This window comes from Dromaius novaehollandiae, chromosome 13 (assembly GCF_036370855.1).
Source record: "Dromaius novaehollandiae isolate bDroNov1 chromosome 13, bDroNov1.hap1, whole genome shotgun sequence".
NCBI lineage: Eukaryota > Metazoa > Chordata > Aves > Casuariiformes > Dromaiidae > Dromaius > Dromaius novaehollandiae.
In genome coordinates this window covers 14704847-14767084 of record NC_088110.1, presented here as the reverse complement: position 1 = coordinate 14767084, position 62238 = coordinate 14704847, and the positions used below count along the sequence as shown (strand labels likewise).

General features: G+C 38.7%; 3 protein-coding genes and 1 long non-coding RNA gene across 15 annotated transcripts; 2 read left to right on the top strand and 2 right to left on the bottom strand.

Moving 5' to 3' along the window:
- Nucleotides 1–2325: 2325 nt before the first annotated feature.
- NAE1 (NEDD8 activating enzyme E1 subunit 1) lies at nucleotides 2326–17249 on the bottom strand. Its single transcript, XM_026107624.2, has 20 exons — nucleotides 17111–17249; nucleotides 16267–16370; nucleotides 16093–16153; nucleotides 15115–15145; nucleotides 14428–14499; nucleotides 14070–14149; nucleotides 12845–12954; nucleotides 12384–12493; nucleotides 11761–11823; nucleotides 11434–11497; nucleotides 10086–10177; nucleotides 8664–8723; nucleotides 8440–8573; nucleotides 6725–6800; nucleotides 6354–6393; nucleotides 5223–5309; nucleotides 4319–4411; nucleotides 3811–3925; nucleotides 3681–3730; nucleotides 2326–2614 (listed from the first exon to the last, which is right to left on the bottom strand). Exons 1-20 carry the CDS (start codon nucleotides 17164–17166, stop codon nucleotides 2505–2507), a joined length of 1608 nt encoding a protein of 535 aa, XP_025963409.1. The 5' UTR covers nucleotides 17167–17249; the 3' UTR covers nucleotides 2326–2504.
- A 2724-nt stretch (nucleotides 17250–19973) lies between these two features.
- On the bottom strand, nucleotides 19974–39841 carry LOC135329788 (uncharacterized). Its single transcript, XR_010391468.1, has 3 exons — nucleotides 39672–39841; nucleotides 38821–38886; nucleotides 19974–21581 (listed from the first exon to the last, which is right to left on the bottom strand). It is a non-coding gene; the product is annotated as an uncharacterized LOC135329788 (long non-coding RNA).
- Nucleotides 22574–32931, top strand: CA7 (carbonic anhydrase 7). 4 transcript variants are annotated; one of them, XM_064519695.1, is made up of 7 exons: nucleotides 22574–22719; nucleotides 24635–24832; nucleotides 27448–27566; nucleotides 28486–28581; nucleotides 28826–28888; nucleotides 30430–30585; nucleotides 32748–32931. In XM_064519695.1, the coding sequence occupies exons 1-7, from the start codon at nucleotides 22680–22682 to the stop codon at nucleotides 32829–32831; spliced, it is 756 nt and encodes a 251-aa protein (XP_064375765.1). In that variant the 5' UTR covers nucleotides 22574–22679; the 3' UTR covers nucleotides 32832–32931. The 4 variants fall into 4 exon arrangements, with proteins under 4 accessions (XP_064375765.1, XP_025963360.1, XP_064375766.1 ...); XM_026107575.2 differs by having other exon boundaries at nucleotides 30851–32931; XM_064519696.1 differs by having other exon boundaries at nucleotides 30826–32931.
- Nucleotides 39842–39844: 3 nt separating the features above from the next.
- Nucleotides 39845–44852, top strand: PDP2 (pyruvate dehydrogenase phosphatase catalytic subunit 2). 9 transcript variants are annotated; one of them, XM_064519701.1, is made up of 4 exons: nucleotides 39853–39983; nucleotides 40633–40714; nucleotides 42370–42483; nucleotides 42721–44852. In XM_064519701.1, the coding sequence occupies exon 4, from the start codon at nucleotides 42777–42779 to the stop codon at nucleotides 44379–44381; it is 1605 nt and encodes a 534-aa protein (XP_064375771.1). In that variant the 5' UTR covers nucleotides 39853–39983; nucleotides 40633–40714; nucleotides 42370–42483; nucleotides 42721–42776; the 3' UTR covers nucleotides 44382–44852. The 9 variants fall into 9 exon arrangements, with proteins under 9 accessions (XP_064375768.1, XP_064375771.1, XP_064375770.1 ...); XM_064519700.1 differs by having other exon boundaries at nucleotides 40633–40743; XM_064519703.1 differs by lacking the exon at nucleotides 42370–42483.
- Nucleotides 44853–62238: the final 17386 nt, after the last annotated feature.

Sequence of the window (62238 nt, the reverse complement as noted above, 5' to 3'; positions counted from 1 at the left end):
CTAAGGAAATTATCACATTACATAGGTAAAACAGAAATGCACAGCAATGATTTTAGATAAACTTAATATACCAGCATCTCAGATTAGCTGAGCAACATTCAGAGCAAAATAGAGGTTTGGAAGTAGAAAGACAGTTAAACTGTGCTCGAGGTCCATGCCCACTTGTGCCAGTCCACACACCTACAAGCACATTAGAATGAGCTAAGAGACTCTCAAACTGTCTACCCAAGTGCTGAATTATGCCTAAATTCAACATTTCATTCCCTTTAACCATACCCAAAGTACCAAAGAGAGGTTGATGTGAGAGCCACTGTAGCCTCTCAAGAATGATTTAGCTCCAGGTAGGAACTAGAAGTAATTGATAAAAGTAATTTAATAATGGATTAGTTACCCATTTTTAAAGTAAAGCAAAGGCTCTGAAAAATATCAGTGTCATCTTAATAAAGAGAGCCAGTCCTGCTTTCCATTGAAAGCTCATGACTAACCCCATTTCTCCACTGCTTCCATTGGTTCAAACACTCCATATATTTCCACAGAGTATCATCAGTCAAGCATGTGCCTTGAGAGTGAAAGGTTAAAGAAAGGGGTTCACCTTCCTTTACCGTTTCAGAACTGATGATGCATGCATTTCTCTCTCCAGTCTAACCATTGTGGAATGGCAGAAAACCTGCAAGTCTTCCTCACCTCATTTGCCCCTGACACCACTCTGCTAGCCTAAAAGAAACCATATGAACTACCTACATGTTCTTTAAAAAAGGCTGTACAAATTCGTTCAATTTTAGAGCCAACTTCCTTTTCAGTAAAGCTTGCTCAAACATGTATTTACACAGCTAAAGGGCCTTTCATGTAAGTAACCTTTCAGAAAGAAGTGTCTTTACTCTATTACTTTTTAACCGCATTTTTCTTGAGATACACAAAATATACACAAAGTATTTATAAACCAGCCCACAGTAAAATGGAAATAGCTCAACTCTGTTGTATCACATGCCTAAACTAACAAGATAAATAATAGAATCTGCTGCAACAGATTTTTTTCCAAAGGTTGCATACAGAAGAAGTTAGATCATCTCTTATCAGTTATGGAAAGTAACCCAGCAACATCCTCTTCAAACCTCCAAAAAACAAACGCAAACACTCCTCTTTAAGTACAGATGCATTCATCCTTTTGTTCAGTAGTATTAAAGCACATGGCCTGAACACTTGGAAATGGGCTGACACAGAAGTTAGGGGAGCTCACGTGAAGCCAATGAAGGACCCAAGTCAGGCAGAGCCCAGGCTGGGGCTGTCAGCCAGGTACAGCACTCACCCATAGGCAGCGCACTGAGATAGAAAGGGCAAGTCTCAGGTTTATTTTTTCCTTTTTAACATCCAGTGGGTCAGATCCTGACCTACATATGTTGGAACAAGTCAGGACTGTCCAGTGTCCTACTGAAATTTAAATTTACACCATAGACAAGGATGTGTCTGCTAACTTTCGAGAAACTGTTCAGTGCAACACTTCTCAGCCTTCCAGCACTATTTTAGCATTCATGCCATCCCCTCCTCTTTCTGCTCAAATGAGCTACATGATTTATGATTATCAAAGTTCAGCTTCAAAGCTGAACTCTGAACAATTACTCCAGATCATCCCAAATGGAAAGAATATATGGGATTTAAAAAAAGCGCAACACACCAGACATCAAACTGCAGAAGCACCCTTCTGTCAGCCGCCCGAGGGTCTCGGCATGCAGGACACAGCACAGGCCTGGCTGCCGTGCTGCAGGACCGGGTCTGGTGCACGACTAAGGCGACAGCCCTGCAGCCCTCCCTGCCGCGCCTGGATGCCGCCGTACCAGCACAGCACCCACCTGCTGGCGTGAGCAAGCAAGACAGCCGTGCCGCAGCCTCCGCCGCGCGCAGCGGGGCCGCCGCCTCAGGCGCGGCGCTGAGGGGAGGCAGCGCGGGCGGTTCCCGCCCAGGCGAGGCAGCGCAGGCAGGGGCGCGCGCCCCGCCCCGCCCCGCCCCGCACGCGCGCAGCCGTTAGGCGCCCGCTCCCTCGCCCCCCTCGGGCACTGCCACACGGCACTGTGCCTCGCTGGGGGCAGGTACAGCCAGCTCAGGGCAGGGGAGGAATCCGCAAACACGGCTTCTCCTACTCTTTTTCAACACTTCATAAGCCCCCTCTCCCTCAGTCCGAGTAGCAGCTTATATGAAACATGTAGTTTTGTAAAATTCATCTCTACAGCAAGGCAGGTAGACCATGTAAACAGGTAAACACAACGTACCGTTCCAAAGAAGAGCTTTTTTCTTTGAAAAGTGAATCAGAAAATTTTACATTAAAAAAAATCAGCATTTGGTATAATTTTATTTATCCTCAGCATAAAATATGATAAAATTGTTACAAATAAAGGAAACTTTGATTTTCAGATAATACAGAACAGTCCAGTCAGTGGCAAAATGCCACAGTAACAATATTTACAGGCACAGCAGCACAGCCTGGTGGCAACAAATGTGGTATAGTTATTCTACAGCTGGAAAGTCATTGAAGTCTGTGACATTCCACTGTAAATATAGGTGTTGTTAAAAATTACAAACTGCCCTGTAATGACTTTGATAACCTCCTGAGCAGCAGCTCCTATAAAAAGAAAGAAAGAAAAAAAAAAGATAACATAGATGGAGTTAGCAGGTCATATTTTAAAACCAGTAAAAGAATTTCGTCTAGAACTCAATACACTAAAATTTGGACAAGGCTTGCTGCAACTCGAGGGTAAAATGCTTTTCAGTACTTGCTAATACAAAGCAGTCTCAAGAAGCTCGTTGCTTCAAAAGTTAGCTTCACATACACTTTGCTATACATACTTTCTACATACTGTAAATATTCTATCGAAACAGGTAAAAATTTGTAAAAATGTGTGTGCATGCATAAACAGACAAATTGTTACCTTTCTAAATGACTAAAATTGAAAAGTTCAATTAAGTTAAATATATATTTAACTTTCCCCCTTTAAACTGTAAAATAAAGAGGTCACTTCACTATGATCCCTGTGTGTTGCTGCAATATGAAGTATTTTGTAATTTCTTCAGAACAGAAGTTATCTTTACATATATTTCTAAAGCACCCTGCTTATCAAATTTTGCTTAACCAGAAAAATCCTACATCCATATAACATCTAATACTTCAATATCTTTACCACTGCACAAAGCCAAATAATGGAAGTAACTTAAATACTAAGTATCTATTGGAACATTACTTTAATACCTGCAGGTTGAATTAGGGAAGCAATCAAGGCTATCACTATCTAACAGGTACTTAACATAAAATTGATGACAAATGCATCTTCATGTAAATTAACATAATACATTTAATATTACTATTCTTTTTTGCTTTTAATCAGCTATTTTACAATTTACTTATTCTTTTTAAGATGCTATAACTGTTCCCTGAGGTTGTTTCATAAGTTTACATTATTTCTTCCATTTATCTCAAATCCTAGTTATGTGCAGTTTTCTATACACTGTAGGAGGCCAGGTCTGGAGAAATGAAGAGAATGATTTTGTTCTAATGCTATCTTTGACACCAGCCTGTGTTTACAGTCTTTTTTTCATGACACTACAAAGGAATTAAAACAGCGAGATCCCAGTTCAAATATGGCACTACTACAGGTGTTGGTTTGTTTTCAAGTGAATCTTAGAATTCTTACCTCCCATGAATGCAGCAATAGCATGTGGCTCAGCAGCTCCATAGCGACAACTGGATAGCAGAGGAACAGTTAGTATTTTCAGGTCAGTTTTACAGGCAAAGGAAAGTGACAATTATCAGACAGCACTTACAATTCATGAACATAGTCATCCTTCACCACTACAGACAACCCATGTTCTTGTAGAAAACCAGTGAGGCAAGATTTCAGTTTTCCAATATCATCTTCTACCTGATAGTTGTAGACACCTGAAAAATAAGTTAACTGTTTCATCACACAACTGTAACACCATATTCAAAATTAATGGGTTTAAGTGGCAATGTACATATTTTGTATTTTTTAAACTACTTCTAAGGTAATTAATATAGTAAACTTGTAATACTAAACAATGCATTTAATAAATATTTCCATTGATGGTATTCATGATAAGAAATTACTGCATAGCTGAATTAACTCATAACACACCAATGCTATCAATCCAGATAAATTCCTCAAATTTCCAAAAAGAAAAACTTCTCACTAACTTTTGCACTGAAGTCATGTATTAATACAGAAACAAGTATCTATACTTTATACCTAGTATAGTGATGCTTAGATTTTTATATTTCTTATAATGACATATCTAATTGGCATTAACTTACCTGGGTATCTACCATGCTGTTTATAAAATCGATCTACAGCTCGTAGCATTAAGTACAGAACTATTTCATTGTCTGGGTTATCCATATTGGAAACTGAAAAATGGGGAGAAAAGTTGTTAGCTGGTACAGACAAAGTGGGAAAACAATATATTTTAAATTAGTTAAAAAAAAAAAAAAATCAAATATTTCCCATGTGCTAAACTGTAAAAACTTTTGATCTCTTTTCTGCAGGAAGCAGAGATCTTGACCAAAAAAGCCTGCAACCAAAGACTCTCAGTTGAGTCAACTGTCAAATACACAATTTCAAATCCAGAAGGTGCATGACAAAAAGATACTCTATGTATTTTATATAACCTTGGTAAGTGAAAATATGTACGTTTCAACTTTGCCAGCTGCTATAACTTTAAATGAGATATTTCATTAGTTACTATTTTAGGCTTTGCCATGCATGTTTTATATATTTAATTGTAATGACTGTCATTATACAACAGATTAAGTTCCTTAAAACACAGCTCAGTATTTTCCAGATCCCTGGGTTCTGAAAGAGGTCAAGACAATTATTCTCAAATTTTTGCTCACGTGAAAACATCCTTCCAGCTCTGTCAAAAAATAAGTGAGACATAGTAAAGTTTAAAGAAAAAGTGTGTTTTATCTACACAGTATCAAAATAAAACCTGTACCGGAAAAACTAGAACACACATTAATCTGTAAGGTCATTTTTGAAATTTCAAGGTAAAACCAAATCCAACATTCTAGACTTACTAAAACTACCTATCTAGAATACTGTTGATGCCAAATTATAAAACTGCATATTGAAGTAGACTATATAACATAAAACTTTTTGATCACAAAGCCATTCAAGTTGAAAATGCAATTAAAGCATGTGCCAAAAAGGAGTACTTACTAATCTCATCCTTGTTAAAAGTGTTTAAACCATATTCTTCAGACAGAGATCTACATCGCACTACTCGAAGAAAGGCTGAATTGCTGCCTAAGCAGAAGGTGCAGAAAGGAGAACATTACCTACTTTAATGCATCATTAATTACTAACTTTATGTGTCTGTCTCTCTGATTTGCTAAACATCAAAAGACTAAGACTTATCATGGATACTTTTGTTTAACCCTTTTCCATTTCTTCTGGTAGCTCAAAGTAATAAGTTCTATTAGACTATATTTAGATCTGTGATCACAAGTATTTTAGTAAAATATTTACTTCTAGAATCTAAACATATCTGTTGCATTAACATAAAAACTCACAATGTGTGACTCTCCTTTATAGCAATTCATGGATCACAGCCATCAGCTTCATGTTTTCCTCTTCCATGCTACAAATGAACATGGGTTCTTTTTTATCTTCACCTGTATCTAATAGTCTCGCACTCTCAGTTAACATTCTAACAGCGCAGCTACAAGCAAGAAGAGGTTCTCTACCAGTATCAATTGTATGAACCAAACCAATGAGCAGCTACTAACCAGTCACTCAAAAATGAGGAGCTCCATAAGGAGCTCAAAAACTGCTGCAAAAAATGTGTCAATGCAGGGGCAACATGCTCTGGCCCAGCTGCTTAGAGGCAAATTTTCCACTCGCATGGACATTCAGACAGCTGTATGGACACATACACATATCCACAACAGACAGGACCTAAACTGTCATAAACAGTACTGCATCTTTGTTTCACTTTCAGACTACAGGAAGTTCACTGAGCCCACACTCTAAAGTCAGTATCACAGAAGACGCAAAAGTGATTAGATACTAATCACAAAGTAGAGGATATCTGCTGTTTGGACCTGAAGAAATGTATCTTTTTAAGCTTTATTGTTGTTATTAAGGTATATGGAACGAATCTGCCACCAGCTGAGAGATGCTGAACACCTGTAACTTCCACTGAAGATGGAAGCTGCAAGATACTAGGAGATACTGAGCACTTTTTGAAAAATTTGGATATTGAACTATTAATAAATACATTATCATTCAAAACTTCCTGAATATTTCATCACTTGTATAAACACAGCCACAGAATACAAGTATACTCACAAAGCAACTTTAATTCTCTTTCTGAAATTGACTCAGGTGCCTAAAAGAAAGAATAATTGTACTGAAACAAGTGTATCAGAGAATTTATTTTCAGAGATATTAACGTACTCACTGTGAAATAACTATGCCTTCTTCTAACAAAAGGTATTAGAAATTGTAATACATCCCTCTACATCTTTTACTTTCATTTCATATTACCACATCAGAAGTGAGAAATAAAACAGACCACAGATATTAAGTTACATTAGAACTTCCCAAGAGAATGAAGCAATTAAGCTTTCCCTTCTTGTATCTGGCTCCTTTGACTTGTTTCTGCATATGCATCACAAAAAATTTCACTTTTGTCAGAAAGACTATACATTCAACCATACCTTGCCTAGTGACTGTAACAATTTAGCAGCATGGTTACCCACAGCAGCAATATCTTTCTTTGCTTTTTCACGGTATCTGTTAATAATAAAAACAGCCTTATTGATTACACCATAAAACTATCAACTTAAATTTGATATGGAGACCATTCCTTTTTGTCTTGTATTATAAAGACAAGATACGACCAACATTAATGGAAATGAGCAACCTAAAGAGCATGAATGCACTTATTACCTCCTTACAAGACTGTTCAGCAGAGACTCTGAACTGTTTACTAAACATGCAGTTTAAAACCTACATGCATAACAGTGTTCTTAGCAACCGATTAATATTAAAAGGAGTATTACTACAAACAAAGGAAGAATATTAAGAAAATGTTTCAGAACAAGTAGCTATTAGTACTTCCTTGGGCTTTTAATTACATTTTTGCTTTTCGATACAGGTTTAACCATACTACATTAATTTCTGTGAAGAACTATGGCGATGCAAACATCTGAACAACACAGTATTTCGTGAAATTCAATTTAAGAGCTCATTTTGAGAAATGAACATTTGAAAATATTTATCAGGGAATTAAAACCTTATGTTATAATGCTTACTTGGAATATGAACTAAAGTAGATATTTTCAAGTTCAGGATTGATAGTTTTAAAATACAGATTTATACGTTAGGGTATAACTATGCAAATTCAAGTGATTATGATTTTGTTTGGAAAACAACACCACAGGTTCTTGGCTTTACTCTCATTATACAGACTAACTTCCATGGAGAAGTAACAATCAAATTTTAAACATCTAACAGATTTACATTTTTATATCTTTTTAATGCTATTTGTGGCAGTTTGAGGAACGTATCTCTAAAATTAGTTTTCGTTCTGATTAGTAAATACTATTAAAGACATACAGTCCTTTTTCTAGCATAGGTTGTGTTTCAGAACCTATGGAGAAGCAATCAGATTTTTTTTTTTTTTTAATAAACAATACTTTTGTATTGGAGCAAGAAAGAGTTGCACAGGCAATAAATACTCTTCTGCAAGATACTGCTTCTTTTTAAAGAAAAAAGGAGAAAGAGGCAATCAACAGCTAAAAAGATATGTCAAGACTGCCAAGAGATCTTTATGGCCAAAAGATCTGCATCCAGACCAAGATGCACAGCAGTGGTAAGGTCATACGGAGGATACACAGCTTTCCTAAAATCTTGAACCTCACCGATGCTGTTTAGCAGTTGCAGTTAAGACGTTCATCCACTAAGTCTTCATCCTTATTATCTGCCAAGAAATCTCTTCAAGGGGGATTAACTAAAATTTAGTAGTTATAAATCAGAAAACTAGAATTTCTACAGCCAGGCACACATGACTATGACACACATATGAGAGAAAAGACAAAATGGCTGTTTTAGCAACATTTGCTTTAGGCACAGGTTCTGGACTGCAGTAGCTGGGCTAGGGGATCTACTACCTAAGCAGTTCTTCAATAGATTTAAAATTAAGAGGAGTGATCGCTTACAACCCAACCTTAGGAAATGGAGAGGTATGGAAGATTCAGATCCTGACTTCAGACAGCAGACAGTGGATTCATCCAGGCTGCAGTGCTGTCCTCACATACACACGTACTTTTTTAAAGGCTTCCAGGATTTTATCTACTTTAAGAGGTCTGAAGTCATCACTGTTCATCATCATCAAAAAAAGAAAAACTTAAAGAAAAACTTGAATACTTACACATTTTGCAATTTGATAAATTTACTAGAATCTGCTATCATATCAGGAATAGTGCCCCGAACAGGTAAGCTTCCTTGCCCCTCATTTGCCACAAATTCCTTTACAGCTCGAGCCAAAATCCAAAAGGAGGATGACTGCAAATGTACAACAGACAATCACATATAGAAGTGTTATTTATAATACCATTCCTACATTTAACAGTCTTACCCTTACTTTCCCATTACCTGCTCTGTGAGATTGATGCAACAATCATCGTTAAAAATCTCTTCAATACACCTTGGAATCTATGAAAAAAGTTATACCAGGTTTGTATTTACTTGACTTTATTTCTTGAATTATTTCAACACTTATCACATAGATGATCCAATTCTAAGTGACCTCAGAGTTTCAAACCAAAACAGTCTCTTCTGAATTTTGTGTACTTGGACATATTTCAAACAGTATTGCCTGAAAATAAGACACACACTTCTGATTAAGAAGAATGTTATCAACAAAATCTGACCTTATTTACCTCTTTGAAATGGAGAAGGATTTAAAAAGCGGTAGCAACATCAGTAGAAGGTACTACCAGTCCCAGCTGTCCATCCTACCTGCCAGAGGTAAGGCAGCAAAAAAGCAGGGGAAACAAATGGATGCATGGACAGCAAAAGTGAAAGGGTTCTGACTTCTTAACTGCTGCAGTTTAGAGTCTGGCATATACACTGAAAGACACTGTTGATATCCTGGGACATGGACTGTAGTGGCTCAGATGCCAACACAAAGTTTTACCTGCTGCTTTCCTGGGAGACTTAACTTCTTTGACTACTTAAGTATCTGCACAGTTCAAATAAAAATGGAATGTAATCTAGAAATGGCATAACAGAACATGCTTTCACCCCAGGTAGCTCTTGCAACTTAGTGTTAACCAGAGTAGCATCATGGATGAGAGCACTAAAGCTGCTTTAAAATGTTAAGGGAACTGATCCAAGTATAGCTAGATTTTAATGTTCCTTAAAAGAAACCATAAGTCAGTCCTAACTACAAAGAGATATTACTTCAGGACTAAAACAAAAGTTTCACTTTTAGTGTTTTCAAGCTTGACCAGTTTATGGAGAGAATTTCATTACATGCTTATTTAAGATGAAAGTACTGAATTTGATACCCCAGAGGTCCCCTACTGCCCTTCATTTATATGCAGAATGAATACTATAGCAACAGGCTCAATATGGCACAACTTGAACAGTTATTTTCCAAGTTTCCCTCCTAATAATGTACCAATAGCAGACATCACCCATACCACTGACTGCTAGTTCAGTATATCAAATCAGTTATTAGATTTTCTTTTGTAAAGAAAAGCAGATCAATGAAATTGTAAATTTCTAAGACAGGGATACATTACTAATGAACTCTGTATGATGACTCATTCTGCACTTGAATTCAATACATTGATAGCAAATAAAGATTTGAGCTAGGCTACAGCACAATCTAATCCAGGCCTATTTTACATAGCACGATTAAAATTTTAAAATTGCACTACTCTTTTTTTACCTAAATATACACCTTGCAGGTGCAACTCTTGTCATATAAGTGGATAATATGCTCTGAAAAATGAAGCAGTTCATATTTCCAGCTCTTCAAACACTTCAAATTTCTTGTTTATTTTTTACCTTTGTAGTACTTAATGCTGAGTTCACATTTTTTATAGCTTCTTCAAAGTTTTCTTCATCTTCTGGAGTCCCATTTTCATTCTTTAGGATACCTTCAGGGGAAGAAAAAAAATCAACACAGAATCCCATTAATTCAAGCTTATCTTTTAGGTTTTATCAATGGAGCAGATTGGTTTTGGATGCATTTGTGGCATACTGACATATCAATAAAACATTCAATTATCAGTAAGAGATACTGATGAAACTAAACACAATTCTATCAGGGAGTCTGCATATGACTTTTTCCATACTATTAAACAGAAGTCACTTTTTACGAAAATATCAACCAACTTGTATGAGAAGAATCCACTTTTATAACCACTAAATGAATGTAGATGTCAAAAAAGCAATTCAACTCTCCTTCCTATCCCCAGTCATGTATTTTTTTCTGTTCAGTTACACTAGCACAAATGCTCATGCATCCACATGGCGAGCCAGATCAAGAAACTGATCCAGTAACAAGCTTCACAATAGCTATTTATGTCTTTTCAACCAGCTCAGCTCCCTAATCCAACCTGGGGAGGAGTATGACTTTAAATGATGAGAAGTTTCAAAAATTCAGTTCACGTTTCCAGTCATTTAAGACAATATGCTTCTAAATCCTTTTTAAAATGCCTCATTAATTTTAGCACCTCTAAAAGGCACCGTACTGACAGATATGAATAAAGAGAGTTTTCCGTTCACAGACTAATTTACAGCATATTCAGTAGCTACATAACCCCTTGCTCAGCCTGTATTCCCCTGGTTTCTTTCCATACAGAATCAGCACATATAAGGCTAGAAAATAATTCACCCTGTCAACCTCAAACACTGAATGGTTGGGGGGGGGGAGGGGGAGAAGGGGGGAAGTATGAGAGAAACACTGTGCATTCATCTCCAATACACATATATCAATCATTCATAACCAAAATGGTTATCAACAATTTGGTGGTCCAACTGGCCAACTAATACCTTCAGTTAACAACAATTCCAGTGTCAAAAGCCACTTGCTTTCCACTTTATCACATTTTTAGTATTAAACATTAACATTTTCTTTGGAATTCTCTCAATGCCTCTCACTCCCAACCAAACCACACTCTTGATCTTAAGTGACCAAACAATAAGAAACATAGCCAAGCTGAATTTATAAGCCAATCAGAGATTCTAAGAACCCTCTGTATAAAGCGATAATTTAACAGAAGGATTGTACTTTATACACCATAAGTTTCATAAGTTAACCCTGAGAGAAATTCCATTTATTTCTCAAGTCAAGCTTTTGCCTTATATATTTCTGCCAGTATGAAAACGTGATTCCTAAAACATACATTACCTTGTCTAATCAGCTGTCTGAACGCTTCTTTTTCTTTGTAACTCTTAGGCAACTGATCACTTTTCTAAATTTAAAAACACAAAAAGATTTTATTTGTCTTGAAAATTTCTAATACTAGTCTCATGCTGTTCAGAGTACTAAAAATCTAAGGGTCTGTCAAAGTTCAGTTATGTTCATTTTTATTTCAAATCAGCAATATCTTTATGATTTCACTTTGTTTTCTTGGTTAAAAGTTCCAAAATAATAATTTAGTTTTGAAAAGACAAGTCTAAAATAACAACAATAATAATAAAGTATATTGATGACTTATCCTGTTTTGCAATATACCTCATTGAACCATTTTGTTAGATACTTGGCTACAATCACAATCCATGGAGTGTGGCTATGGTCCTGTAATTGAACAACAGAGAAATCTTTTTAAAATTTAAGAGAAAAGATAGAAAATTAACAATCTATTTTAAAAGTAAATTAGTATTAGAATAAAATCCCTTCCAGTACTTGACCAGATAGGATGTGCTCCAGACTTTGATTCAGAAATAATGTTCTCTAACTACTATAAAAGCAAATGACAATTCCTTTAAAGAAATGTGGCTGAAGCAAGTTCTCCGAAATTTTTCTGATGTGGAACCTATATTATGCGTAAATACCCACAATACAAAGGTCAGTAGCAATAATCATTAAAAAAAATAAAAAATAAAAACAAAAAAAATTGTCCATGAATATTCCTTACTTCAAGACCCCCCCTCCCCCCCCAGCTTAAGATTTAAATACAAACTGTAACATTTGAGGCACAGGCTTAAATTAGTACCTCATGACTGATTCTACAGTTGCCTCTGCACAGATGAGGCTCTTCACCAAAATAAAGTCATCTGCCAAGAGTCATTTCCACAGAATCCTTGTTCTCTGTCTGCATCAGTCTTCAGAACCCATAAAGCAAACCACATACCAACCTTTTTGTCCATATGATCCAAGTCATAAGACTGAATATGTTCCCTCAGTTCTGGAAACTGTTTGTCCAATCTCAGATCTTCTAAGGCATTGTCAGGGTGAGATTCAACAACTACGAGAAAGTTAAACAATGTATTTCATGTTTATCTCCAACCCTCAAAACAGAGCTGTATGTCAAATGCAGTCTTGCTCATGTAACAGCTTAATTCTCAAAAATAAGTGTTTTGTGTAGGATAACAGTTTAGTGTCAGAGGAAAATCTCCAGTTTTACTATTTGTTGCAGTCTATAATATTTATATGCATTTATCACAAATCATTCATGGTTAGGAACTGTGAACTATAGAGGAATTAACAAATACCAACTACCTCACAAGATAAAGATGAAAAGTCAAAGTGACACTACATAGAGAAGTTTTTTAAAAAAAGAAAAGAAAAAAAGTCTTATTTCAAAAAGCTCTCCTACCTGGATGTTCTTTAATAATGACTCTCATATACCCAACCAGCCCGTAAGTCCTACAGACCAGCAGAGGAATGTTAGAGTTCCAGAGAAGTTCAGCTAAACGCAGCAAGGTACTGCAAACAAAAAACATGATTTTTTTTTTCTGGATGCATAAGAGAACAGCAGCAGTTAACCAGAGAAGTTACTTATATAAGAAGTTTTCTATGACAAAAATCTAATACCATTATTATGATTTCAAGCACAAAAAAAAGGAGATTAATTTTATACACAACTTCATAATGTTCTGGAATTGTCTATTAGCTTACTCATATTTAACTCCATCATCCAAAATACTTTGAATATCAATTAAACAGAAAGCTTACAAGAGTTGTGATGGAGGGGGGAGTGGGGGAAGAGAGGGAGCACACAAAGGAGCAAGAGAATTAGATCTGTGCGCTGGCTGCACAGACAAATACAGCTCTTAGTAGAGGCAATTCCAACCAGAGGTTTTCAAATTGCACAGAAGAAATACTCTATTCAGGAGCACCTGAAAGCAAGGGAGCCTCTGTTTCACAAAGAGGCAAACTGGCTCTTACTTCTGTAAGAGACAGTAACCCTAGTTTCCCCACGAGTAAAGGGGAGGCGCGGGGGAGAAGTATGAACAGTCACTTCCTTGCAAAACCAAGATGCAACTTTTCACCTAACCAGCAGCATCTTTCCCTTGTGGAGGCAGCACTTCTAAAATGGAATCATGCTCTGCTCCCTTAAGTTTCTCACTACTCTGACCATAGTCATTTTTAAGTTGCATTGTTTAATGGAAGGTAGCACAGGAGAGGCCTCTGAGAAAGCACAGGTTAAAAAAAAATTTGAATAACTTCTGGTCTTAAGGAAATATAAAATACATTCACAAAAATCTAAAGGTAACTCAGATCAAATTACTTGTTAGGTTTTACATAAGAATACTTGTTATTGCAATTTTGGACCAGAAACAGCTTTCACTACAGAAAAATACTAGACTCAAACACACCAGGAGACATCATTTAAGAGTCAGTCATGGATCTGAAAGAGTTTTTAAACTATATATTAATATATGAAAAGGTCCATAGAAAAAGGCCATCATTTGTTACAACTTTCTTTCACAAGGAAGGAGTTTTGTTTTGCATGATTTCCCCAGAATATGCCTGCAACTGAAACCTGTTTTTACAATTGAATGAAGGAAAAACAAAACAACCTTTAAATGATTCTTTACCTTTCTGGTAGTTGGGTTGCAACCACTAAGTTAAAGCGACTGAAAAAGGAGGGGTCATTGTCTAGAAGTTTTTCTGGACTCTAAATAACAGTGCAAAAAACATTTGAGTAAATATATAGTAAAAATTTCTGAAAATATATCGTTTGTTCAACATGGAATTGAATGCAAAGTCTTAAATGAAGCTAAAAAAATTATGATGAACTTACAAAACAGTATTGAAAACACAAATGGACTTGCTGCAAGTAATATCTTTCTCAAAGGCTAAAACTAAGGTACTTAAACTGAAACATTACAAAGAATGTGTAACTTTCACCATATTGTATAACAAAAAATCTACAAATAATGTAAGAAAACAAACCTCTTCCACAAAATTTCCAGAAACATCATTATTCAATTCTTGCAAGAGCTCAGTGGCACTCTGGGCACGATTCTGTTTTAAAAACAATTAAAATTTTTTTTTAGCATCTCAAAATGCAATTTATACATTGTACTTCTATTACATATGCTATGTAATAAATAAGTAGATCTATCACATATTAAAATTTACTATTCCAAGCCTTATTTATCTGAAGAAAAAAAGAAAAAAGAAAACACTGAATAGCAGGCATCTGTTTGAGATAATTTTTAAAAATACCATTTTAAAAACAATAATTATGCCATAGCTGTTTATTAATTTCCAGTTTTGGTGGAGAATTTGGGGGAGTTACCTATGCCTTTGTAGTCTCATATTTTTGTGATTTTTTTCTCCCCCATCCACCTGTGTACTCTGAGACTGACTCCCTTCAGCCACCATTCTCTTCCACCCTGTCCTTCCAAGAATGCTCTTAACCAGGGCCTGTTAACTTTTTTATTCAACATGGCCAGAATTAAGCTTTTGTTCTCACTTAAGAGCAACTAAAAAGCCATCATGGAGAATTTTATCAAAGAATAAAGGGATTTTAACCTATGTACGTGCTTTTACCATTACTCGTAACACTGTATTTGAGCATTTACTCAAACTTGCATTCTTGAAATATATCTGAAGTGACATTTGTTATCTCCTTACCTGACCAATATGGCTTTTTTGGAGAAAGAAACTGAAAAAGGAGACAAGAAAAGAATAGTATGTGTGAATTTTTATTTTGAAGAAAATAATTTTAAAGTTACCTTAAATAGCGCATAGTATGTTATTGTGCCTCACATACAGCAAAATAATGTCCCACTTAAATCTGCCTTTCCCCTCATGGTCAGTTTCTTAAGGAAACTTTTCAATGCCTGAGCCATCAACCTGAAAAATAAGACATACCAAACTTCTTTAGAAGTAAGTGTCATACTACAGATTTGTTTTCACTAGGCTAATTAAAGACCCATTAGTACTCATTTCTTCATGTAAGGCAATATCCTTACCCCACACATAACCCCTGTAAGTAGAGAGACAGCTGCAGGTGTATACCTGAACCGTAAAAGAAAATGATGTAGAATAAGCAGACAAATTATTTTTGATTAGAATGCTTTGTAAAGAGTTTTTTTATTCTTTTCCTAGCTGCATACAAGGTAATTCCTAGCTAATTTTGTAGCTTTTGAAGATGCACAATATAAAGGGACATAAGTCGCAGTTTCACAATAATTAACTAACTAAAAACATGTTATTTTTGTCACCAAAACTATTAGGCCACTAAGATAAAGTATATTTCACCATGCTGAAAGTTAAGCAAATCTTAGGCCTCAAGATGAGAGTAACAGATATTTTTTATGTTTATAAATATTTATAAAGTAGACCTGTGTCTTATACACTAGATATGTGATGCAAATAGACCTTTACATTACAAAACAGCACCTAAAAAAAAGCATGTCAAATTAAGAAGATAATGTTGAATTGCTGATTATGTATTTTATGTCATAAAAATACAAAATACAAAAGGTTCTGAGAAAATACAGAGACTTAAAATTATAGAGAATTGTAAATAACTAAGAAGTATACAGATGGATACTTATGAAACCCTGTTACTTCTCAATTTCTAAAGGAAACCAGTAGCAAACCTACTTATTTCCAACATCTTCTCCAGAGACCCGGTTCCCATCAACAATTGTAAATGAGCCGATACCTTAGGGAGGTAAAAAAAAAAAAAACTATGAATAATTAAAAACTATGAACTTATTATCAGAAATATTACTAAGCAATTATAGAACTAAGGTTTTTGGGGTTTTTTTTTTCTACCTGGTAGCACTAAGTTCTTGAGTATTTCAGTTCCTGTGGCTGTTGCATTTATCACACAAACATGAGCAGATTCTAAAGCTTCTTGTCCATGATCACCCCACAATCTGTAAAGGAATGGAAACAGAACACTTTTACACTGTTATACTGGAATACACTGTTATAATTTGAGATGACACCAGACACTGAAATGTCAACACTAAAAGCAGCTAGGTAACCAGTCTTGATGAGCTGCACTGTTAGGTAATGCATCTAAATCCCCAGTAAAAACAAAACTCAGGCTGAAACACTGACTGCACTGTATTCAATAGCAAAGGCCCCACTGATTTCACACAGACTGCCATTTCACTCTCTTCGGCCGTAGCACGAAGTTACTGAGCATTTGCAGCGCAGCATTAAAACGCTGCTGGTCCTTTCAGTGTATGCAAGCACGTGAAAACGAAGAGCAGCCCAAGGCATCCTCCCGGCGCCTCAGCTAACTGGGCAGTCTTTCTGCCTTCTCCCTGAGCCAGCACGGACACCCAGGAGGCCGCCGTGCGCCGCATCCGCGACCCGCCCTGGCCGCTGCAGGTAGGGAAGCAGCGAGGGAAGGAGGCTCCCCGGCTGCCGGCGCGGCCTCCCGCCGCTCGGGCCGCCTCTCCCAGGGCTGCTCCCGGCTTCGGAGCCGGCGGCCCAGGGGCAGGCAAAGGCCTCCCGCAAGGGCGGCGGCGGCGCCCGCTCCGCTCCGGCCCGGTCCGGTCCGCAGCGCGAGGCAGGGAGGGCGCCGCAGCAGCCCCCTCAGGCTGCGCCCAGGCCGGCGGCGGGGGCGAGCGGCAACCTCGCGTCGCACCGGCGGCGGCCGCGCTACCTGAGCTGCCGGTCGTATTTCTGCTCCTTCAGACTGGCTCTGCCCTGCTGCGCCATAGCGCCCGCTCCCCGCGGCAGCCGCTGCGCAGGCGCGCACGGGCGCCAGCGCCGTTGGGGGCGGTGAGGGGCGGAGCCCGGCGGGAGGCGGGAGGCGGCGCCGGGCGGGCGGGGCTGAGGCCGGGCAGCGGCGGGGCGGGGCGGGGCGGGGCGGGGCTGTCCGGCCCGGTGGGAGCGGGCGCACCCTGCTGCTGTGGCGGGCGGCGTCCTGCCGCCTCGCTGGGCCCCCGCGGCCGGTGGCTGCGCCGTTGCTCCTCGACCTCGGTTATGGGGCGGGAGGGCTTGGGGCTGTGGGCTTTGCCGGCTTGGGTCGCGGGGGGCGTTAGGCTGCACTGCTGGGCTCCAAGTACTCCTCTTTCCCCCCCTTTTTTGCGTGGGGGGAGTGTAAATCACTAGCAAGTGCTTGAATTGTATGTAAATGTGTGAAACATCTGTGTTGTGGGATTTTATCAGCTCCGGCCAGGATATGAGAAGAGCTGCCCCCATCCTTAATGAACCTTGGCACATCCATTTGGAAATGGGGACCGAGCCCGGCCGGCGGCGGCGGTAGGGCCGTAGGGGCTCTTCCCTTAGGAATGTATTCCTAGAAATATGCTGTCATTTCTGGATTTTGGTATTCACAGCAAATACTTCTTTTCAGCTCTCAGTCCACTCTTTGATAAGTTGTGAAGGATTTTGTAACAGGCCGAGCCAGCCGCCCTTCGGACACCTCCCTTCAGGAAAACCAGCTTGGAGGCTGCTTGCGGACACGCTGCATTACCACAGCCGTTACTAGTCACTGTAGCACTGACACGTAGAATTGGAAATCTTTGTTGGGTCTCAGTTCTTCTGCTGTGAAAATCTTCCCCACAGGATCGATACAGTTTGTAAAAGAGCAAACTTTTGCATCTTTAAAAATTTCAACCACTTTTTTGTCAGTAAATTTCAACAACGAAAGGGGTCCTAAAGCCTGTTCATCATTCCAGCTGGTTTGTTAGCACCTAAAAGTTATTAGAAGTTTCCTTTTAATCTGCTTCCATTTAGAAAATCGAGTTTGCTATATATCTACTGGAATAAAATACACAGCAGTTCAATTATAATTTAGTGCTTTATGCTGCGTAGATGACATTGCAAGACAATGTAGTGCTTCCTCTTTTTTTTCCCCATATACAGTATCTCCTCCAAACTTCATTTTTCTCAGGCTTTGTGTTTGCTGTCTCATAGTAAATCCTTCCTTCTGTTGAAATTTCAGCAACTGTTAAAATATTTAGTAGGAATATTCTGTTTACCAATGTCAAAAGTCAGGTCATTCCATTCTTGCTATCTGTTACAATTACACGGTTTCCACTGGTCAAACCATAAATTATAAGTACTAGTTCCAAAATATAGTGCCTATTTCTACCATAAAGCAGTCAAACATGTATTGCTTTAAAAGCCAAAGACTAGTTATAAGAAACAGCATGCGGAGGCCAGGAAGCGCCCAGGGTGCCGGGCACCCCATTCCTCCTCCCTCTGCTGCCCCACTTTACCCAGAGTGTTCCTAACAGACTCCTGCTTTTCTCTTGGCCTTCTCTGTTCTTTTTTCATATTTTTACTCAGGTTTGTTCTCTTGAAAAATTGCCTGTTAGTTTTATGCATGTTTCTTTCTTCTCAATCCTTTCTTTACTTAGAGACCTTTTTTTTTGCTTATCCCTTGTGCCAGGAGGAGATGCCCAGTAAATAAATGTCAGGGCCTTTCCCCTTGAAATCTCATGAAACTCACAGTACAGCTGTGGGAGCAGGGTTGCACTCCAGCTCCTGCAGCTACACTAGAGGCATGAGAATCTGGTTTTTTTCCTACAATCACGATCACTTTTTTGTGTTTGCAAAGAAAATACAAAATTTAAGTTTTGTATTGTTAAACAACAAGTGAAGATGGTCACTTTTTTAAATAAAACACTCCCCAATTTTTTTTTTCTGGGATGATTCTGAGTTTTAATGTTTGGCCTTGGCAGCACTCCCTCCTGCTCATATTTACCCTGTAAAGTATTTTTATACAGTTTTTGGATTGATTAGAAATTTTTTTAAGTCTCATGTAAAAAAACAGGTATCACCCTAGCATAACTCCCATTTAGAAACTGCCAGCATTAGTAATTGCAATGTAAGAAGAGAGATGAGCTGTCCAGATAAACTAGATAGTCTTTCAAGAACCCGAGGTGTAGGCAAGCTCTGGAGTGATTAATGTTTTAACATTTAATCTGCTCCTGTCTATTGTTCTTCAAATGTTCTAGGGTGTGCAGCCTGTATCCAAACTGATTGTATTTCTGCCATATTTTGTTAATAGACAATGACACATCAGACACATTCATATGCATTAAATAAAGAAGGCACATGACACCTTGTTCAAATTATTAAATTATTAATTATAAATGTTGTTATTACTAAGGGTGCTCAAAAAAGGATAATTACTGAGCTACTTCAGCAAATACACTTACAGCACCCTGTAGCCATTCATCTTAGAAACAAATAACTATCTTTTCCTTTCATGTCTCCTAAAATAGAACTCTGTCCCTCTACAATGATGCAGTATTATACACTAAATGTATTATCTCCAAGTGACATAATTTCCTAGTGCAAATATCTCCAAATGATCCCAGATCTGGATTATAGAGCACACTCATCTTAGAAATTCAGAAACCCAGTTTTCTCAAACCTGCAAAGCCTGATATGCTGAACCATTATTTACCAATTCTGATCGTGCTTAGAGCTTTCTAATAGTAATGGTTAGTTCTTATATAGCAATATTAATAGAGACATCAAATTACATCATAAAGAAAATTATACGGTAATGGGAAAACTGAAGCATTTCTCATTTATTCAGTATCACAATGTAGTGACAGGTTCAGAAAAACAACCCATGTATTTGTTCTAGGCTGCTGGTCTGCTCACTCATTATTACTGTAAAAGAGGAATCAAAAACATAAGTATGAAGAAGGTGGGCAAAGATAGAATTATTCTTTAAAGCAGCCTGGAATGTTTCACTGGGGTAGATGGAATTACGTCTTCCTGTCAGCCATTGTTAAGCAGACAAAGTTTAAGATGTAGCCCGGGTCCTTGGGGAGTTTGTGAAAATCACAAGTACTGCACTTTTAACTCAGCACGGGAGACATGAACTTTTAAGCATCTACCATTCTCTTCTTTTGCTTCCGTAAGTTTGACTTAATGAGTGTGATGTAATTATCCCTGATTTAAGCTAGTGAAAATAAGACCAGAATCTGATTACTGTCGGCAACTGTTTAAGTGATATCCTTAAATGATATTTTGAGGACATAATCAATAAATATGTGTTATCAGAAGCAGCCAATATTGAGAGACATCAGGGTTACAGAATAATCTGATATTTGTATACACATTAGTATCACCTCGGCTTTAAGGAAAACTTAATTTTTGCCTCTAAAGGAAGGAAGGCTGATTGGATGGGTGAGCACATTAAACACTGTCTTAAATACACTTGCTATCATTCATAGCTAAAATTGTATTCATCCTGTTTTCACCTGTTCCTTTAAGTTACTGTCACTCTCCTTTTCACTTTTTCCAAATCCAGCTATTTAAACCTTCATTTTATAAAATTGTAACAGTCCACTTCCTGTCATATCTTAAGCATACTTTCTCTTGTCGCAGTTTTTCCTATGCCCTTCCTTTGAAGGCCACATATTTAGCCACCTGTATGTTTTTGAATAGGACAAGATAAAAGCTTAAGTGTCGAATGGTATCAAGTGCATATAGACATTAGTTCACTCCAGTGGCACTGTGCCCTGTGAGAGTAAAATATGAGTCTCAGTTTTCAAGTTTCTCATGAAAATAATTGCTCAGTATTCTCTGCCTTGAATACAAATTTTCCCCAATCCATTCACTGCTTTTTTAAGATGCAAAATTCCTCTTCCATTTCTTCTTGCCACTGGTAAATTGATAATTTTTGTATTTTTTTCTCATGGTCTAGAACAGTTTTACTGACTAGCTGCCTCAGACTGACTCTGTCCATACCTGCTTTCTGTGTATGCCTACAAACCCAGCACAGAGCCAAACTAGGATAGGAACCAGAAGCATCAAAACTTCTTGCAGCTAATGGGTCCTACTAAGCAGAAGCACATTTTAACCCTGTGGGTTTACCACGGCAACACAGTTATACTGCTTCCAGTATTTGAGTCACTTTGAGTACCTGTGTATGGCACGGTTTGGCTGCAGAGACATACCTGCAGCATCAGCGCTATCAGGCCTACTCAAGGGTGTAAGTATATCACACTCGTTTACCACAGGTAAATGGAGAAGTTGATTGGAGTAAATCATTGTAAAATTGCTCTGTGGACGTCTTTACAGCAGTTTACATCCCTCATTGAGTGGTTTATCTTGCATCAGTGTATTTCAAAGGTTCTGCATCTGCCTCCCATGGAAAGCTCCTGAAAAAGGAAATGGATTCTTACCAGGTAGCACAACAATATAAAAATTGCTTAAAATGCTTTCATTGATTTTTGCCTCTTTCATTTTCTTCATTGCATAACAGGAGATTCCCTAACTGTGTGTGCTATTGTCTTTGTGAAAATCAATGATACATTTATAAAATATAGCCTTGACAGACTGCATTGCCTTCCATCTAATAAAATTACTGCTAAGAAGCCATTTTTCTTGCCAAAAAGATGTCTTAGAGCTTTTACATCTGCAGACTGGATAACTCATTGTAGCTTCCTCATGAGTTTAGCAGGATGCTGGCAACTACTGGATCATACCAGATCACTGAGATTTCACGAACTAGAGTCTGCCATGTCCTGTTCCCTAATCTAAGTACATTTTTTTTAGTTTTTTAGAAGTTTCTTTAGATTACAAAGAAAAAAACCAAATACTCAATTTATCCATAATTGGTGTGGTCTTGCTTAGCTTAAAGGCAGCACAAATCAAATTGTATTTCTGAGGTAAGAATGTTCTCCATTTCTTCTAAGCATTGATTCTGAAGTTTAATTGCAAATCAAGTAGTAATATCATTATTTTTTGCAGCTGAAGAGAGCGTGTAAGAAAAGAGAGGGCGATAGCTAGGAGATGTTCCTCCTGCAGAATACACAAAAAAGAAGGGTAGATCCCTTTACAATCTGCACGTGTTGCTGTACCCTGGTGCTCACTCTTTGGCAGGTCATATGGCTGTTGCTTGCTTGTGGGTGGAGAACGGGAAAACACTTTTTTTTTTAATCCTGCATTTGATCCCTGTGTACAAGAACTTTGCTAGCTGCCACCCAGACAACTTTGGTTCCTAAGTCCTAGGACATCAGTTACCTGAGTTTTACATTTTCTTTCTCCTGCGCTGTTAGGATACAGAGCGAGCAGCAGCATGCGCAGCAGCAGCAAAGTTGGGAGCAGGAGATCGCGTCCGTCCTGCAGGAATTGCTTCGGTTGCTCTGTGTCTTTAAGAGGCTGACCCTATCCCACGGTGAGCCTTTATAAAGGCAGGTAAGCAGCAGTGCCCTGATCAAAGAGCTGAGAGTTAAGCAGGGCACAGCTCTCCTGTAATGACTGGTCACCACGGTTGGGGATATGGGCAGGATGACGGTAGGTTACATCCTTTCCATGCTGCATCTCTCTATCTTCCCCCTGCCCCTTCATTTTCTTTTTAGTACTGCTGCCTAAGCCCTGCAGAGCTGCCTGCATCTCATTGTCTGCAAACATCAAATACATACAGCAGGTAATTAACTACTTTATTGATAATAAATAGCACCCAGAAACTGGCACCAGGAGATGCACAAACTTCTGCCTGCTGCTGTGCATTGTTGCAATGTAATCTATGTTCTGCAATCAAGCAGTACTGCAAATACTAGAGATGCATCCTTTTCCAAAAAGATGCTATGAAAATGACTGTTTGTCTCTCTAAAAGCAATTCTTCTGTGTAAAGAAGACTTAGAAGAGCAGTAACAGATCTTCTGATCCTGTGCAGCTACTGAAATATGATATCTAGTCTTCCACAGAAGTATGTTATATACTTCTAGAATATCCCTGAATTGTACAGATCGGCATCAAAGATGTCTCTTATTGAACAAACTACACTTTCTGATTTGACAGTGTTTTTAATTGAGTCATTCTCCTTCTTCGTTTCCCACCTCCAAGAATGTGTGTCAGAAAGTGAAGGAATTTATGAAGCTACTGGAAGTTTCCTGCAATAATGTTGCACAGCATTTGTACCCTTTGCAGAGAGTGATGGATGAATGACTGGTGTCACCCAACAAGATAGGTTTCTGCATAGCCTTCAGGAGCCTCTTCCACTCTCTTTGACAACAATTACTTTAATTGCTGTATATCCAAAAGGAAGCTTGAACACTCAGTGAAGCTGGATAGTTCTGGTAGACAGTGTAATGCATTTAGGCATTAATAAAGTCATATATATTAATGCAAAGCTTAGGAAAAGACAACTTATTGTCTAAGCTTGTGCAACAGAACTTAAACCCCAAATCTGCTTTATAAGTAGGCTGAGAAAAGGAAAAGGTATCACTTTATATACTTAACTTTTCAGTACATGCCAAAGATAAATAAGAATATAATAGATCTTATTTTTCTTGCTTAGATTCAACCTAAGCTTGATGAAAAAATTTCCATTGTGAAAGTATGTGAGAATGCTACAGTTAAAATGTACTTATTGTGAATCTTAAAGTGAAATTGTTACTGTTAAAAACTTTGTGAACATTAGCAGCAGAAAAATCGAATTTCTTTTTGCAGCACAACACAAAAGTAGAACAAGAGAATTGGTCAGAATAAGTAATTCTCTGAAGCAGATATGGTTTTGTTATCTCAGACTGTATGAGAATGTTCCAGCTCTTGCAAGAGCACTATATTATTAAATTGGTCTTTCACCCCACTCTATTGCGGTCACGCAGTCCAAATATGTTAATAATCACATCGTACTGATCACTCAGGGCAGAAAGATACCATAATGGGCATGAGTGAAGGATGAAGCTGCCTCAAAGATTTACTGCAGTCATAAAATGGATTTAAAAATAACTACATAATCAGTAGCTGAAAGATTATGAGTCATCTGCATCTAATTTGAATAATTGGAGCTTTTACACTATCTTATCCAGGAAGAAGTAATGCTCTTTCTGTGGGTGTGCATGCATGTGTGTGCTCATGCAAGTGTTTACATACAAATACCTTGTGAAGGTATTTGAAGTCCTTCCAATGTAATTACCAACTCGGCATGAAAATCAGTGGCATAAGTAACCAAAGATCTGGTGGTCTGTAGATGTGCTGTAGTTTCCTCAGTATGTCTTGTAAAACATATCTGAATATTCTATCTAGTTGCTGACTGTGCTACTAAAAAATACACCGTCTATAGAATTTAAGTCAGCTCCTCAGATGCCAAACTTCTAAGTAGCTCCGGCTCAGCAAGCTTCACTTCAAGTCTCATGAAAGCCTGTAATTATTTTGTGTACAGCAGGAAGAAGGTAACAGTTCTGTCCTTTCTTTGGTTTTGAAGGACCCTCTGAGTGGTACAAATCTTATCCTATTGCCCAAGGGAACCGTCAATCACCTATTGATATAGCTTCTGCAAAAGCAGTTTATGACCCTAGTCTGAAGCCGCTTAATATCTCCTATGAATCGTGTACATCTCTCAACATCTCCAACAATGGCCATTCAGTTATGGTTGAGTTTGAAGACACCGATGACAAGACAGGTGAGACTAGCACACAGACAACTAACTCAGAATACCATTTTGTGGCTTAGTGAGGGGAAACGATTAAGTACATCCTGTGAAGTATATTTTATACTATGTGTATTTTTAACTTAGGACAATGTATGTAACCAGAGCCCTTTATATTTTGTTTTTTTGAGCCTTCTGTTTTTATCTTGACTTAAGTCTCTCTGGCAATGCTTATGTTGCATAGCAAAGTAGTATTTCTGCATGAGGAAAAACTTGCAGCAGGACTCTGAAGTTTGTTTGCAGTGGTTCCTTTAAACAGGGATAATCAGTTTGCTAGATGGAGCATCCCTGCAGCTCTCCAGCACTCCTAGATCCCATCTAGCATGCAAGGTAGGTACATAAATCCTCACAGTTCTGTCTCCATGATCATCCAGATCAGAGATGCCAGCACACACCCCAGCTGTCTCTGGCTCACTGCCTAGCTTCCATGCACAGGGGAAGGCAAGAGAAGAGGATCGGCAAATATCAGATCTCTTAGCATAGTCGCCATAATCATTGCACCAGGCCTATTTGTATCTAGACCAGTCAATGATTATCTTGCACTGTTTTCTTCTTTCCTCACTGCCCCATAGCAGTGCAACGTCTTCAGAAATCATAGTCTTCAGCTAATTCTGATCTGGTAGCAGCTTGTATATGTTGCACTATCTGCAGTTATATTATTCTAGCCTTTTTTAGCTCTTGGCAGAGTGAATACAAATGTTTTAAGTGATTGACTGATCCTGTTAATGCTACCTCATGGAAGACTTTGCTTTTACATCTATAGTAAAAAAATAGCATTAAGATGAAGTGCAGACTATAAAAACTAGTAGCTGATAAGAGTGCATTTAAAACAAAACTCTAAACTAATGAATTTTTATTTTAACCTATTATCAACTGATTTTCATCTTCCATTTGGTTATGTTCATTGAATTTGGTTATGTTCATTGACTCCAGTTAAATAGGATATAACAGTCAAAATTACTCTTTCTGGGAAGTGACTGGTCTGTGCTGGTAACAGTTTGAAATAATCTCAAAGTTGCCAAGGCTGAGGGTTAAGATTCTGGTCATTCAGTTCTAAAAGGTCTCCTCTTGAATGAACTTAAACAGCCCAAATGAATGGTCAGTCTTTAAGGATATTTCCTGAATTTGAAAGGAAGACTCTGGATGTGCATTTCCCAAGGTTTACTACATAAGATTTGTAAGCATGTCATCCTACAAAATTTGTAAAATGTATCTGGGAATATTAGCTTGCTTACTATTTTCATCCTAGGCTGGACTGTACCTACACAGCAGTGAATTTGACACAATTTTAGAAGTTTTGTTTAAGAGCACTGTGCATTGCTCCTCCAGATAAAGAAATGGGAGCAAAAGCAGGCAGACTCAGACCGTAGGCAGAAATGAAGACCTCTACCCTTTCCACACTGTGGAGAAGCCTTGTGACGCTTCCAAGGAAGATGACTGCTAGGAGTATAAAGCTGGATTAAATTGTTTTTAGTTCTATTGAAATAGATCTAGTGACTCACAGCTTTGCATAAATTATACAACAGACTTCTGACAGTACCCCATCATAACTAGATTTTTTTAATTATTTTTTTGAGAAGTGACACTCCAGTACTCAGTATTAATTAACAAAATTAAGTAACTTCTGGTATGCTTTGCTGAACTACAGCCTTGTTTTGGCAAGACCATATCCTGCACAAAGGCCAACTGGAACTATGCACATGTGGTGGCCCAGTGCATGCCCCAGATATAAAGGTTTTCGAAAGAATAGAATGTTACGGCCTGCACAGGATAGAAAAGTGCTTTACCAATACTATGTCCACTTTTAAATACTTTTTAAGGATCTAGATGATCGGGTTTTCATGTCTGTTGGACAGAAATTTATTGATTTAATGTCCCAGAAAAGTACAAGAGAATTACTGATATGCTGGTAAAATATCTTCTATTGGTGGCATCTTACACACATTCATCTGTTCTTGTTAAAGGTGTTATTTCTAAATGATGTATAAACTTGGTGTATCATTTCTCCACCTTTAGAAGGTTGAGACACTCTGAATGGTGTTATGTCAAGTACAAGCTATTATGTTACCTCTCTTACAGGATCAGGTATTTAAAGGAAACTGAATATAGAGAACTCTTACTGGAAGGAAAGAACTCTAAAGAGGAAATACTTAGCTGAATGGTCAACCTGTTGTTTGAGATCTATGCTCTTTTCCACGAAATCCTAAGTAGCATTGGCAAAAAAATCAGATGCACAAAAGTTTCATATTATGTTTTTTTAAATATTCAAATTAGTTCAATTTTCTGTAAGGTAAATAGGGCATAACAAAGCTACTACAGCTTCATGTGTCAGATTTACTCTTTTAAAAGCGAAACAAATGTAAAATTCTGTATAAGTAGCTACTCAATGTTCCTTTTCAATATAATTTTTTCTGCAAATTCAGGTATTTTCATTGAAGAAATCTTTCCCTTCTAAATGTCTGGATGATGCATCCTTTTGTATTGGCAACTGGGAGATGCTGCTATTTTTCACTGTTGTACCAATTAGTTTTTAATAACAGGAAGTTAAAAAGCCAGAATATATAATCTTTTTCTTCATTTCTGCTTAGCAATCAGTGGCGGTCCCTTTGAAAATCCCTTTCGGCTAAAGCAGTTTCACTTTCACTGGGGGACAAAGCACAGTCAGGGATCGGAGCATACAGTTGACGGCAAACCTTTTCCCTCTGAGGTAACAATGTGTTTTTACAGATGGGATTAATTGATGCAAATGCTGTTGGCAAACTCTGTCTGTAGCGGGGATTGGAAGTGCCCTGGGATTCACTCACCACGGTTCGGTCAGCACAGACTTCAGTAAGGATTTTTTCACCTGCTGAAGCTCTTTCTCATCTGTTGCTCACACTGTTCTGGAATGCAAACTTCTCTCCCCAGTGCAGCCCTTTCTCCAAGGTTCTCAGTCATCTTAGTCTGTGAGCAAAGCAGCTAAACCACAGGACTAGCTGGGTCTGGCTGAACAGACAGAACTGCTTCTACATCTAACAGCCCTCGGCTGCCTAGTTTAGCCTGCTTAACATGATCTGTTGCTCCCTTCTGTTTGTGCAGATGGGAAGGACACTCACAAACGTGATGCTGAGAAGCAGTGCATAACTCTGTTACCTGACACACTTAAATTCGTGGTTACAATCCAAAATGACCATGTTGCTGCCATACATAGCTTAGAAATGGCTTCACCTGGAGGCTCTTGAGAATCTTCTGCAAAGCTAGGCCCAAATACTGCTGCTTCCCAGAAAGGTCTATCCCAAATCCTACAAGAGGGTAACATCCCAGATTCCAGCAATGAGGAGTGGAGCACAGTGCTTCATGGGATGAAGGCCCCGATCAGGGAAGTTAGCTAGGTCATGGAATCATTTGTTAACACCTGACTTGCTTCAAATTAAGATTAATTTATAGGAGCTCTTTGCTTGGTGTCTGTCCATGCTAACTGACTGATCCAAAAGACTGATTTAGAACTTGCTAATCTTCCCAAATATGTCTTTTGAGCAACACCTATATTCTGCTACCAATTGGTGTCACTGTCTGCTACACATGAGGCAACCTATGTTGAAAGCTTTTATCTTTAATTTGTTTATATTTCTAACTCTCTTTTAAAGCTCCACTTAGTTCACTGGAATGCCAGAAAATATGCAACATTTGGAGAAGCAGCAGCAGCTCCAGATGGCTTGGCAGTAGTTGGTGTTTTCTTGGAGGTAAGAATCACAAAAATAGCATGTTTACTTGATGAAAAGCATCATACTGTCAAATGTTTGAGAAGCAAGCCACATATTTAAGAGGTGCTTAGGAAAACAGACTTGATTGGAAGCAGTAACTCTTTGCAAATTGCTGTTAAATCTACTTTAGTAGGAATTTTGAGATTCAGATAAAAAATAATTTTCTATCTATTCAAAACATAATTATAGTCATTCTTGTTTAATCTGTGCATTACTATTTTAGATTGGGAAAGAACATGCCAATATGAACAGACTCACTGACGCTTTTTACATGGTAAAATTTAAAGTAAGTTTTAAGCTCTAACTTTTCTTTCTGAAATATCCTTTAAATATTAAGCTCATGTACATGTCTGAGACACAAACAATAAAAATGAAAAATGGCTCACTATAAATCCTCCCATCATTAGAACATCACTGAAACTGTATCCTCCCTGATCAATGCCTCCGTTCCCTTCCCCTCCAAATTTTGGCTGATTTGCCTATCCTCAAATGCCTCCCAATGCTATGCTGACCCCATTTAGTCATTTGGTGGTTCTACCTTTCCTGGACCGTCTAAAATCAAAAGCTGCATGAGCCTTCAGGTTCAGCTCTTACAGTCAGCAAAATAATCCATTTTCATCAAGTCTCGCCTTGAACAAGTCAGAGCTGATTGTCCAGCTTAATTCTACTGCAAAGCTCTGTCAGGGAGTAAGAGCTAGTCTGCTCCTCCACAGTGAGACCTAAAGGTAGTCTTTGACCAGATACGACTGAAAGCTTTAAAGGCTACCTGCTTCATTTTTTTGAAGCTCAGACCGATTAGACAGACCACCATCACCATGTTAACCTTTTTATGATTTGCATGGGGTTAATGCATTGTCACATGCATGAGTCCTAATAATTCAAAATAAACTATATGTAATACTTGAGTAGACATATTTAGGCATATTATTCCTTGTTCCTCTCTCTCTATATGAAAGATGGAAAGTGAAGGCAATTGTTAATGGCAACATGTAGATGTATTTGACCATACTTTGATGTTTAAAAGTGATGTCCTCCACTTATAGTAAAGAAAGTGTTATCCCTCAGTTGTAGTGGTGGACGCTCTGCAGGTTTGTCACTGGGGATAATCTGCTCATTCTGTTCCTTATGAGCAATTTTAGACAGCTGGACAGTGTTCTTAATGTGAATGACTAAACACCTTGCAGATACTTCTGAATACAACCACTGGCTGAAAAATCTTGCCCTGGACTGTGGTAGCCTTGAAGGCAATCACTTCAGACACAGCACTTATCAAAGTATTATCTGGGCTCCTTCTACTGTTTTTTGGTTGATCTATCGTGCTCTGGTTTTAGACCTGGATATTCTATTTTAAAGCCAATATTTGTCCCAGCAGACGACGACTATCTTGGGCCAGGTTTTTCATAATTCTGAACTGTTTACTGAAGTAGATGAAAGACATAGAAAATAGCAAGTAACAAGTCAGAGTCCTGCCATCCCTTAGGTAGAGTCACATGCTGTTATCTACAACTCACACTCAACATTATACACAAATTATTTCATACACTGTTTTTGGACATTTTGTGACAAAAGCTGAGCTCTAGTAGAAGCAATGGGGCAAGAACTCTCAAGGCCTAGGAAGCTAGCAATAGAGGTCACACTTGCCACACTATAGCATGTAAAGTTTTCCTGAGTCTGTTTTCATGCTATTCTTAGATACCAATTGTTATGAGGCAGTCAAACCACCATAGGTTTGCTTTCTTCCCCCCCACCCTCTTGCTGTTTTTTAGACTCTTTTAACATGCACTTGAAAGAAGAAAGAAAGAAATTTAAAGTATCAATTTTTTCCAGGGGACAAAAGCTCAGTTTAGAAGCTTCAATCCCAAATGTCTCCTGCCTTTGAGTCTAGATTATTGGACGTACCCTGGTTCCTTGACAACACCGCCTCTTAATGAGAGTGTAACATGGATAGTGCTGAAAGAACCCATCAGGATTTCTGAGAAACAGGTAAAGTTCCAATATTCTCCCAGTTTTTTAGGATTCAGCCTTGGACTAAAGGCAGTGATTGTTTCATTTTGCAGAGGGCAAGTTAGGCTGTGAATAATTTAATCAGAGGGCTTCTATTTCACTTATTAATATTCTCTAGGATCTTTGCTTTAACCGGTACTCTTGACAGATTGTAAAGTATTGAATGCTTTCCTTTGGCCCTTTTTCGAAGACATTAATATCAATTTCTCCTTTAAGCAGTAAGTTATTTCACATGAATTTGCAGCTGGAGAAATTCCGAACTCTTCTCTTCACCAGTGAGGAAGACCAGAGGATCCAAATGGTGAATAATTTTCGCCCTCCTCAGCCTCTTAGGGGGAGAGTAGTTCGAGCTTCCTTCAAGGCCTGAAGAAGAAAACTGATAATGGCCCTGAAATATCCAAAGCTTCCACATCTGGGAGACCAAAACCAAACTCTAGCCTTTAGCTCTCCACCCCATGGAGCACACAAGATAGCCATTTCTGTGAACACTCTCTACTTGGAGGGGGAGAAATCATCTCCTGATTTTATTTTATTTGAATAAGACTTTTTCTTTGGAAAAACATGAGATCTTTTTAACTAAAACTTTTTTAAATATAAGGGATAGCTGAGTAATCTGGAGTGCTCTCCAGGACCTTAAACTAAAATATTAAGATGAAATTAAAATCCCTTTTAATATAAAATGGGAAACTGATCTATCACATTTTATAACATAAAATAGGAAATGATAGTTATCTATTAGTACTGATTACCTCAACTTCTAGTTGTCTAATTTAATACATGATATAATAATCAAGAATTTTGATGGGCAAATTAGGCTTAAATCTTCCTGCCGACTTCTCATAGATCTTTTACTTGTTAGCATCTGTGCTTTGCTGAGTTTCCTTGACTTAGACTCCTTTCATATTCTTGCTGTCTTTTGACATGTAACAGTGTGCATCAGTAGCACTAGAGGAAAAGTTGTTCTTTACCTCCAATAAGCACTGGTACAAAAATGGCATACTCATTTTAAAGTTACTGTTCTATGATGCTGTAATTGATTAAAATAAATATAATGTTCTCAGCATTTATAAGCAGGCCATTTTACTGCACTGTATTGTTTGAACATTCATTCTTAGCCAATGCAGCATGCATAATTATAATGCCCTCATTACTTTTAGTTGAAAAGAACATCTGCAGCAATTCAGGCACATATTTTGTAGCTGTTATGATATTGTTCAAATTCTACCTCAGTTACGTGCTTTGCCCTGCAAGTCTTCCCCCACCCTGCCCCCAAGACTGTATACATACTGCTTTGCTTTAGGGACCTGACACAGATAGAAACAGACTGCACTGAATGCGCACTGCTGTGCAAACCATTTCCTAGTTATATCTGTAGAGAGTATCTCTGACCTGCTGCCATAAGGTTTCATCAGTCCTGAGTACTTTTACATCCTCAAAAGAGTTGCTTTAGAAAAGACATACTTTAGTATTATTACTGCTTCTGCTGCTTTCATGACAACTCTTCAGAATTCTGTTTTGCCCAGAAATAAATACAGTGTTAGCTGTAACTATTCTCAGTCTATTTTCAGTTGTTTTCATTCTGGACTTCAGGTGTTTTATTTACTCTGTATAACTTCAAGTAGAATTGCTGATGTCTTATTGGTTTTCTTCAACAGCTTAGATTACTATCCCTCAGAGCTGTAAAATTTAAAGGAAAGCAGCAAAAAAAAAAAAAAGGAGAGGGGGGAGAGAAATAGCTATTATGGGCAAATCTTTACAGAAAGGAAGAAAAAGATATCTTGAAGCATAGTACTAGGAATAGAAGACCAGGATTCTAGACCCAACTCTTCTATAGTTTTCCTGGTACACTGTACTAAACTTTTCCATTCCTCAGTTTCTTCTGCTGTAAAATTAGGAAACCTCACAGGGATGTTGTGAAGGCTAATTCAGCATTGTTTAGATTCGAGATTCTTGCATACAAAATGTTGCAGGAAATGGAAAATCACTACAAAGTACAATTTTTTAACTATTAATGTAATCTGGCTAGTAATGCAAACAGATATTGCAGAAAAATTCTTATTGTATCTTCGTTTCTTTAACAAATGAAATCAATAAGGTTTTAAAATCAAGTATGTATCTTCTCCCTCTATATTTTGAACCAGCCTACTTCTCCCAACCTAAATGGAGGGAGAGAAGAGGAAAGGACCACTTTCCACAGCAGTTTGGTGTTTTTTTTCTCCCCTTGAACTCTTAACAGAAAACATTGCTTAGTATCTTCAGCCAATAGGATTTGAGCAAGTCACCAATACATCTGCCTTGGATGAAGGAATGATTTGATGTCTTTCCTCCAGCATCATAGGAACTCTGTTATGCTATAGTATAATCATGTAAATACAGATAAGAATTATACCCTTCAAGTGTGAACTAAAATGCTATTATGGTTGTAACTTAAGCTACGTGTGATAAGTGATACCACACTACAAGTTTATAGTATGTGTATATATAGTTTATAATATGTTTATATAGATCAGTTTAAGGATGCATTAAAAAATTCAATCCAACCATCATTATCCGTGCTGTATTAGCGCATATATTACCATGGCAGGTTACTTCTCAAGATTTTCAGTGATTTTCTTCTCTCACACTAAGCATTAAGTAGGTTTCTGCTCCTTCAGAGTCTTTCAAGTAGAGGTTAAAGCCTAATTCATAAAACCACAGGGTAAGGGGCTGTTTGGATTCCTTTCCTCATTCTACAGTGAAGAAGGACTTGTATGTCAAAACCTTGTCCACTTTTTCCAACTACAATCACTTGGTCTAATCTTGTTTGTCTATAGAATTTGTCTATTCTGTAACCTTGACCATGTTATTTAAGCTTCTTTAAGCGTGGTCTACTCATCAACAGAAGGATATTTAGCTCAAGGTTATTGTAAAAGCTTAGTTATAAAGAGCTTTAAAAGTTGAATCCCACAAGGTGTTCAGAGTTTGAGAGATGTTTACTACAGTTTCTTTTAGAAATAAATTCTTATTTACTGTTTTTTCAGTTGTGTGATTAAAGAATATGATACATCTTACTATGATGAAATAAAATTTACTGATAATAGAAAATCTTATTTTGTATTCCTTGTTTCATCTTGAAACCCTGATGCTCTAATTAAAAAAAGCATAAATATATAGTTTTTACATGATCCTGAACCTTTACACTACATTCTACAAGTTAACGCACTTCACTTATTTTTGAGATTACAGGAAGAAATATAAAATATTATATGAAATGACAAATTTGATTGTATACTCAATGAAGAATGTAATCAGTGTAATGAAGGTACAGTATTCAGTTTGATTAAACCTTACTGTACTATCTTTTCCCTGTAACTAAAAATATAGTCCTCTGGAAAGAATACAGCAAAACTAATAATGGTAAAACTGTTCTCCACAAGACTACAAATCACCAATCTAAGCTATTTTTCAGAAGGGATAACATGAAGAGCCTCACCTGATGATTCTTTTTCACTGAGCAAAGTTCTCCCAATAATGATATTCTTGGGAATAAGAGCTCGTGTTCATTTGTATTTTGTATTTAAAATCTCGGCTTGTTACTATGTTGGCTGAAATAGTTAACTTCAGCACCTCAGTAAAGAAATCCTTGATTCCTTTTACCAACATTATCTTATCTTGTTATGATTGAGATGAGTATAATGAACTTCAGGGATTCTGTACCATATTTATAATATGCTTTGAGACCCTCAGAGGATAGTAACTATGCAAATACAAGCAACGATTATCACCAATTTTGAGCTGAGCTAAAATTTGCTGTCTCTGTATAAAGACATGATCATCAACTTAGAAGAGTGCTACATTTTGTAAGACCATAGGAATCAAGTAACTAATGCCAGTTTGCTGGTCTGAAGTCTTAGCTAAGAGTATTTTAGAGACAAATGTTCCCTTCAAAGGCTTTTCATAGGGCCAAATACCTGTGCTATGTATCAGTACTTTTTAAGGATTTGCTGAAACCTCATTTTCTCTGCTTCCATTCTGAACTCGTCCTCTGCACAGACCTCTGTCTAAACAATAGTCATCAAAGTGCCTCCATCAAGGTTATTCAGATTCTGAAACATGTACTATACTTATTTGTCTTTTAACAACTGTCTTGAAAGAAGAGTAGCAGCTGAATCTTAATTACTTCAGCAAGACTTAGCCTAACTTGCAATATGATCACATTTGTCATGACTGAGAAAATACAAGGCCTTATATTTAGGATAGGGACTGAAAGTGAACAGCTGTAAAAACTAGACTAAAAATGCCCTCTAGTGGTCTGTTTCAATTTCTTACTAGAATGCTTAAAATGCTAAAAACATTTTTAAGGCTAGTTCAGTTAAAACACAGCAGATGAAAGACACAGACTTTGATGTTGATTATTTTTAAAAGGTTTGGGTAACTGTAATTGAAATCCCTGTGCTGGCTGTAAGTACAGTCTCCTTTATGAGATAAAAATCAGTCTTACAAAAAGAAACTTAATAAATCAGTTACAATTATTTATCTCTTTTCACAGATAGACTGGAGATATCCTCTGCCTGATAAACTGCTCAGTCTGTTAACTTTAATTTTTTTACCTTTCACACTTCTAGTTCAACTTAGGTTTTTTCTACCCTCTGCAAACAGAATGATTTTTAAGTGATTTCAGTGAGGTAGTTGATGCAATCTAGCAGTGATTTATGATGGTAAGTTTCACAACTTACTGTAAAGTAATTCAAACATAAATTTCACTGGAAAAGTGTTGCAAGGTGCCTTAGGAGACGCTGCTTTTGGTGGTGTTCAAAGGTCAGAAAGATACAAAAGGGATCATTTCAGGAAAAAACAGAAGACTGGGGAAAAAAAAAAGCAATTTAAACTGGAGCATTGGGGGCTCCAGTTTTATCTCACTCACCCCGATGAAACTGCTGTATGCTGATGAAACCTGATTGACTTTAACAGAACTACTCCCAATTTGCATGGCTGTAAGGCAGGGAATACTCACACCTCTGTTGTTCCATTTACAGTACTACCTGCATTGCCTTTGAATTTTAGTGAAAAATTCACCCACTCAACTCCAGGCTGTGAACAGCAATATAGTAATGCAAACTTGTCATTAATTCACTTTAATGCTCACTGTATAGTGGAAGATGAAATGCAGCAATTCAGGAGAGAACACAGCCTGTCCATCTGTTGGAGGGGAAGAAGGCAGAGGCAGAAGAGGGAGGAAAGGAATATAATTATTTTTCTACATTTGAGCACTTTGGACCAAGCCAAAAGAATTGCCTGCACTTGTAAACTGTCCCTAAGAAATTTAAACTCACTTCTACAGTGGTCTAGAACCTTAAGCAAACATGTATTTTGGTGCAACCTTGGCTTTCAGTTTTGCCTGAAACCTCTCATAAGCAACTTCGGGTTAAAAAAACAATGTGGAAGAAGTTCAAATCCCAATTACAGGAAGCATATAGGCCTTTGCACCAGTTCAATTACATTAACTTAAACTGAATCTTCAGTTTAGTCACTGCAGCTTCACATACAGACACACTGTTGAGTTTCTGCTGAACAGCAGAGGTAAAATGAAGTCAGAGAGCTGGAATGACATGTTGCCAACAGTTGTTCATTGTGTTTACCACTGTTTATTGACATTTTTTGCATCTTGTTTGCTTTTCTAGCATTTGACTCTTCATTTTAGATTATATAGAAATATCAAAGACTGGAATTTGCTGTTCCAAACTAGAAAAATGCAATTGCTTTAACAGACTTTGAGGAAACTTTTATTTCCAACTCTCATTTATGTCCTTTTGCTTATAAGAAGTCATCTCTGCATCTAGGGTGCTTGTGAAAATTCAAAAGGCCACATGCAGCAAGTGAAATGTATGTCATTGCTCACAGGGCAAATTACCTAGGCTCTGAGCATGAAAGGATCCAACTGTTTTGTGGACTGAAGTTGTACTGATTTCCTTTCAAAAAGACAGTTACACTGTTGCACTTTTTGTGCAGAAGCAGGTTCTAATTCTACTAGTATTCTATACTACAGGCCAGAAAGTGAATTCATTCAAAGGACCTACCTTCCTTTGCATGACAGTCATTCACCAGCTTCCAAAGTGTTTGCATCTATGGCTAGTTTCTAATGTGCATCACCAGACTAAGGCTTTCTTCTCACTTCAGCAAAATGTCAAGTAAATTTTTTTTCATTGCATTCAAATTGTGTTTGTTAACTAGTAGGCTTGCTGGAAAAATATTAGTTATTCATTAGAAATATTATTCTGATTTTAATTTGTTTTCTTAAGAAAATCAGGTATATTTGATGATTCTCTTCTTCGTGTGTCCCCATCATGAGTAAGGCTTACAACGCACTAGCAGTCCCACACATTTCATGGATATTTGTTGGTTAGTGGAGAGCAATCCACATAAGCACATCCTGTGAAGGCAGTGATAATTGAGAGACATCTGTTTTCTGCTTCTGGAAATGGAAATCTGTACATATATCACATCAAATTAGTCACAGCCAGTTGCCCAAACAAATAAGTATGGTGGCAAAAGGAATGTTTAATGGGAACACGGGAAGCCTCAAGGAGTGCAGTATCAGTGTAAGGAAAGTAAGATAGAAAGCTTGAAGTTTCTCACAGAACTCACCTGAAGTTTCTCACAGCCAGTTACTCACTGAACGAGCCTCCTTTGATAACAGGATATGAAAAAGTTGAAACAGCCGCTCTACCATCTCCGAGATACCTTCTGGGTATGTTTCTTAACTTAAACTAAAGACCAAAAACTCAGAGCTGTAGCAAGTTTACTTTCATACACCATTTCTTTTTGAGAAACATTTGGTCTAATGATCACATTACCATGTAGGAAGCTGAATCACAATCCCACCAAACAAACTATTATCTTGTCAAATCTGACGACAGCCTGACTTGCCGTGAGGTCACATGACAGCTAAATCTAACAGAAGAGGTGGTACGTGGGAGAGACTAGGACTACCTCTCTCCACAGTATCTAATAGCTGAATTAAATTCAACAAAATATGAAACTAATCCTTAAGTTTCTTTCATAGTCTCACATTCCTCCATTCATACAAACATACAAGCTGGCAGAATTAACTTAAGCAGTGTTCTCCTCTCTCAAATACCTGGCAAGATTTGTCTGCTTAGAAACTGTGGAGGTAATAACTTTACATGACAAGTGAAGCAGTCATATGCTTCAGTGACCTGACCACAACCTGTTTCATGCAATAGCCTTCTGGGACTGACCTTTCAGGCTCAAATAATCATTTCACTTTATCTGAAACCTACTGAAGTCTGTTGAAACTGCACTGTAATGGGAGCTGGATCATGGCCTAAACAAGCAACACAGGAATGAGCAAAAAAATGCATTTGCAAAGGAATCAGAGTTGCTGGCTGTACAAGTCAACAGATACAATTGTATCTTGAAAAGCTAAATATAGCATTTGCTACATTTTAACCTATCACTGCACTTTAATACGATGCCCTTGGAATTACATTCATTTCCTTTGAACTGTTGGCAAGAACCCTTTCCTGGTGCAGGGCACTCAAGACTGAACTTTAGCTCACTTACGAAGAGCAGAGTCAAAACCAAAGCCTAGCTTTATTTAAAGAAACTAGGGTTATGATTTTTTCAATGCAAATTAGCAAGATAGAGTGCTATGGCAACCAAGCCACTGCTGCCAAAGGAATTTGCCATTGTTAATTAGGTATTCCTGAAAGCAAAAATACTGCAAGCCTGAGCAATACTGGTTTTTTCCTCAAATTGTATGAATGAGTAGCATTTACACTTTTTTACTCTAATTATATATCACTCTGGTCCACAACATCAGCATAAGCAAACACTGCAAAGCAGGATCTGAATCTCAGTTTAACTTAGTATCCTCTCCTGTCAAGTAAAAGGTGCAAAAGCCAAAACCTTGGCAGGTCAGAACAAAGGATGTCTGGGGACCCAGGAACCACTACCAGCATACAGGAACAGTGGAACAAAGCAGGCAGATGCAGGTCAGGGCTACTGTAGATGACCTCTTGCAGTTCAGCAGGTTCCTCAGACAAGTAAAAGAATTGTGTACATTTAAGATAACTTGTTTCCATGTGTGCCAAAACAATGCCCTGAAAGCTTTCTCTAAGTTGACCTTCCATTTTGTTTGGTCTTCCATTTGACATAAACCCGTGTTTCATTGTGTTAACAAAGAAAAAGAAACAAATGAAAGTTCAGACTCACAAATACGATCACACATCCTTCCATTTGCCAGATAAGCTGGGAACGCATTTATCTCATCTAAGGAACCTGTAATACATTATTTAAATGAAAAATGCCTCAATATAAGATGCCAGAAAAATAAAACATGAACTGATCATATCAAAGCCTCTTCAGACTTACGAGCTTCTACTCTTGCAAAATCATTACTACATATTAATGTAATGACTACTTCGTAACCAATACGTAATAAGCAATAATTACTTATTGACCTCCATGCACTTTGGGCCCATTCCTTGTCTTATTGCATCGTATAAACTCAGTCAATGGAAATGTCAGCTAAGACAAGTAGACAGTGGAAACTTAAAATAATCTGGAGCCAGCAACCCTTAATCTTTGTCCTTCATAATTTATATGGCCCATCATTTTCAAACAGCTTTGTGATTTTGACCCTCAACAGCTGATGGCTCTGGCTTTGAGGGGTGTAGAATTATATTTAAAAAAAAAGCCAAAAAAAGAGGAACCCTCCCCAAATAACCTTTTTTGAACAGCATTAGTGATAGTAAAAATGATTCTGCTGATGCTTTTCTTCTAAAGCATCCCATCTGAATGCCTTTATTTCCTATTATTTCAAAAATAAGCAGAATCTGAGAAACGCAAGGCTGAAATTCCCCGGCCCTTCCGCAGCAGCAGCTCGGGAAGCGGCGGTTTTCAGCGCCAGGAGCCTGGGAGGCAGCCCGGGACACAGGTCGATTGAGCAATCGCGGGGCGGCTGAGGTAACGGGCGGCTCGAGGGCACGACCGGGCCTCCGGGCACCAGGGCCGGCCGCCCTGCGGAGCGCCCCTGCGGCTGTGCCTGAGCTCCCGCTGCGTACCTGCCGCCGGCACCGGCCCCGGCGCAGCACAACATGGCGGAGGGGGGCGGCGGGGCGCGGCCCCTGCCCCAGCACGCGCCCACCCCGCCACCAACCGCCGCGCCCCGCCCGCCGTGTCCTGACAGGAACCCGCGCGCCGCCCCTGGCGCGGCCGCGGCTGGGGGCGGGGCGCCGAGGGCGGCCCCTGCGTGGGAGCAGCGGGTTGGGCGGCCGCGGCTGCCAGTCAGCGCCGGCGCCCCGCCCCGCGCCGGCGAGCCCGGAACCTGCAGGCGGCGGCGGCGGTCCGCGTGGCGGCGCGTCGCGGCCGCGGAGGTGCGTGCGGGGCGGGGGGGGCGCCGCGCGGGGCCGGGGGAAGCGAGTGACCGACCGAGCGAGCGAGCGCGCGGCCGCGCGGCCGCGAGAGGGTCGCGCCGGGGAGGCTGGCTGGGTGCTGGCCCGGCGGTGAGCCCCTCCCGCGGGGCGCCGGGCGGGCCGGTGCGCGGGGAAGGGGCGATCCGGCGGGGGGGGGCGTGCGGGGGCGGCGGCGGCGCCCGGCCGGGGCTGCCCGCTGTGCCCGCGCCGCAGCGGGGTGGGGCGGCCGGGGCCACGGGGGCGGGCGGCTGCGGGGCGGCGGTGGGGCTGGGCCGCCGCCGTGGGACGGGGGAGGTGGGGGACGTGCGTGGGTGCGTGCGGCGGGGCCGTTTGGGGAGGTGTCAGGAGGCGGGGGCTGCGGGGGGAGGACATGGCCGTGTTGGGGTGGGGGCTGTAAGGCGCAGCGGGTGTCCGCCGTTCCGCCGCGGGCGCTGGGGGCGCGGGGGCTTCGCGGGAGCCAGCGGGCCGCGCGCTGGGGCCGTTGGGCGTTCGGGGGTGCCGCCGCCTCCCCTCGCGTTGGGTGCCGAGGCGGGGCTGTGCCGCGCAGGGAATGTCGAGATTTATGTAATCGGCTCTTGCATAACGGTCTTGAGCACCCTGCTTTTACTAGCGCTGCAACTTTGTTTTGCCTTGGATCGCTCATCGCTGGGCCTCCTTCCTGGGCAGGAGCGGAGCCCGCACGCTGCGTCGGGGTAAGCACCCCAGGACGTGAAAACTGTAGGTATGGGCAATAAATGTAGTATTTGTTCAGGAATATGCTCTAGGGCTGACCAGCGCTGCCTGAACTTAGGCAAGCACATGCCTGAGTGGTGTTAGGCAGCTCTGCTGCTAGAAAAAGCCTGCCGTGTCTGTCAGCCAGGGTGTGAGCAGCGCAGGGCTGTTCAAAGCGTTATTTCTGTCAGCTTTTTGAGTCGAGAACACATAAGTCACTGTTTCAATCTCAACTGGATAAGAAGGGAGGGAAGAGAAAGAAGAAAAAATAAGATGGGGAATGATCTGGGAAATGCAGATAAGAAGGCTTGTCTTGCGCTCAGAGCTTTTGGGGTTTAGCTGGGGTTGGTGTTTGCAGTGTCGGCTGGCTTCCTCTTAGCTTGTTTGGGCCCGATCTCTGCGCAGTGTCGGTAGATTGCAGCGTCCCAGGAGGCTGTGGGGGAGCATCCAACAGTGAACTAGCCTTGGCTTTGCCACCTGCTCTCCTGACTTCAGCAGTAAAATTACACTTTGTCTTGGCCTGTCCTCGCAGAGCCTCCAGGAGTGATAGTGGTGTGCTCCTTAGCAGAATAGCTTGTCCAGTCTTTTGGTGAGCATGGGCGGTGTGCTTCAGATATCAGTTGTATATGCTTTGTGTCACGTTGCTTTTGTTTTCCAAACAGTGAAGTCCTTGGGTTGTATCAGGATGCCTTTTGTTTAGACTTGTTCAGTTTTGTTTTTAGCTCCTTCTGAGATTATATATATCTATATATCTATATTAGAACAATTTTTATGCAACTGGCTGAGCTGGCTTCTTGTTATTTCTGATAAAGTGCTCTGCTAAAAAGCCAGTATTGCAGTAGTATGTAGCCTTTTAGGCCTGAGGCTTAAAGCAGACAGTGCTACAGGCAACCTGAAAGTGATGAGCTCACAAAAAGCTGTCTTGTTCTGGTGGGTTTCTGGTGTGACCTTCTGGGTATACGTATACTTGCAGTGCTGTAATACAGTTTTTTAAATCCTTGGGTCAAAATTCTGTTCTGGAGTAAGCATCTAGTTGTACTTTTATTTAGCAGTTTGTGCCTCCCCTAGCCTGAATACCTTATTTAAAGTAGGAAACAATACGATGGCACCTCTGCTCACAGCAACTGAAGAACTCCAGATGTCAGCTGCCCTAAGTTTCAGCACTGTTGCCTAGCTGGCAGCAAAGCTCACAGCTCCTTTTTATTCTAATTATACTTCAAATAAAAATGCCTAACTGTAAAGCTGTAAAAGTCGGCAGTGTAACTGCTGTAACTTTCATTTCATCAAAGCACAATGCTGTGATAAATACATTAACCAGCAATAGAATCTCACTTCAGTCGTGTAAGGGTTGGTTAAGATCTTGAAGGTACAAAAAGCTCAAGCTTATAAGCAGGAACAGAATTAGGAAGGAAGGCTGGCTTGCTGTAGATGTGAGGATCGTTGCAATTTATACAGATGATTAACTTGTCTGCCACATCTTTCAGCTTTTCTCTGGGGTTTTGGGTACTGATCTTTTGTTTTGGATATTTAGAATGTATTGGCAGAGTTGTGCTCAGGTCGGCTTTTTTAGGTTGTACATTAATTGTCATTCTTAGGTTCTTTTCTAACTGGATCTGCTTGTTCTGTGTCTTGTTAGATGGGGCTTTCTACTGAACAGTTGACAATTACATTTTCTTGTAATGTTGGAATTTCTTCTTAGCTTTGCTAAGGAAAAACAAAATATGAAGAAAAAGAAGCTTGACAACTACAGGTTAGCTTTTCTGATAAGTCAGCTGGGGAGGGACAATCATATCATAAGCTGAATTCACCACGGTCATAATTAAGTAATGGAAATTGTATCCCTTTTATGATGTGTCTACCTGTAGTATTCCCTTCTAGAAAAGGTTATAAACAAATCTGTGAGCTGTCGACTTGCTCTTGCATTGCTATATGGAAAATTTCCTGTGAAATATCAAAGTTTTATGCCTTCCCTATTTTTATCTTTCAGGCTATAAGAGCATTCTGCATTCCTGAAAGAAGTCGCTCCTGTTCGTGGAGTGACTTATGATGTCAAGAACTGTATCATCCTGGATTTTAAGCTCAGCAAGAAACAGCATTGTTTTACAAGGAAAAGGACGTTTGTACTCCAGATGTATCCCAAATAGAAACAGGATAAAATGGAAGCTTGTTTTCTGCAGAACACACCTCTTCCCTACCGGAAGCTGGAGCTTAGACAATACTTTCCCCTTAAGAAGAGCTTTCAGACACACTTCCACTGAAGAAGAACAACTCTCTTTTCAGTTGTCTCCATCACAAATCAACGATGTACTCAGAGCAGGTGAATTATCCCATAAGATACTGGATTTGGATGGTAAAAATACTAATTCTGTGTTGAGATTTGAAAGTAACCAGTTGGCATCCAACACCCCAATTGAAGACCGCAGAAGTGCAGCCACTTGCTTGCAGACCAAAGGGATGATGTTCGGGGTCTTTGATGGTCATGCAGGTGCTGCGTGTGCTCAGGCAGTGAGTGAGAGACTGCTTCATTATATAGCAGTGTCTCTCATGTCTCGGCAAACCTTGGAAGAGATCGAGCTTGCTGTGGAGTGCATGAAACCGGTTTTGCCTATTCTGCAGTGGCACAAGCATCCAAGTGATGTAGAGTATCGAGAAATAACTTCACGATATTTTGAGAACCTCCGGGTTTACTGGCAACATTTACTGGACCTAGACACTGACGCAGGATTTAGTTTAGAAGAAGCCATGATATGTGCATTCAACAGGTTAGACTCAGACATATCACTAGAAGTTCAGGCTCCCCAGGAAAATGAATTGATGAGAAATATTGCTCTTCAAGTAGCTTTCTCTGGTGCAACAGCCTGTGTGGCTCACATTGATGGCGTTCACTTACATGTTGCAAACGCTGGTGATTGCAGAGCAGTTTTGGGGGTACTTGAAGAAGATGGAACATGGTCTACTCTCCCTTTAACTCGAGACCACAATGCTTTTGATGAATCTGAAATTAAAAGACTAAAGAGAGAACACCCGAAATCTGAGGACAAAACTCTATTTGTGAATGACAGATTACTGGGGATTCTCATGCCCTCCAGAGCTTTTGGAGATGTCCAATTAAAATGGAGTAAAGAATTGCAACACAGTGTTCTGGAGAATAGCTGTGATGCTGAGGCTTTAAATATTTATCAGTATGTTCCTCCAAACTACCATACACCCCCTTATTTAACTGCAGAGCCTGAAGTCACATACCACAAATTAAGAGGCAAGGATAAGTTTCTAGTTATTGCTTCAGATGGACTATGGGAGATGCTAAGCAATGAGAAGGTTGTAAAACTCGTTGCTGGACACCTTACAGAGCTTAATGTGAGGAAACCACAACTGGCTTTTGAGAAACCAATTAATCTGGGTTATATGCACAACTTGTTGCTTCGGAGGAAAAACAGAGGCATTGGCTCACTTGACCAGAACATAGCTACTCACTTAATAAGGCATGCAATTGGAAATAATGAGTATGGGGAGGTGGACCAAGAGAAACTTGCTGCAATGCTGACACTGCCTGAAGACCTTGCAAGAATGTACAGAGATGATATCACAGTAACTGTGGTGTATTTTAATTCAGAAACAATTGAAAACTATTACAAAAATAATGAATAGAGACTTGCATTACTGCTGTTCTACACCATTAGCCAATTTTGATACTGGAAATCACTGCTGTTTGTTTTCCCTGATAGTCAAGCTGGTACAATGGCCACCATTTGGAAGTTCCTGAAACTTTTGGTTACTGACTAGTCTTGAAAATACATTTCTAGAAGTCAGTTTGAAAGTTCCCTGGGTTTCCAGGTCTGTGCACACTGAGGAAAAATGTTTTGATAAAAGTTCACTGAAATGTAACCAAACTAAAGATTGTCAACTCAGTTCTGATTCCATGGGACCAACTGGTAAAACTTTCCAAATGACCAAACAGGAGACAAATTTCACTGAGACTGGTACAATTTGATAGGGAGATGGATAGTAGCTGTAGCTGCCTGGAGTACAAGAAACGCCCCGCTCTTGTGCAAAATGGGTAGCCTCCTACTGAAACACTGTAATTGAAATAAATAAATAAACTCACAAACCACTATTTGATTTAACAGTGTCAGATACTTTAAAGAATTACTTCGTATATGTGAAGCTTAACTAAACAAGGCTGTTCAGACAGCCTTGAGACTGTGAAACATTTTTTCCTAATGTCAAAGAAAAGCATATTTTCTTCAGGAATTCTTTTAAAGTGTGAATGCATATTCTCTTAACTGTGTGTGTTTGTGTGTGTGGAGTTGTATGACAATTTATAGCTCAAAGACGCTTGAGGGACTTCATAGTTCCATTTTTAGGAATGTTATATATTCCTAATATAGTGAGTACCTAATGCCATCAAGCAATGCTACTTGGCTTCAGCGTTTAGTGTCTAACTTGCTTAAAGAATATACCCATTATGTTAAGTATTGATCTGTGAACTGTTGCACATCAAATCCATGAACTATAATTTTAAAAACGTCTTACAGATCCAGAAGTTCAAAAGTACATCTAAGTGTAAATGCAGCAATACATAGAGCACCTTTTGTCTCTGGATTTCACTTTCAAGAGAGAATTAGCAGAGCTGATATTTCACCAAAATACGTTTTCTCTTTTTCCCCTTTCCTTCTTGCCTTTGCACATGAGCTTGTCGTTATAGGTTTGGATAGTTACTTTCTGTAGTGGATATACATTCTAATCCCAGAAAATATACTTTTGTGTATTTTATAACAGTTTTATACTGTGCTTTCTAGAGTGCCTATCTAAAGCTTGAAGATTAGCTGTGTTTTCTTAAATTTCACCTACAGTGTTCTCTAGTGACTCTTTTCCTTGTTTATGCACAGCAGTAATTGTTGCCTGTAAGAATGTGTGTACTGGGAATAGAGGCCTGTTTACAGCTGTTGCTGCTAAGTAAGAACCTGTGTGGGTGAGGCAGAGCTGGTATAAATAAGATCACTTTTTTTCTGAATTCCACTTAAAAATAAAAGCAGTGTTCTTCTGCCATTTAGCAGATGAAAAAGTACTTCAATTTTCCTTACAGTAATTTTTAAGAAGATAAGATCTTGGGCCTAAACTGGTAGCACTTGTGGGTTTGGGGCTTTCTGTATAGTTTTTCTTTTTTTTTTTTTTTTTCTCCACCAGATAAAAACTCAGTGCTTTTTCAGGCATTTAAGTAATCTGTTCTGAGGACTATTTAAAAGGAAACTAAAAACCATTTAAAGAAAGTCCATGCATTTGACTACACAGAATTTATTTTTAATTCAGTGTTACAACTGCGACCACCACATGCGTCATTACACATTACCGACATGTACTTTGTAAATTGTCCTTTTCCCTTTCTCCTGCTGCAACATCCATAAATTTAAAGATAATTGTTGGAAAGGTGCTTTCTGGTGCAAAGGCTTTTGCACCAGAACAGTAGAAAAACATTCTACTCTAATATGTAGTATTCTACTATGTACTCCGTGTACTACTATTAGTACTCTAATACGGTCTTCTAGCACATACTGGAGTGCATCCAGCAATGCAGTCTGGAGGCAGGTAGCACTGTTTTTTTGGGTAAAATTCATTCCCATTGATATCAACGAAACAGGATTGGCTCAAGAAATCTGAGATTTGAATCTTCTTGTTGGTAAGGGGACTCTAGGAAGAGTTCAGGTACGTGTAAGATGTTATGGGTATTGCTGAAATTCTTGTAGTTTGGGTCCAGTTTAGTGTTAAGGATGCCCTGATCCATGAGAGTGGTACTGGGTAGCCTGAGATTTCGTACTCCAGAAAAAGGCGAAGGGTGCAGGTCAGGCTGAGTGCTAACCTGAGCAGGTGGCTGCCCTGCCTTCAGGTCAGCTGGGTGAGGAGGGGACCGCTCTCAAGCAGCATTCCTGAACCCTTTTGGCTTTAGGCAGGCTATTTCCGTTCACTTTTACAAAACCTTTTGCATGATTAGTTACATGCTTTATTCCTGTTGTAATTTTTGGCATAAAGCAGTAGAAGACTAGCACTTCTAGACTACCTCTTAATAGAGGAGGAAATTACTTAGCAGTGTAGCTAGAAGAACAAAGGGGCTAAACCACATCGGAGTGGGTATGAAGTGTTTTTTATTAAAAATATTCCAGAAAACATTTAATGTAGAGCAAACCTGTAACAGCAGTAGCAGTGTAGCAAATCTGTGTTACAGCTAATGTATAGTCTTAAAATAAAAGTAAGCTGCCTTGTTCTCCTCTAGTTAAGAGTCCAGTGGTGAAATCTGTTGTCTTTTGAGAGAATCACTGTGGCATTAAGTCATCTGAAATGTTACTTCTAGATACACTATTATATGTAGGTTGTTGTAACTGCAAATTGATAATGATTGTTTAAAGGAATGCGTTTGACAGTAAGAAGTGTACTACTAATTTCCTATTAGTTTTGCTCAGTTTAACATGCAGCACTATAATTATCCTACTGTGGAAAGGGATAACATTAAACCAATTACTGAGTTTTAAAAGAGAACACAAATCATGGATTTAACCGCGTGCTCCCTGACACTTTGTTGCAGGCCAACAGCAGTAATCTGTCCTTACTTGTGGTTATGATGAATCTATCAATTTGAATCGGATCATAGACATTCTCATCTGTAACAGCAAAAGCAGCTAGTAGGTGTTAATAAGCACAGCATATTGTGACTTGAAGATGGAAGAACAACATTTACATGAGTGAACTTAATGTGTTAATCTGCTCTTGTAAGCACAATGATATGAAGATCTGATAGTATGTTTAGATGCAAGTCTTGTGAAATCCTAAATACTTGTTGGAACAAGTATCTTTACAGGCAGTTGGTTTGCTTTAAGTTAGGTCAGTTCTGTTTTGTTTTTGTTTTTCTTTTAAACTTCCTTAACAGTCCATATTGGAGAAGCTACAATCAAAAATAGTCACCCAGTTGTCTGTTTCTCAAATGTGAGTCCTAAATAGCCCCAGATGTGCCTCTTGACTCTAAGTAGCAAATCTGAGGTTAAGTGTTGATGTAGGTACTACAAAAAATACGCTTGTCTTCCCTAGCATTTAATCCTTGGGTTGAACTGCAACTTTGTCACTTTGCTTTTTCTCCAGGACTCTTATTTTATGTTCCTAAATGACTATGCTTATTTGTATTTAAGTCTTCAGGCCTTCATCATGTATTTATTTATTTTTTCTAACTTCATTGTAAATAGTGAGGGGGATCACTGTTTTGTAAATAAAAATATTCATTCTACACGTAATAAAAATTAATTTTTAAACTTTAAAGAGATGAAAGTGTTAATGATCCAGTTACTTTACTAGAATCTAGCATATTTTCCTGTGAACATTTTCTCTGCTGATTAATAAACACATTGCAGGGGGGGAGTGTAGATGTTCAAGCTGGGATAAAGGTAAGTAATTTGAGTAGGCATTGTGAGTTTGTTTAAATGTTTATAGCTCTGCAGTTTTCCCCTTGTGGAAATAATTTTTAATATGTAAAAGTCAGGACATCTTGATACTACTGTGTTTCCAGTAAACTAACCAGTCAGCAGAGGGAGCATGAGTTCAATGGCCAGACTATCCAAATTGTGCTTCAGTTAATTTGAGAATCTACATAAATAAAAATGTTTTTAACTTTGATAGGCTCATCTATATAGGCAGATATATATGTTCACCTGCAGCTAAAAAAATCATTTAACATTCACACGAAATGTGTGCTCCAATTGTGTCCTAAAAACCATGCAAATAAACTAGAAATACAGTATCTATACAACACTGATAAAATCCTTGAATTGTAACAGACCAGTAGCAGCACAAGTGTTCATGTACTCAGTCTTCAAGGTTTAACTTCTTTTCCATTAATTCCAGTTGTTAGTGTTTTATCCAGTGAAGAGGAAAGAGAATGATTGGGGGGGGGGGGGGGGAAGGCAGCTACGTTCCTCATCTCTCTTCTCTCTCTGGGCCTTTTTTGGACAACTTTTTTGGATAACAAAATATTTACCCGAAATTTGAGGAGGATTTTTTTGGTGTTTTAATCGCTGTCTGGGATGTTCTCTGTTCAGAACAGTAACTGTACTGAGAAGAGCTGAAAGCAGAACTGTGTGCAAGTCCTTGTGCTATTGTCAGATATCAGTTGCTTACTGGCCAGTCGCAGTGGTGTCATGTACTATTTACTGCTGCAACCTAATACTTCAGTAGAAAGCATAGAAAAGAAAGAATGCAAGCATGTGTCTCTCTTCTTGAGGTTACAAAGCAGTTTGACATGTGCAAGAAATACGTTTTTCCTTCTTTATATCTGTTGCTGAGAGGTTAAACTTCAAAGGAGTATTATTGTTAAGTAACATGCTTGAAATTTTGCTAAATCTTTGTCTTTTGAATCTGGGAGAACCCGTTCAAACTACTTCTAGATTTCTCAAGTTATCAGTCAGTTAAGAATTGCTCCTGTTACTGTGTTAGTTAACCACCTTTCAGGGACTTTTCCAGCTAGTTGGCCTGCATTAGTCTAAAACAGAATTATGGTTTCTATTCAGATTGAGCAAAGAAACTTCTTAGTAGGGCACTTTCCATGTCTTAAAGAGGAAAAAAAGTACCTTTTTTGCCTTTTGGTGAACTTTTCTGAATTAGATACAATGCAGAGGGGAAGGATGTTGGCAATTAGCAATGCTTAAAAGGGCACTGAAACCATAGGCAGCAGATGAGTGAGTCACAAAGCATGCTCTGGTAATCCAACTTATATGTGGCTTCGGTGAGGTTTTTCCAACTTGCATAGATTAATTCAATGCTCCTGAAATAGATTACACATCCATGGAGGTAGAAATCTCTAGTCTGACTGGAGGAACAGTGATGTAGGATTTCTCATGGCTCCCTGATGAAGTTTTGGAGCCAATCCTATGGGTACTTGCTCTGGAGCAAGTGGCCTAATTCAGTCTCTGACTTGGTACTTCTCTCAAACCAGCCAAAAAAGATGCTAGCTGTGGAAATAGTTCTCTTTTGGGTGTGAACTACCAAATGTGCATTAGAAACCAGCAGCTTACTGTCACCTGTCGTTGTTAAGCATGCTTTGCTTTATGTTCTCTGAAATGATCTTTGCTATGGCGTGACTATTGCATTACTATATAATGCTTCACGGTTGTGAGGCGTTTTTCTTAACAAAAGGGATTTCAATGCCAGTGCTTTACTGAATAACTCAATTTCATGCCTGCAGAACCGAGGTTGGCCAGAAGATGTCAGTTGTATTTTGTGAAAGGAAAGCTGTGCTGCTATGTTTACTTCGGTCTCTCTCACTATTAGATGCATGTTTATAATGCATGAATTTCAGGTGCTGTTATGCAAATAAAAAAATCCAAAATACATTTTAAAGGGGTTTATTAGCAGCTACCTAGTACTTCAGATGTATGATTTGGATAATCTGAGCAAGAGTTTGATTTTCAAAGTCTTTGCCAAAACCAAGTTTTAATGGCCTGAAGTACCTGAAGTGGCTAAACTTTTAGGAGAACAGTTTCCTTGTCCTAGCACTGCTAAATACAAGAACGTGAAAGTGAAGTGAAGGCACCTGCCTGAATTTCCTGAAGAGCCCCCAATTGCACAAGAAGGAAAAGCACTTCTTGAGCTGAGGAGAGCTTTGCTCCACCATTATCCGTGTGTCTAGCTCCTGCTGTCATGCAGCTCAGCAGCTGCAGATGGCCACAGCTGCCCCGTGGTTGCTCTGTGGCTTAGGTTAAGTTGTTTTGCTGTGAACAAACCTACAGCCTGGAAATTACATTGGTAGGTTCCTTGAAGAGTCTGCTGCTGTGAGGAGATGGGGACCTACTGTTCAGTCTAGGTATTCTCATAGAGATATCTTGGGCTTTTTGTTGTAAGCCGGGCCAGCTGGGATTCTGAAATATGCTGAGGGTTTGAGAAATAAATCTTGGTGTTTTATTTTTTGGTTTTATTCTGCAGTTCTTTCTTCTGGACATAGTTGTCTGCACCTGATGCTGCTGTGGCTATCAGAGCTTGCATTTCTTATGTATTTATTCTGTTGTTCTTCCCTCCTCCTCCCCTTACCTTCTTCTCTTCCCCTTACTCCATGGTTAGTTTTCTGTTTCTTGTTCTGGGCAAGTGCTTTGAGAAAAGGAGCAATTTTTTTTTCTTTTCTTTTTCTTTTCTAGCAATGTGAGAAGGAGGATATGGTTGTCTTCTAAAGACAGCAGGTGAGGAAATTGTGACACGTGCTTTCAGCTAGGTGTGCACACAAGTGGTTCTCCAAAAAGTTAGAGAAAAACCTTCTGTTGTATTCAGCAAGTGGCCTTAGGGTATGCACACGAGATCACAGCTAGTTATCCTGCAGCCTCTGCTCTTACCCTCGTGGCTTACTGTTTATAGGCGTACTGAATCCCCTGGCATAACGAATGGCCAGAATGCCTATCAATAACGCAGTGGTTACTTCCCTTTTGGCTCTGGATTTGGCAGCTTTTTGGCAGCTGTTACCTCTGACGGCAATGCCATATAGCACAACAAATATCAAAGCACTGAAGTGTTAAGAGATACAGAGTAATTGCTTTGTCCTCTTCATTATCATAGATAATAGACATGTATCTTCCTTGTAGACGAACTTTACCTTCTGTATTATTCCAGATTTTAGTTAGAGTTATGTTTGAGGCTCTGTTCCTAACCTTTTAACCTTGAAAATAAAGCATTTGGGCAATACTGGAAGCTTGACTGAAAGATTAAAATGTGGACAGCAGTGGGGTTGAATACGGTTGCAATGTTTGGGTTACAGAGTTCATCCTCCATGAACTTGCTCCACAACTGGACTTGGGTCAGGTTCTTATCTGAACCTATTTGATGATTTGCTATGTTCCCTCTCTATTAGAAGTGGAATCTAGTCATTTGGCTAGATTTTCAGAGAAACTAGGTCATGATTAAAACCTGTCAGGGTTAAGGATCATGTTGCACCTCCTTATTTTAAACAAAGCATAAGGTAGTTAACTCTCACTGTTTGCATGCATGTCGAATAGTGTTTTGTTAAGCACATAAAAGCTATGCATCGATCCATAATTCTGATGTTACCATGCATTAAGAAACTTATCTGTTTGCAAGTGTTTTTCTCTGCTGTTATATCTCCTAAAGCACATACATAGTATCTTTCTCTCATTTGCAGCGCTGTGTTTATGAGTAAGAGATAATTGCCATATCCGTTCAACTATGATAATAGTAGAGAGTAAATTCCCTGAAGTCCATGATCTTTTTCAGAAAAATGTACTTAACATCACAGAAAAGGTTACATTCATTTATTTTTACTGTGACTTTGCTTAAAATAAGCCCCATGTCTGTGAAATTCCTGGCTACGATATAATAGATTTCAGTAGTCCATAGGACTTCAAGTAGTTTCTCTGCTGCCATTTTGCAGAATAGAGTGTATGATCCTCTATAAAATCTGCAAAAACTATCTTGTAAGGGCACATTGCTGCCTTTTTCCAATTGTGTTATTAAAAGAAAAAGAGGGTTCAATTTCATGTGGACTTCGATTTCTGTGTGGTTTTCCAACCGCCTGATATAAAGGAAAATGTTCTGAGTTATCTTAATTTCCTTTTCTGGCGTGCTAGTTAATTTTTTAAGTAGTTTTTTTCAGCCAGGCTTTTAGGGGCATTCTAGTGTCATTTTCAGTGAATGCCAGTAATAAATATTTCTGCCTTATTCACCTGCCAACTCATCTTTTATTCATCCTGCTGATGAAAACAATCTCCCATGAAACTTCTGTTGCTGAAAGAGTACAACAATTTTCCCATTACAAAAGTAATAGATCCTTTTTCAGCTCAGTGTAAGAATTTTCTATTACTTTGACATGTTTTTGAAGAAGTTTGGAATTTTAAGGTTCTGACTTCTAATTAAAAGCAACAGAGAGAATGCAAACCAATAAATGTAGCAACAGGTGAATCTGCACTTCCCTTATGTTCTTACTGCAAAATGCCAATGTTTTACTAAAATCATATGGCTGTCCTTGTATTTCTTTAAAACTTCAGTGGTATAGATTTGCACAGCTGTACCTGAAGTCCTTATTCCTCAAACACAGGTGCTCTTGTATTATGGCAGTTGTACCTTACATGCAGGAGAATGGTTACATGTATGGTTTTGTGTCTTGGGGACTGGACCTGAGAATAAATTTATTGGTGATATGCATTGAGGGTGAGAAGAAAACACCCATGATACTGACTCTCTTCTTTCCAGGCAGGATAAGAACATACATATGTAGAAATCTGGGGAGATGCAACTTGAATGAAATCCAGCTAAATGATATTTCTTTTTTCTTACTTGAGTAGACAAAATATTGATAGCATAACTGCAGCTTAATTGGCAGTACCTCTTTATTAAAAATGAGCAAATGACTTAGCTGTAAACAGCATTCCTCAAACCATATCTTGTGAATAAGGTTATTAAAAACTGAACTGTCACGGGAATTTACATAACTAGGTAAAAATTTCACAATAAGATGACTAGATACATTTGAAACACAGATTGTACTGTTTGGTAGATTGATTTATGCAATTTTTTATATGTTATACGTGTATCTATAATGTGTATATTATATATGTGTGTATATTATGTGTATATAAAAACCATCATTTGGTCTACATATAAAAAGCAAGCACCGTAGGAGAGCTCTTATCCTAGATAGTCAAGAGTACAAGGATTCTGCTTTTTTAAATATAGTTTGTGTTTGTGTAATACAAAAATGTGATTTTGATGTCCTATGAACAGGGAGGAGACAGGAGGGATACATGTGTATTAATTCAAACTTATTTTTACCTAAAGAGGTTTTCTGTATTTCTTGGGTAGATGAAATCTTTGCTCCTTTGAGAGCTTTCCTGTGAACTTCAGTAGAGGATGATTTCATGTTTCTGATACATTCGTTAGGAACACGTCAAAGTCTGGATCTGATTTTCAAGATGATGATCACTTAAAAGAAAGTCTCAGTGCTGTAGGTGTTGCCTCACAAGTCAGCCCTCTTCAGGTACTTGGTCGATAGGATTATTATCCCTCTGAGCTGTGGCAGAGGGTGAAACTGGTAGAGTAGAAACTGAATAAATGGCCTGGGATTTTTGATTGCAAGACCTGGATTAGAAAATGGACTGTTCTGCTTTTCCTTGAGGTCACATGATATTTCACTGGCATAACAACATGGGACTCAGTCCAGAGCCAATTGACCTCTCCTTGAAAAACTTGGAAGGAGTAAGAGTGTGACACTCCTGAATGCATACATTGCATCTGCAAATGAAGATGCAGTTTTGGATGTGCAGTACCAATGGCTCTAGTGATTATAGTTCTATATTCTTATGGCCACACAGGAATATTTTAGCTATCTGCTGGAAGGGTATATTTGTTGTTTATCACTGGGCAGTTTTAGAACTTCTGTTTTGGGGTTTTTTTTGGGTAGCAGAAATGGTTTAGATCAATAAGCTATTAATAACCTATTCAAGCCTGAAATTTCAATTCATCCTCACTCTCTAAAGAGGAGATATTTCCATTGTTCTTTATTATATGCCGCTTCCATTTTAACTCTGAACTCATAAATCATAAATGAGCTTGAAGTATTAATTTCCCTCTTTCAGCACTACCTTTATCTAGTATTTGCTGACATGGCTCATTATAACTTATTTTTGAGCACAGTCAGACCTTGTTTTCTGAACAGACAAATTCATTGTTGGAAAGGATTCTATAAATAGAACTTAGGAGCCACCAAAATTAGAAATTCTAGCTCATTAGGATCTCAGCTGGAACAATGGGATTTGATATACAGAAATTCTGAGCTGATGAAATGAGGCAAAGACTTAGCTAATTGGTTCTAAACCATTAAATTACAAATGGACTATTTTTGTATTGCAGTTAAGGGTGATAGAAACCATTTGGAAAAGAGATTCAAGCAGCATATATTGGAAGATAGAAAAAGGAGAAAAAAATAGTTAATATTAAGGGATAAGTACGAAGTGTACACAGTGGGATAAACTAATGACTTTGGTATCTTCTGGCATTCTGAGCTATCTTCTTCAGGTGAGGCTTGCATAAAATTAAGCTTTTGTTACATAATAGCCCTGCCTATCTTCCTCATGTGTAAAAGGCAGATATGTCTCCTCTGTCAACCTTTGATGTTGAAGTGGTAAAGTAAATTTATGGAGACGTGACTCTGTTTCAATATCTCAAGTAGATTACTTAAGGATTAGTAGGATTACTAATAGAAAACACAGAAATCCTCTAAACTATCCAGTCTCATGGAAGACTAAAGTCTTACAGCATCAGCCCAGAAATGCTTCCTCAAGAACAATGTGAGTATTTATGCACAAGTTCTGCTTTGAATAAGTTTCTGGCACAGGGTACCTTCTAGAAGTTGAAACTCTGGTGTGGGGGCATACATGAAGACTTTGGCCCAACTCACCTCTTACTGGCAGGCTTCAGACATGGATGCCCAGATAAGTCAAGACTTTGTTTCATGACAATAAAACTAACTAATGTGTATCACCTTTACTTCCTCTTTCCTTACTGAGAAACAAAGCTTACTGTACAGGGAGAAGACTCTATAATCTTGAGACACGGTAAGAAACTGAAGAGGAACTACAGTCTCTTTTTCTGGAATATGTACATTTTCTTATTTAAGAATGACATGATCTCAGTGACATTCCACTGTTTTCTACTGCCCTCTTAGGTCTGCTTCACTCTAACTTTTTAACCACATACTAAAACCAGATGAGTCCATCTGTTGTCTCTAGAACCAAGAGTTTACAAGAGAAACTGATGACATGATTTTCTTTGTAACCTAGCTATTTTAAATGATTGTGCTTTAAATAAGGGGCATGTGAATGAAATAAGCCATAGAGAGGTATGGGATGGATGGCTTGAGTGGCAGCAGACCATATACCTTTCTAAAGAGCAGCTAGTAATTAAAAGGCAAGGAAAGCCACCTGTTAAGAACTATTTGTAACCGCTGCAGAAGCATGGAGCTTGGTAACCTTTGTCAGGGTTGTTCTGCTCTGCCCTACATGCACTTCACAACCAAGTCCATATGCTGTCAATGCCTAAAAAGGAATAAAGGGTGGAAAGGGAAACGGGTGAAGGAGTGAGAAAATTCCCTGGGATCAGACCACCATGGGAGCAGATGAAGCCTGGGAGTCCTGATAGCACGCAGGCCACTGGCTGCGTCTGTCAAACTGTTGCTCGTGCACAGCCCTTAGCTCAGGCTCTGCTGCATGCAATAGATGCGTCTGGTGGAAGTCCTGTCTTTCACATCAGGTGTTTTCTTGTCGACATCCAGAATTGCAAAACTGATCTAGTTATACCAGGAAATTGTTCTTTTTGAGAAGATTATTTGAAGAGATGCTTTTAACTTGGAAAAATTGCATTGACTACAAATCTACTTTTGAAATAGAGCAACACCTAACATATTTATATCTGAAAGATTAAGACTTTTCTGTATTTATAGCAGTGCATCTAGAAAAAAAGCAATGACAATGGCAAGACAAGTGGTTAATTTTCCCAACTATTTTTTTCACATATGTCTTTCAAGTGATCAGGGTGACCACTGAACTTACAGAAAGGACTGTAAATGTTATTACAGACTCACTCACACAAGCAAGGGAAAGGACATATGAACTATCTGAAATTATGGTTAGGTTTGGTGTGTGAGACTTAACAAGCTACCTTTCCTTATATAGTGGAGTTATTTTTATTTTTTTAGGCAAACATGAAGTACTTGCAGTCTTGATATTGAGAGCATGTGTGGTTCATAGGGTTTAATGGAATATGGAGCTACCTCTCATCAGCAATTTAAATACAGGACCAGTCTCCAAGATGCTGTAGAGGGTGCAAATACAATGCAGAGCTACCTGAGCTAGCTCCAGAGCTAGATAGTAGTAGTTCAGCACTTTGCCTGGATGAATTGGCCACACTGAGAGGGGTGCATTTCCTTGGATAGGGCCCCCCCACAGCAGCTGGACCGTGTCTAGTATCAAATATGTCTTGTTAAAGGTGTTTTGCAGAGCACTTTATTGAGCCCTGTATGTACATCCTATTCTCTGGCTGCTAAGTTGCAGATGTATGTTACTCCTCTGGAACAGCTGTCTATAGCATAGCATTGGTGTCACAGATGGGATGGCAACACGAACTGGGCAGGGGTCTAGATGGCAAGGATGAATGCAAGGATAATACTGAACTCATGCTGTTTGAATTCTCTGGGAGCGGTTCTGTATGACTGACAGATAATTGTGAGGAGTCTTATTTTCCAGTAAGCAAGAACAACTAATAAGAAAAAGAATAATTGGGAAGACATGTTCTTATTCTTTTTAACTGTAATCTTAAATCAAATGGCAAGAATAATGAATGTATTAATCCTCTCTATCTTTTTCTTGTGCATTTCATTTCAGTTGTTAATACACGTAACTTCAAAGTGATGTCTGTCTTTCCTCCTCAGTTCTGTTTGACACTGTTATATTTTAAAATTCATGCTTTTACTTCCCCAAAACAGGAAATTTCTGATGTAACTGTGTAGACAAATCTCTTCGACTAAGGATTTCTTTGCAAAATTAGAGCTATTAAAATAGGTAACTAGTGCACTCAGAAGAAGGAAAAATAAGGCTTAAGTTTCACTGTGTCTTCCTTCTCTTACATCTTAGTACAATTTTCTATTCCCTTCTCCAAAAGCTCCAAAAACAAAACAAAAAGTACGAAAAAGCTAGTAAGCAATATTAAATTGGAATCGTTCAATAGGATAACTTTAATGGTATATCTTGACTTCTTAGGCTGCTGGATTAACAAAATAACATACATCATTAAAACCTATATACTGTGCTCATGGTCACTCTAATCAAAGTTGCCAATCACGATATCGCTGAACAATTCTATGTATAGATGTTGACCTGGCTTATTAGTCATCAGCAGACAATATAGTGTGTTACAATCTGACTTATACCACATTTAATTGGATACTGATGGATGAGTGAATTGTTTCAGATAAAATAAGAAACTCCTTACAAATGTCACTGTGTTAAACTAGGCCTTTTTGCTTGGCAAAAATGTCTTTTTAAAATGTATGACTTTGTACGGTCTAGACGAGGGCACAGTATTTTTCCGATGTGCTACAAGGACTGTTGTCCTCAGGAGTTTGCTGATACCATGCAATACTGCATTTCAAAGCCACACCAAAGCAATTTTGAGGCAGATCAGAGAAATACCCAGGTTAGGTCAGTGAATCAAAACTCCAGCTGTTTCTTAACCCATCTCTGGTCATGCAGCTATTAATATGGGGAAGTTAGAGAGCAGATTTTAAGAAGCTGTTAGATTGCGTAGTCTTAAATCTTTTAAAGATGATGATTCACAGCCTTTATTCATTAATGGGCATCTGATTCATCACTGGTTATAGTGGGGAATAGATTTTTATATTGCAGTAGAGTTGTTCATACTGCTTTATAAAGACTGTGTAATTATTTCTATTATTAATGTCTATTTGGAGGATTTATACCTTGTCTGTAAAACTTATAACCTGCCAAGCTGCAGCATTAGAGCAATCTCTATGTGGAAATGATTTAAAGTGGTCATTTTTAATTTATGAAAGGGTTGTTCTTAAAAAAAAAAAAAAAAAAAAGTTTCAAAGCAGTTACAGCCTTTACTGTAGAGTATATAACTAATTTTCAAAAAAAGAAAAAAGAAAAAGAAAGAAAAATACCAGAACAATCTTCTGCTGATTTGGCTAAATTGAAATGTTTCATAGACACACATTGCTGAAACACTTTGGGTTTTTTGTATGATAAAAATTGGAATGTTTGGATGTAATCATCAAATTCCCTTCCTGTTGCTTTTGGATCCAACTCTTCTCTCATCTCTGTCTATGCTGTTATGTACTTTCCACTTAACTCTTTCCCTTTAGTTTTTCTGAGTTGACTTCCAATCCTTACTCATCCTCTGTGATATATTTTTTTAAAAACTTGTGTATTAGTGACCCATCTAATTTATTTGTTGTGTGTTTTCTTGTGTCTTTACTCAGCTTGTGTTCTGAGTTGAACTCTCCCAGCTAATCAAAAAACATTTCTTGCTGACTTGGTCTTCACTCAGAACTACTAACTTGGCTCATGAGTGCACTCCTGTGCATCATGCTGGTGTTTCTATGATCTCCAGTCCACTGGTATTTGTGATTTGTCATGTGCTGTCAGTTCCCATCCCCTTTCATTTTTTCTCTCTCAATATCACTGCTGGTTTCCTATGCTACTCTTTCACCTTTGTGTCTTACCTCAGCCTCCAAGCTTGCCTTTCACGTCAGCTTGAGCTTTGGTATGTGGAGCTTTTCCAGGAAAAACCATGTCATTAGAGTCTCTAATTTCACTGCTGATGTTTTCCTACTTCTTCAACCAAAATGAAACTCTTGTCAAGAATCTTCACTGTCTTCTTACCATCTCCAAATTATTTCACAGATTTTTTTTTTGCAACTTTCCTCCCCATTTTTCTTCTTGTGCAAAATCTTTCCAGATTTTCCTAGAAAGTTTTCACAACATAATACAACTTCCTTTCAGCGTGAAAATTACTGGCCCAATATTCTTTCATTTGCCTTCATTTGAGGAGATAGTGCCAATAAAAGCGACAAAATAAAGCTTGTACACCCCTTGGAAGTAGGTAAAGAACAGCTGTTACAGAACAGCTGTTTTACGTCCCACAGCACACCTGTGCCATAACAGAGTCTTCAGCCCCATTCCTTCACTCCAACTGTTTATTCCTTCCCATTATTTAACTTACAGGTTCCTAATTCATGTTAAAAAATGTTTAGGAAAAAAATGTTTTGGAATCTTTTATCCTTCCACAGCACAGTGTGAAATCAACACATCCTAAAGACGTAAGGGACGCAAATGCTGTTTAGCAGGAAAAAGTGGCACCTATGAGGTACATATACTCTTTAAGCCAGACATCAGCTGCTAGGATACGTTATGATATATTTAATAATGACATAAAAAAGGAAAGGACTTAAGTTTTTCAATTTTTAAGTGTCACAGCCTAAAGCTTGAGCAGGCTGATTCTGATTGAATCATGATGATATAGTGCCATTAGTCTTTCATCTTAGTTTGTTTCATCTTACCTTGTGAAGAAACTTTATACTTGTGCCATAGCTGGATTTGAAGCTTTTTACTTCCTACACAGTAGAAATTTGGATCATTCCTTATAAAAAGCTTGCTCCTTTCAAATTCCTTTATGAATGGTCAGCAGCTACAGACTGACTTCTATTCGTGATTGTATTTTTTCTTTTTTTTTAATTTTTAGTGTTATTGCACATTTTAATGAATCGCCTGAGTATTCCAGGGGATCTAGCACACTGCCAGGTGAGCTGACTAATGGCACCAGATTGTGAAAGTTCTTTGATGGCATCTCACCATTAGAGAAACTGACTCATTTGAAGATACTTTCATTAATAATAAGAAAAATAATAAAATCTGACATTTAGTATTTATTATTCCTATAATTTGATCCAAAATGGTTTGTCTGGCTTTCAGACACTCTTTGGCAAGCAGTAATTATTTGTTCTCCCATGCTGAATGTACCTACTTTGGTTCTGAGACTGTTTGCTGAGATATGATGCTAGCAACTTTGCAAAGGTGACTGTCCATTCTGGGCTGATTGTGTATGTGCCAATGGTACTGGAATGTAATTATCTGAGAATAAACTGGTCCTATGCAGTAGGTCAGAAAGCCATAACAACCCTGTTGTTATGAAAAGATTATTCGAAATGACTATTTCTTCTTAGTTACAAAAAGATGTCTGCTGGGAGTGGATGAAAACAAAATGTTCAATCTGGCATTTTCATGGGCACAGTAAATCCATTACAAGCTTTCAGATACTGTGTCTCTAAGATCTCTTTCTGCCCAATGGCCATACAGTCGCAGTAAAAAGAAACTAACTAAACCTCAAGGAAATGGAGGAGAAATCTTTAAGCCAAATGATTCTTTGGCATACCTTTGCAATTCCTATCTCACTTTTTAAATATAAAAACTCTATTCCTATACCACTGAGTATCTGAAGATTTCAACTAGCTGAGTAAAGTCCATTTGTATCATATCAGGATTGATAGTCTCCAGCATTATGATCTGTGTAGAAGTGTTATCTCTGTCACTGTCTGTAGCTTTTTGAAGCTTCTATTTCTGACTTTATTCCTCGGATCCTTGAAAATCTGGGACACGTGATTTTCATAATGCTTTTTTTTTTTTTTAACTTCTGGTGATAACTCCATTTTTATTTCACACATTTCTCTTTACTCTTCAGGGCTCATTATTTCTTGCTTTTCTTCAGGTTTCTTTTGCAAAGTTATCATTCAGGTTTCTTAAGAAAAATGTCCATTCCATGTGAAGGCATCTTTTTGGTTGTAAAGAACTGGGAGGAAAAACTCTTCCCTGAGCTATGTTCAGGAGATAGGACTGACTAAAGTTATGTTTACATGAGCAGAAATCAGCTGAAGGAGCCTGAACATCCAAAACACAGCTGAGGCTTTTCACAATATTCTCCACCATCACTAGAACCCTCCTTGAAATTTGGCATTTTCCAACGTTGCAGTGTTCCCGCTGTTGTAACAGTTAACTATGAAAAGGTAATGCGTGTACTTGCAACTTCATTTTGCTTTTCCACCATATTTTGTAAATTTAAGTTTCAATATAAACACAGGTGATTGATATGAGATGTTTTGACTTTTATATTGTCTTCTGAAATACCAGCTGGTGTCAAGATGAAAGTATTTAGGAGGCTGGGAAAGAAAACAGGCGAGCGTACATTTGTAAATACATTTTAAGCTATCTTCTATTGCTGTGTTTCTCTGAACCAGGGAAAAGATGTCCTCTATTGCTAGGGGTTTCTGTGAGGATTGTGAATCTTTTATAGGCAGAAAATTAGTGAGAAACTTTGCATCAGTTGAATGAAACATGACTGCTTTCTTGCACTTTGGGTGAAAAGAACTGCTTTATGTTTATGTCTACCTGGGCAGAACAGAATGAGCAAATTCGTAACTTTAACGTAGCACATTTTGAAATGCTATGACGCTATGTGTAACTTCGCTCTGATGATCTAGCATCAAACACCGTTTATCCACTGCTTTACTTCTGTGTTCTTTTGGCTAGTTTTTTAGATTTTAGATTTTAAACCTTAATTCTATGATTGGTTTTGTTTTGTTTGCATTATATTTAACTCAAAACCAGTTTCAAGCCAACAGTTGTCCAGAAAAAGACAGGGAAGAGGAAGAAATAGAATGTATTTTGCTTACAGTTCAGAAGGCATTCTTTCAGTTAAAGGCACAACTGGATGCATATGAACTTGTATTAATACCGAGTTGTCAAATTACTACATTGTACTGCTTGCTCTGGCTGAACAATTATACTTTGGGTTTGCAAAGGGAAGGGCGATATAGTCTCAGCCAAAGCCAAAGATTTAAGCATTTGACTTACTCACAAATAATCAGTTTTGTACAGTATCTGAATTGCCTGTCTCATGGATGAAC

Excerpts from the sequence above, each read along its gene's own strand:
- NAE1 (XM_026107624.2), bottom strand. The coding sequence starts at position 17,166 with ATGGCGCAGCAGGGCAGAGCCAGTCTGAAGGAGCAGAAATACGACCGG. Across the intron at positions 4,412-5,222 it reads TTTTAACAAGGATGAGATTA|TTTCCAATATGGATAACCCA; the intron begins GTAAGTACTCCT and ends CCCATTTTTCAG. Across the intron at positions 3,926-4,318 it reads ACAGCATGGTAGATACCCAG|GTGTCTACAACTATCAGGTA; the intron begins GTAAGTTAATGC and ends CTTATTTTTCAG.
- CA7 (XM_026107575.2), top strand. The coding sequence starts at position 22,680 with ATGACTGGTCACCACGGTTGGGGATATGGGCAGGATGACG. Across the intron at positions 22,720-24,634 it reads GGGATATGGGCAGGATGACG|GACCCTCTGAGTGGTACAAA; the intron begins GTAGGTTACATC and ends TTGGTTTTGAAG. Across the intron at positions 27,567-28,485 it reads GCAAACCTTTTCCCTCTGAG|CTCCACTTAGTTCACTGGAA; the intron begins GTAACAATGTGT and ends TCTCTTTTAAAG.
- PDP2 (XM_064519698.1), top strand. The coding sequence starts at position 42,777 with ATGATGTCAAGAACTGTATCATCCTGGATTTTAAGCTCAGCAAGAAAC.